We start from the raw sequence: 72,089 nt of genomic DNA, 5'->3' as shown, positions 1-72,089 counted from the left end.
CATTCCAGAGAAAGTATAGTACAATATTAGGCTCTTCCAAATACCGATGTTTGTCCAAATTCGCCTAGACGAAAGCAGATATAGGATCTCGTTGAACTGAGTTTACCGAATGACTTACATTGCCTTCCTATTGCTTTTTAAAAAAATTTTAATTTATTTATTTTCTACATCTAAAGCCATTACGTACGCATGTCATTAACAAATAATGGGGTGCAGAAATTGGTCAGTACCATCTGTGAAACGTTTCATTTTTTTTTATATAACTTTTAAGACATGAAAGAAGAAACAAAGCAAATGACTAAGGTTTAAGTTGATGATTGATGCTTAGCTCAACCGCATAATTTACCGAGGACACAAAGGGTAACTTGGGAATATAAATACGGTCCCTTCTGTCTTCTCCAAAATAAGTCAAAATTTGAATGAAATGCATATGGGTGGGTAAATATTAAGGTGTTAATAGTAACAAGAATAACGAATCGTTTAGATTTTGTCATCACAGTAGAAAGACTTAGTGTTCGAGCAAGTTAAGCACAATATTTAAACCTTAAAAATTAAACAAACAAAAAACATAATTGAAGAAAGCAAACCAGTTGAATATCAAAAATTATCTCTTAATATTTACATCTTCACATAAAAGAAACTGTATTACTATTGGTGGCTATAAGTTACATGGTCATTGAATACACATATTCTGTAGTCTTAATGTAACTCTATTGTAATCTATGACCCACTAGTACTCACCGAACTTACAAGTTAAAAACAATTCATACGAGAAAACTAACGGCCTAATTTATGCACAATATAGTGAATAACAAATATATATAACTACTGAATTACACACTCCTGATTTTAGACAGGCACATACAGAACATGACGGGACTAAACATGTTAGCGGGCACCCAACCCACCACCCTAACATTGACTGTCACGTAAACACTTTCAAAAATTGTATCCAATTAGAAATCGGACGTTTGTACATGTCTGCTAAGCCATATTATGCATCTGTCGAGTTATTGTATTTTCAATTTTGAGTGTGTTTTTAATTTGATATATGCTTTTGTGTTCTCTTAAATTGTTTCTTTTTGAAATAGTAACACGAACACGACTGTTGTTCCCATATTTGGACTATTTTATTTATTATGTCTGTTTAGATCACGCATTATTGTCAATATAACGGAATTTGATGGGACTGTCGTACGAAGTGAGAGGTTTAGCGCTATACAACAAGGTTTAATCCACCAATTTTTACATTTGAAAATGCCTGTACCAAGTCAGGAATACGACAGTTGTTGTCCGTTCGTTTTTTTATGTGTTTTGTCATTTGATTTTCCGATGTGATTAGGGACTTTCAGATTTGTTTTTCCCCTGAGTTCAATAATTTGGTGATTTTACTCATTGCTACCAATTTACACTTTTGTATACATAAGGATTTTTTTACATGCACAAAATGTCTCTACGAGTGTTCCAACAATACAACGGTTATTATGGGTTGCTGTCTGCATGAAAAGTTGGTAAATTATTTTTTTCTAACATGCATATTGGTTATTATCATACCAAAGTGTATAATTTGATACATGCAAAATTCATTGACAAACGCAATATTTTGTCAACGAAGCGTACAGTACAAAAAGGTGTAATGACAACGAAGCGTACACAACATGAAAATAAAGACAATTTAAAACGTGTACTTTTCTTTTTCTTGACACAACATAAAGAGACGATCTTAATAAGTTTGATAATTTCAAATATGAAATTTTCACAAATGTATGTTTAAAAAGCTATGAGGTACGAGAAACATTAATTTTTGAAGATTTAAAAATACCATGCACGTTTTATCACTGATATCGTCGTGCGTTTTTTAATGTTTGTATATAAAGATGTCACATATTTGAAAAACCTTTAAATATCTAATGAGTTTTATGGCAAAGAATATATTGGAGCAAAATATCAAAAGAATAGATATTGTATTTTCTTAAAAAGTATTATTTTTTATTGTCAGAACTCAGTGTTACACGGTGTGTTCGATTCGAACGCGTCAACGTCCGGTTTCATCTGTATCGGGGTTATACGGGGTGATCATATCCATTTAAAGTTTAGCTGAAAATGTTTATGTTACATACATAAGTAGAGGAGGGACGAAATATACCATAGGGACAGTCAAACTCATAATCGAATTTAAACTGACAACGCCTGGCTAAAATGAAAAAAAAAATAAACAGACAAACAATAGAATGCATGACACAACACAGAAAACTAACAAATAAGCAACACCAAAAACTAGAGGTGATATCAGGTCCTGTTCCACATGTGACACCCGTCGTGTTGCTTATGTTATATAATAAATCCGGTAAATAATCTTATTCTGTAGGTCACATTCAAAATGAAAGGGAAGGAGATTGTAGTTATGACATAAGGAACATATCCGAGATCTTTTGTGAAACGGCTATTCCATAACAATAAACCAAGTTGTGATGGCGTCCGTAAAATTTACGACGGGATTATTTCAACTTCACCATTAGGAACTCTTGGTTTAATAGCTTCCGTGTGAGATGATTCGAGTCTATGTATACATAAAATGCAATATTTTGTTTGAGTAATATTTAAGAAAGCAGAGAGTATATTGGATATGATACCACACTAGCCCCAATAAACAACCTCTTTATCAATCAGACGTAACATCGAAGGAAAACACTAATTAAGAACATATGATCAAGATAACATGACCTGAAACAAGCACATCATTCGGTTTGGTTAAAGCAGATGTACGAGCATACAAAACGCTGTAAGAATATTGGTCTATGAAAATTGATCGTTATTACCATACATCGGACTGAAACTTCTTTTAAACTGAGATTAAGTGTGCGTAATGATGTGTGTGTGTTTAATCTACATTTGCTAGAAGTAAAGGGTGAGGAGTTAGATAGCACAAAACATGTTTAACCACGACGCATATTTGCACCTATCTTAAGTCAGGAGTCTCTAGCCTTTGTTAGTCTTGTATGTTTATTTAATTTAGTTCATTTATCTGTTTTGGAATTAAGTATGACGTCCTTTTCACTATGCTAATACACATTTTTGTCTAGAGGCCAGCGATAAAATGCGTGTTATGAACATGCGTGTAAGATATCTTTTGTGGTATTAAAAGCTGTTGCTCATATACATGTATATTATAACAAAAACTGTGCGCGAAATGGTCATTTTAGGTAAAATAAGTGACGGTTGAAATGTTATAGTGACATTACAAGTGACTTACTGTACTAAAATGTCAAATGTATATTTAACCTTGTCGTTTATCAATAAATCCGACATAACGATGACTTGCTTGAATAATTTTTTTTTCGCAATTCCAGGAGTCAACTGAGGATTGTTTTTAATTTGCTCGGTATTCAGTTAGAACAAGAGTTGAATCAAAACGAGGCAATATAAGTGTACCGGTGTTGAGATCTGGTTAATTTATACTCAATATTCTAAATAGCAAGCACTTGAGCTCCGATAACATGAACGTGTCCTGCTACGCATGATTAAGTAATCAAAGTAATAAAAGAATTGAATTGAATTGATTAAAGAGTCATTCAAATATTGACAAACGAAGGTGTTCGACACAGTCAGAACAGAACAGAACACTATTTACGGATTTCGTATTATCTGTAATTAAAGTGTTCTTTGTTGTTTCGTGTGTTCATATATTTATTGATATTAAAGTAAGTGAATTCTATATACACTAGCATACACATAATTGCATTACAATAAGAAACATGAGCTTTAAGACGCCATGACAACCGGCTATTAAACACTTCAGCAATATATGATGAGTTTATATATAAAACACAAAAAAGTATACAAACAAAAACACAATCATTTTGTTTTAGCAATGGTCAACAAATATCAGATCAATTAGTTTTTCAATCCTCGTCTTAATGATTTCATGATTGCGTATTACTTAAAACAAACCTAAAAGGCAACTGACACTAGATAAAATAATCAGGCAACTTACAAAATTTTCAATAAAATAAATGTAATAAAAGGCAACCTATATATTGTTCAATGAACTAGCTAAATATAACAATGAGGTATTGTATATATTGTTCAATGCACTGGCTAAATATAATCATAAGGCAGCTTACAAATTATTTCACACACTATACGACAGAATATTTATTACCAAATAGTAATAAAAGGTAATAATGAGATATGTAATTTAATAAAGCATCACTATGATACATATTAAAACCAAGACATAATAATGAGATTTCATATATGTCAGATTAACTGCTGTCGATGTAGATAGTAAATGTTGACACCCTGATTGTTCTGGATCATCAGCACACATTAACAAGTGAACAGCCCTGAAATAAGTCACTCCATGAAAATACTATCTAGACAGATATTAAAGCATTTTGTTCTTATAACGTAAATACTAACAGAAAACGTATTTATTGCTGATGTACATATCATACTTGTACTACTGTCTGTATTGTGGATAGCATGGTTTTCCTTACCTAGTATAGATCCACTATGGCAATTATCCCCAATGTATACATGTTGGTAAAAAAAAAGGAATACAACACGTTATAGATGTAATGCGTCTGAAGCTTTTCCTGGATTTACCTTTATCTGGAACGCTCAAAGACGATAATTTTGGAAGCCAATGGTATTAACATTTGAAACGGCTGGAAAGCTGTATAATCAACAGTTACCTTGAATAAAAGCAAGATCCTTTCAAGGTAAACTTTGCATGAGTAAAATTCGAAAGCTTTGTTTCTGTATTATCTCCTTTTTATAAACGGGCATATTACAAAGGAATATGTAGTCATTTTGGAGTTTTCTTATTCTTAAACAACGAATATTGTAAGAAAAATGATTTATCCAAGTTATATATTTTACTAATAAATGTTCATGTCATGTGAACAATTAGGCAGAGTGTATTTTGTGGTTGACGGTTATGCGTTTCCTTATAAGTTGATCACTATTTTGATGTTTTTCTTGGTCTGATTTTAATGTTACTCATACCTTGGATTATCCACACATTCAGCAACTATACCATTTGCTTGAAATCTAGATCCCAAATCAATAATTGAATCACTGAAGCAGGTTTCTCTGAAACAGATATATTAAATAAATGTCTGAGAACTGTCTAGATAGGATATTTGTTTACATAGCTACAGTGAATTGTTGGACACAGAAAACATTTGACTTTTGACTTTTATAAGACCTATTTAGACCTGCTTAGAATTATACCAGACTGTATACTTCGTTTAAATCTCTGAACTGACTCATTTGTGGCTTTTGTTTATTTTTTTTCATTTTTTTTTTTGTTATTTCGTTGACACGTGCCCCGTCCAAGTTCTCTATTCTATGGTTTACTCTCCATCTTAAATACTACATGTTTATGGACAGTAACATAATATTCATGAAATAATTTATTGATGAAAGATTAATATCACAAAACATGCGTGATTTGCGTCTACGTATTATCGCTGTGTCTTAACACATTTTGTTTTCAATTAGTTTTTGTTTGTATTAGGTACTTTTGGCTTTTACCACATACAATTCATGTAGTTAAACTTAGTTTGATTAAATAGTTGCATGTTTTTATATAAATCTAAAGATAATACTAGCATTATTATAAAGTTCGATTCATCTTTTTAGAAATACATCAAAAGAGATGGTTTATTAACTCATACAGATGGTCCTTCAAATCTGAAATTTCAAACTGCAATAAAAAGAAAACATATGGTAAACCATCTTCTTTCAGTTAAAAGATTTGAACAATGGCGTCATTAGAAATTCATTTGTGCATTCTGAAATTGTGAATCAATGATCACAACCAAATTATCTCCAAGTAAATATTCCATTTTATTTTGTTCTAAGCAGTACAACAAGTTTACAACAATGGATACAAACAAATCAGAACTTATAGGAATGGATTGCCTTTAAGTTATTATCCCATTCCTTTCCCAAAAATAGGTACTTACAGCAGAATACCCCACCCCCTCGAGTAAATAATTCATTCCCTTCCTATCAATCAGTATTTCAAGCAATTAATCCCCCTAAAGTAAATAATCAATTAATTTCCTACAAATCAGTACATACAGTAATGAATTTCCTAAAGTAAATAATCCATTCATTTCCTACAAATCAGTACATACAGTAATGAATTTCCTAAAGTAAATAATGAATTCTTTCCTTACAAAGAAGTACTAACATAAATGGACCCCCCTGAAGTAAATAATCAATTCCTTCCTTACAAAGCAGTACTTACAGTAATGGATCCCTCAAATAATGCACCATTAGTATCGTTGCTTTCTTTACTTTTGTTGCATTAATATTTGGTAGTTCTTTTGTAGTAAAGTACCTAAATTGCAAAAAATGTTACTAGTAGTTGTAGTACTCATAATACGTGTTTTTCTTTTTTTTTTTAAAGCACCCTTCTGATAACAGCAACAAAAATAGACTCACTAAATATTTAACTGTTTCGATTCTGACAAAATTTGTTTTTTTTACACTATAAAACTAGCTAATATCCTTTCCGTCGATTTTTTGGAATCTTTGTTAGCCGTTACTGTTGATCGAACATCCGGTTTAAAGTCTGTTATTTATAATTGATATCAAACATCAACGCAACATTTCTACTTCAATTGGTTGACTTTAAAATATCTATTTTGAATATACTTTCATAAAGCGGAAACAAAGGTGTTCAGTTTTCTTACAAAGGATTCAGATGATTTTCCTTTTATCTTAGCCCATATTTGTTTTCACAAAAAGGTCTTCTAAAATGATTGTTAATGTTAAAACTACAACTGTGATGTAAGTTTTCATTCATGAGTTGTAAACGAATTTAAGCAATAACTTAAGTGGTAAATTTAGATTGTTCAAACCCTTTTTTTGTGCTATTGTGTAAACTTTTGAGTCGATATGTTTGATATAAACTACAAATAATGGACTCCAATCTGGAAGTTCGATTTTCAGTGGCAGCGAACAAAAGTTACAAAATTCCTCAGAAAGTTTTTTGGGTAATTTCCGTAGCATAGTATGCTAGTAATAGTCTGTTGCACGTTTGAACTTTTAAAGTAACGTGAACACTGGTGCAAAATCTAGTTAAAGTTATCTAAAGTGGTACATACGAATCGGGCCGAAAAGCTGGCGTTCTGCTTGCATTGATCATGACATGGATATTCCCCTCTGCAAGTCTTGCAAACTACAAACAAAACAATAATGTATATTTGCGTCAGTTAAAGATATTTTAAAAAACGTTTTAATAAAACATTCTGTATCTTCCGTTTGATACATTTTGTATAGTGGTGATCTTATGTAAAGATGAATACAGTAATGGGCAACAGCTGTTTACCGATGGTCAAAGCTCATAAATCGATTGGAAAGATACAGTTAAGATGTAATAATCAGTAAATTTAAATACTAGACCAACTATTTCGACATCTAAAGATAATATATATAGACAGCGAAAACATCTCGCTATTTAGTTGAAACACAGACACATCGAATCGATAAAAAAATGTTGGTCTGTATGTTTACAAGTGGTGTGATCCTTAAACAGAAACTTAACTGCTCAAACAGAGTTATGATAAATGTATGAGGATATACGACTGCAATCGACACACCTCTGATATCGACTTGACAACTTGTTATGTAACAAGTTGTGTGGTCCCTGTCCGATACGATATTTCTGAGACTTAACGCAGTAGTCAAATTCAAGATAGCAGCACTGGTGAAATGCTTATTTTATCATGCATAAAGAGATGGAAGAACTTTAATCGTATGTACTTTAACTGTGAATTTGTCTAATCTGCATCTGGTCATATCACCCTAAACGTATTTAGTATTCTAATTATAACTATTAACTAAAATTCCAGACGATGCTTTTATAAAATTTAGTAACTTCGACAGTATTTGACAGCAATACAAAGTTTTGTATAAGGAAATATATTTGTTGTAATTTTGGTAGATATGTCTTACACGTATACTTCGTCTTTTTAAACTCTAAATTTGCGGTGCTTGTCAATTATTGAAGTAAAACTTTGATCTCTAGGTATATGTTTTTGTACTTTTGTGCATGTTACTAACTGTCTTATTTAAGCTTTAGACCTAAATATAAATCCTTGTTTGGATAATTCTTTGTAATTATAAAATTGGATAAAAAAGATGTTTTCTAAATACTTACGTTTTGCGAGGCTGCAGACCAAAATACTGTTGTGGCAGTTTGTGAACACTGAGAACTTGTATGAAATCCTGGACAGGTTTCCAAATCTTTCTCAATACCGTCCGATTCTGTAGCATTACCACACCATACCATATTATCCAGTAAATATCCTATGCATAAATTAACATACATGTACATGTATCAATGTAATGTGAATGTTTATATAAATGTAAAATGTAATATTAGATATTCAAATATAGTGTAAATCGTCTAATTATAATATAGTTAAGTTATGCCTTGTGTTTCGGACCCAAATAAACAATGATGTTGTTTTATAATATATTTCCTTGCAAGACTTTACAAATACTTATGAAGTTTTTAAGAAGAAAAACAATTGGTATAACATTGTATCATACCGTTCTAAACAGCATTTTAATTCATTTTGCATATCGGATGTAATATCTGGTATTTTTATTTAACTCAAATAAATGAAACAGTAATATACCGCTGTTCCAAATTTATGTATCGATTGAGATAAACACAAATCCGGGTAACAAACTAAATCTGAAACACATCAAATATTAAAGGAGAACTACGACACAACAGAAACACAACACTAAAGTGTAACACACAGAAACGAACTATAATATTACAATGGCCATTTTCCTGACTTGGTACATGACATTTAAGAAAAAAAGTGGTAGGTTGAACTTGGTTTTGTGGCTAGCCAAACCTCCCGCTTTTATGGCAATGTCAAATATAACATTAAAATGACAACATTGTATGTTCATCTTACAGAATTATTGTCTCTTCATTGATGCACAATACCAAATGTTTTTAAAATACAAATTATAATACAAATGGTAAAGATCTGATATAACCGTAAAGGACAAACACTATATCAAATCACAATAAGGAATCAGCGCCAATTGCTTAATAAAGAGATATTCCTTAATATGGATTAATTTTAAGAATCTTTTTAACAGTAATTTATATTCTCAAAATTATTTTTGTTTAAGTGTCGGACAGGCAAAAGCTGATTGTAGATAAACCTGTCAGATCGACCTTTTTTTTCTTTAGCTCAACTTTTATACTCCATAATGAGAAGAGACGGGTAATCCCCAACACTGATCATTCGAACACTATTGTTGAGTATGAATAGGGAAATGTTGCAGGACGGCCAATATCCGACTTTAAGTTTCGTTTCGACTTGGCATCGGTTTAAGAATACGAAGAATCGAATGACGGACTGATGTCTAGGTGAGCAAAACAAATTTACAAGAAATTCAAAATCGATGAATAAAAAATATACAAATGATAGATAAAAATACAACCTTGAGTTTATGTATTAACAAAATGCTCACCTGTTAGTGTGTCTGCAATAGTGAAATATCGTTGGCCTTTATTGCTATAGCGCATGACAAGGGAATATACTCCTGACCAAAACATAAACTAAAATAGATCTTCAAATGCTTACACTCAACGTTATTCAATCCTCTAAATGTTGAAACATAATGTGTACGGGATGTATTATGTGATTATACAAGACTTCTTAATATTTTGAATAAACTGCAGTCTAAGATACTTGATCTTTTAAAAATCTGCAATAATTTGTATCTTAGTTGAACATTTTCTTTGCTCTCCTGTTCTTCATTACAGTTTATTGAATCAAATCAAAGCATGTTACTTCTATTGTTTCAGAAATAGATAAATTTCACTGTATTTGGCAAAACTTTTAGAAATTTTGGTCTTCAATGCTTTTCAACTTCGTACTTCATGTGGCATTTTTACTTTTGTGGATTCGACCGTCACTTATGAGTCTTTTGTAGACGAAACACGCGTCTGGTGTAAACACACAATTTAATCCTGGTCTCTTTGATGAGATCCTTTACATATCTCAAACATTGCAAAATCACAAATTAATTTAAATCTGTTAATCATACATGACAAAAACAAATTAAACCGCTTTCCCGGTTATCTGTTTAACATATTTTCATATAAAGGGAAATAAATCAAGCATTTTTTGTTTTTATAAAATGAAGTATACATTACAATTAGTTTCTGAAGTAAATACAGCATATGCTCTCAATATCAAATGTATCACACTAAAGATTGTAAACAAAGGTACACAAAACCGAAAGGGATGCATTTAAAAAGAAAATTGCATACCTTATTTGCCGGAACAGCATGTTCACTTGCACGTAGAAATTCTTCGTAGCTACCTTGATTGAAATCACATTTCGATTGATATTCTACTCCTCTGATAAATTTCTGCCACAAATCGTCGCAGTCAATATTCCTGTGAACAATGAAGCGGAACACTTTCTTTTTTTTTTTTGGTTTTATGATGTTTTAAGTTAGTCACAACTATGTAATAACTATTGCCGAGAATAATAAATTTTCATGTGTGGGCCTTATCGAACCTACTCTTTTCTTTTTATGTAGTCGTGAACTTCCCGTTTATATATCATTATTACAAAACGCGCGCAGAAATAGCAAAAAATGTAACCCTACCTTTCACAAAATAAGATTGTCCTGTAATCAAATTTGTAAGCGAAACATTTGCCACTGAATAAGGCTTTCCATTCAGCACGATTTCTATGCATATTTTGCAGATGAAAATATTTCTGTAATTAAACCCACAGTATCCTTAATTTCGGACGGAAGATTGTCCGTAGATATGTTAAAATTGGAATGTATTCGGACTTAAATCATTAATAGACACTTTTGATATACTTTAATTACCTCAAATATAATGAATCAAATATTTGAACATACATGCTAAAGTTATTTAAGCCATCAATTTCATTTCATGTAGTCGAGAACTCCCCATTAATGATTAATGTTTAAAGATGCGCGCTGCAGAAGAAAAAACGTAATTTTACCTTTTACAAAATGAGATTGTCCCGTAATCAGATTTGTAAGCCAGACATTTGCCAATGAACAAGGTTTCCCATTCTGTATAATTTCTATGCATATTATTACATCCATTTGATAATACACATCCAAAAGAACAAATAAGCGTTATAGTAAAATAATTATCCATTACTTTTCAAGACGATTATATGATACTGATTAACGGTTATATTTTGATAACGTCTTAGACAAACAAAATTAACATGTTATCGAGGTAAGAACGAATACTATGTAAAGCTCAAGGTTTAGGTACAGGTCAACGTGAATGTTTGATTTATAGTATATACAGCTTGATGATGTAATCCTCTCATTTACACAGTTCTCCATCCTCATGTGATATACACAATCAAACCATGTACCATCACATTCAGTATGGAACTACGAAATGTGTCAAAAAGACAACATCACGACCAAAAGGCAGAAAACTGCATAAGGCCACCAATTGGTCTTCAATTCAGCGATAAAATCCATCACCCGGAGACGTCTTTCAGCTGGCGTCTTAACGAAAATCTGAACTGGTTCAATAGTAATGTACGTCATACTAAACAATGTCTATTGGAATCATTAAATTAATTTGCACGATCTAAGACTTCCAAAGCAATTTCAACGTTTTTATGGGATTGAAAATTAAATTATATCTGTTAGAACACAACCGTAACATTTTTTTTAATTTGCTAGGGATTTCAGTACTTTTATCATACTATTTTAGACAATTATAACAATTAGATATGAAACAAATCAATATATATAGCCGAAAAGTATTTGAAGGATTTGAATAATGTGATCCTATATCCTATATAACACAAGGTACAAATTACGAACTTGCATTTTCTTGAAATAACACTTGCGAATTAAATATATTTTTTTAATTCTGCGGTACGTCGCCTTTACCGATAGTTTGTTATGTCGTAAATCTACATTAATTTGAATACACTATGTTGTATCACGAGGCTGTCATTGCTGTTTTAATTGAATCTTTACTTGTAACTCATTAAGGTTGCACTGTGTAAATACAGCTGTTTCTCACACCACGCCTGTTTTGGGAAGGTTAAGAGTATTTATAGATAATTAATTTTTCTTACATAATGGTTCCCAGCTTTGATCTGTAGGTTGCATCTCATAGAGTCATAACTTGGGAATGTTACCAGTAAATGTACATGTTAATATTGTTTATAATGAAATATGTGGTAACCCTTCAGTCGATGTAGGGGTAGTTAAAAAAGTAGTGTTAGTTTAAACTCTTAGAAGTTCGGGGCATATAAACGTTGAAAATATGACGCACAGCCCTATATTTTGACCTTTGTAGTGCATATGTAGGATAAGATTTTTTCAAAACTTCATAGTAGAAGGGGTACAGTTTTAGCCGTAAAGGGAGTTCCTATGGGAAAATGCATTCTCAATATTTACAGAAATGCAACCTATGTATATAATGAGTTTATTTAAAGATATCATGTTGTGAAAGGTTATTAGTAGTTTTGGGTATCTTTATGGAGCATCTTAGATTTCATTAAGACATCAACCTAAAGTACATGATAGTAATTTGAAAATGTTAGAAGATTATAATCAAATAAAACAAAAATGATGTGTTAGGTTTACGGGCTTATACTATTATGAAGCATACATATAAACATGTTGATGACTACAAAATGAATTTACATCCGTAAACCTAGAAAACTTATCATTAATAAATGAGTAAAGCTTAAATAAGCTGTTTCCCTAAAACATATCTTTGACTTGAATTGCATATAAATAGTTATACAGTATTTGTATCATTGGATAAATAGTTTAAGAAAAACTTATGCTAGTTTATTGTGCGGGACATATTTGCCACTCTGTGGTGTTATTTCCAAAGATAACAAAAAATATGTTTGACCAAGTGATACATTCAGGGTTTCCCCTGGGTCAATTTTTTTTTTCGCCACCTCTTTCGCAAAAACAATATATTTTTCGCCACTTTATTATTTTTTTCGCCAAGTAACATAAATATATTTTTCGTTTAAAAATTACCTGTTTTCTACCCCCACCCCCTTCCCATAAATAAGATGTTTTTGTTCCATTGTGTCTATGATTATTCTCTCAAACTCAAAAGGTGCCACGATTCTTTTATTAATAAAGAAGATTTATATAAGTCCTGGAATAAAACAAATTAATGGACATGTTTTATAATATATAACCATATAATACCAGTTAATTCGTAGTGCAAAACTGATGTGCCCTTTTATACTGAGAAGTGTTTTTTTACAACAAAACAAAAGCTTTTATCATGTTTCTCACATGAATTCATGTGTTACTCTCATTCGAGGGGTTGTTCCCAACCTTTTTGATAGATTTCTTCATAACGACAGTTTCCCTTTCTTGACCATCGTAAGTGAAAAGGATGAGACGTAAAAACTATGCTTGAAACACGTGTATCACTCAAACGACTTTAGAGTAGTATTCAAGTTTTAAATCGGAGATTTTTCTTGCTTTTGAACATTTTTCGTCACAACAACAGGTTTCTTTTCTAAACTATCTTTAAAAGGAGAGGAGACGTCAAAAATTTGCTTCAAACACGTGCGTCGCAAAGCTGTAAATAAATTCTGTATGTGACAGTTAACGGAAGCCATTTAACCATATCATTTTGTCAAACAATTCAATCAACACCTTTATTAATTAGTCCTTTGTTGTCGATAGCAATAAAATGCAATCAGCTGATTATTGATTTTCTGTCCGTATCTTAATGAGGTCAAGGTGAATTCCGAGTATTGTCTGATCGGGTAAAGTCCGAGAAACTCGAAAAAAGTAAATAAACAAGATGGAGAAAATTAATCGTTGTATATATTTCTTTCGCCAAATTCTTTCGCAAATGACGAATTTTTATCGCCACAATTATTATTTTTTCGCAAATTGCGAAAATGGCGACCGCCAGCGGAAACCCTGGATACATTATTAAAGAAATAACGATCATATGTCATAACATATCATTATAGTCCCTTTAGGTTCTACCAGAGAATTATTAGAACCATGCGAAAATGTATCAAGTTTAATACCATGTGCGATTTCTATAACATAATAAAGATGATATATATATAAATGTATTACATTCTTTTTTTTATAACAAAAAAGGGAGAGACAAACCTCGCTCAGTATTTTTTTGAACTAAAAATGATTGAATGGGTCAAGGCTTATACTAATTTGAAGCATTCAGACGAAATGAAACGTAAGATAATTTGCCATGATTATATTAAGATAAGTCAAATTGGACCAATGGCTTTATATAAATCTAACAAAATAAGGACTAATTATACAGTCTGTTAAAAAAAGTTGTCTAAAATATTTTGATATTTCAAAAAAATCAATTGTTTCCAACATACCATAATTAACACTTGTTAATCAACCGATCAAGGACTTTACATACGTGTTAACCAGAACGAGTCAAAATGACCTGCTGGCCGGGGACAACAGTTATTGTCTTTTGATATTCGTTATCTTAAAATATAGTCCTAAAAGTAGACCGTGTATAACGTGTACATTGTCTTTATACACCTTCCGAAATTAGTTTGCTTTGTTTGATGCATAAAATAACAAGAATAACAAAAAGTCAGATTAAATAAGCTAAAAATGGTAGGCTCTTTATAGGTAAAGTATTAGTTAAAAAAAATACAGGGAAAATTTTAATAAAAAAAAACGTGTGTAGAGCCATGTCAATGATTATACTATCATTGAAACGTGTCTTTTTCACAACATAACTTTTCTTTTTTTTAAACTTCAGAAGATTTTCATTAAAAAAACTTCATATATTCATAGTTTTGGTCACTCGTCTTATATAAGTGGAGCAAACACTTAAGATACTATAAATACTAACATTGATCGCACCATGTTTAAACATAGTGATGATAAAGTGGTTACCAAACTACCTCAGAAGAAGTGGAATTTACATAAATACTGTAATGTGTATGAAGGTTATGATGTTTACCTTTTCTTTCAATATTTTTATTTATTTAAATGTATGCAAATATAGCAGACTCTAACAACAACGCTTACTATAAGGACTCGGTTAGCAGATTAAAATTTCAAAATCAATGTGTTTCAATTACATATACCATATCTATTTGTATTACATCATTAACGAATTTGACGTTGGTATTAATATTGATAACGATGTGCAATGTAGTTTCCGTATCCACATATGACAATGCTAAAGGGTCTTCTAAAAGTAAATCAACGTAACGTGTCAACATTAGAGATAATTCAGTTATTATTTCTAAAATTTAATTTGCCAAAAAATAAAAGTTTCAATGCCACCAACGTAGGAAAAATCCGTCAAGATGATTAATTTAAAGTGAATAAAATTGAGATTGGACTTTTGGAATGTGCCAACGCAACAACAAATCTACTAACAAGCATAAAACAGTACAAGGTCATCGACGAGTCTTCAACGAGAGTGGGCCACAGCAGATCCCTGATCAATGATGTATAGTAGTTCAACAGAATGACAAAAAAAAAATCCGAAATAGACAATAACAAAAATTAAAATCACACAGACCAAAAGGTTCACGAATAGGTACATGCTCAAGAATGCGACCGGGCAAGACATTGTTTGTAAGATTCAACTCTCCTTCAAAATCTCTAGCCAATATGGAATACAAAAAAGAAAAACATCAATATGCATAGTTAAACTCAATTGAAACTAAGCAAAAAGACAATAATCAACATTAATTAACAAAGGATATCTAGCAGTCACTGACATGCAAAGCGCCAGACTTCAATTAAACTGATCAAAAGAGTATATCTGCATCCTGTGGAATCATGCACATCATGCAGTCTTAAAGTATACGATAACAACATACCACGTGTCATGCCAAAAACTTGCTTTAGAATACTATACAATTACTGTCTTTTGGTGAGGTAAAACTGAAAAGTGTTCATAATCTTTCGTCAGATGAACTTGAAATTTGAGGCCAAAGCCGGCCCTTACCGGACCTACTCCTTTAGAAGTAAATATATCAAGCATATCGGGAACATGTTGAAGTAGAGATCGACAAGCTCTCATAGCCAGATATTAAGGTTTACAATATATAATATTCTTAGTTGAATGCAAACCCCAAACCTCTCGCATTCGAAGAGAGCAGCTGTCACGAATATGTGCATTAAAAACATACTTTACAGGTAATGCGACGTATAGTATTTCGACATACTATCATTCCTTTCCAATCGAAGCCTACCCAATGTAAATTTATATCTCGTCCCTGTTTCGAAACCAGCCAATGCATTAGCTAAATCTATATATACAATGTCTAGTAAATGAGTTGTCATATCGAGGGGTATCCACAGGAGAAAGTTAATGTGTTTCTCAATTTGCAGCATAAAGACAATAGTCGATAGAAATATCTGTCAGTTGTCCATATCGACTGTTGATCGGAGAATTGCCAAACATTGTTACTAAGTGCCTGTTCAAAATAAGAGAAACGATTGAGACAAATTCAATTTGGCCTTGTCTGACATGAGATATACACAGTAGCTGTAAACAAACTGTCTTCACACCAAGAAAAGAGGTATGTTTAAAGGTAAACCACAACAACACAATATCATACCAATGAAGCACACATACAAAATAAGGAATAACTCCGAATTTATGATTATCGATCTACCAGAAATATGTTCATCTCTTTTACATGTCACCATTAAAAATGCGAAAATATGGATGAATAAATGTATGCACAAATTAAACAGAACGTGAGGATAATACTTCAAATGTTACAAAAATAGTCGGTTTTTCATCATCTAAAGAATAGAAAAAACTGCCTTCTACATGTCCATTTAGAAGCCTGCTTGTATACAATAAAATAAATCTGCATAACAATTCACCGTTCTTATTGCACAAGTAAATTGTTAACTGCCTGGATACCACATAAGATTTTCCAGGAAAGACAATATAATCATTTGAGGAAAAATCAATATAGATTATCGGGGTTTCTACACATTGTTATAATCTCCTCATACATTGTGAGTCCAATGATAACTTCTCCTCAGACATTCTGAGGTCGCTGAAAATGCCTGATCCCGTCACAGAGCCGTGCTACTTGAATTACGGAGCGACTGAGCCAGGCTCAGATAAATGTGAGTTATACGTCCACAAAACACTAATACATTGTACAACGACACAACCAAATATATGTTAGTATACGATTCTAAAAATATCAAGCTCTAATTCACTCTTATCTCAAATCAGTGAACACAATTGGTCTAAGATTATAAAATATGTTTTGAAAGATTTGCAATGATCATCAAATTCCCTCAATGAAAAAAGAGAAACAAATAGAGAGTGCAATCAACAAGGTTTGCTCGCTAAAAGTATATTCGGGTGACGGTTATGTATGAATGGCAGAGGACGAATACCCTATTGACTCACCTGGTCTCGCTACCTTTGGACATCATGCGATTTCCTCAGTTTTAGTGTGTTACTTTGGTTTGTCATCTCAAGCGATTTATAAGATTAAAACATCGGTAAACTAGTGTTGCCTATACATAAACAATACCTTTGCATATTATAATGTTTAAAGTGTAATTCCATGAATATTTATTGCTGAGCATTATTGAAAACCGAATATCTGATGTATCAGTTGTGAAACTACGCAAAAAATCATTACTTGTATGCTAATTGTATAAACATGGTCCTTTTGATTCTGTTAATAGTTTTGATTTTTCTACTCTTTCATACTATCTTATTAAACAAAAGTTTTCCTATTTAATTAAATGGTCGTTTAGTATAGCTGAATGTAGATATATTTTCTGCAACTCATTCAAAGCCTTTTTCTCTAATGAGAAAGGTAAATATGCTTGCTATACTTACTGGAGGTGTGATGAGATGATTGAAGATGTTAATTTTCTCCTTGATAATATTAACGTATGTTTCGGCAACAAAGTTTATCGACAGATTGTAGCTATCCCCATGGACACTTATTGTGCCCCTTTAATAGCAGACTTGTTTTTGTACTGTTACGAATCACAGTTTATGACTAAACGCAGTAAAGACCCATCGAAATTGCATTTAATTGATAAATACAACAACACTTGCCGTTATCTTGGTGATATTTTTTCGCTAAATAATCAAAAAGTTTCTCAATATACTGCTGAAATTTACCCCAAGGAACTAACTTTAAATAAATATAATGTATTCGCTAATAACTGTCCTTTCCTGGATTTAGATATTTCGGTTTTAAACGGAAAACTACACACTAAAATTTACGACAAAAGAGACGATTTTTCGTTCCCTGTTGTTAATTTTCCATTTTTAGATGGTGATGTTCCTTGGCACCATCTTACGGTGTTTATATTTCACAACTTGTTCAGTATGCCTGTGTCTGTTGTGACGTTTTTGATTTTAACGAACGCAACCTTTGTATTACTGGTAAATTATTAAACCAGGGATATCGTTACCATAAATTACTTAAAAACTTTACTAATTTGTCCATAGATATAAAGATTTGGTTTTGAAGTTTGTTTGTTTCTGTAGAAAACTTATTTCAAACGGGATAGCACATCCTCATTTTTACGGAAATGTTGTTAACCGTGCCCGGAAATTTAGAAATGATCCATGTAAACTTGTTGCTCCTTTAAATAAACTTATTCTTAAAGTTTACCTATTCAACACTGTAATAAGATCACTGAATATTGTTTTATTGGTATACATATTTATTTTGTTATCAGTAGAGTAAAAGCTAACTAAATATTACTAGAATGTTATTAGATATACATTTTCATGGATCTACCATCTGTCGATACCTGTATCTTGGCATTGCACAAGGTCATGTTTTTCTCTGGCTGTTTATGACGTCTTTACACTTAATTCATTGTATGTTGGATGTGTACGGATTGATTGTTTAGTCTTAGAGGCATGATTTTTTTTATTAGTTGTTAGTGGCTTTGAACTAGCTGTCAGATAACTGCGAGTAATCTCAGTTATGTTCATTGTGTCTTTTTGTGTCGGGATGTATAAGTACCCGGCCACGTCCACTTGTATTTTTGTCTATCTGATGAGTTAAGCCTTTTTCAACTGATTTTTATAGTTCGTTCTTATGTTGTACTGTTATACCACTGCCTCAGATTAGGGGAGGGTTTGGATCCCGCTAACATGTTTAACCCCGCCACATTATTTATGTATGTGCCTGTCCCAAGTCAGGAGCCTGTATGTAATTTAGTGGTTGTCGTTTGTTTATGTGTTGCATATTTGTTTTTCGTTCATTTTGTTACATAAATTAGGCCGTTATTTCTTTCGTTTGATTTTTTTTGTGGGTAGTTGCGTCATTGACAATCATACCACATCTTCTTTTTTTTTATATTTAAGCAGACAATTCTTCAACCATTTTCTTTTTACACCAAAGGCTTAACGTATGATAGGACAATATAAATTGTTAAACAACGTTTAGTGTAATAAAGATGATTAATTATTTAAAAGATATTTATTATATATAGATGAAAAATGAAGTAACCCTCTATAACATTTACTTTATTATCTAAATCTCAATATATCTTCCATCCAGCAAATGTTGATCTTCCGTAAGTATCACTCCATACGTCGCCAGAATGTGTATCCGTTTTTATACGTACGTACACATCATCACATTTGTTTGCATGAACTACAGCTATTCCTGTTGTGGTGTTCGTCGCCTTCGTGTGAATATGAATACATTGACGAATAAACATCACTGTTAACTACAAGTTCAATGGTATGCCGTTCAGTTACTCTTGTCCTCACACTCCAATGCCATGACGTAAATACCCGAAGTTGGCGGATTAAAAACTCCCGTGTGTAGATGGTAGGCGTTTCCAACATTTAGCTTTGACACGTCAAATTTAAGTATATGTTGTCCACTTGGGTTTGTCAATGGATGAGACATGTAGGCAAAAAATGCTACTTCGGAAACTGTAGTTGTTGGTGTCAGTGTAGGCAGTGTCATTAAGAGGCGTTATAAAGGAAAGCGTTTATTAAGACAAACTTTAAGGAATTTTGGACCTCACCACTCTTCAACTTCGTACTTTATTTTGCTTTTTTAACCTTTTTATTCGGGCGTTACTAATGAGTCTTTTGAAGTCGAAACGCGCGTCTTGCGCAATACAAAATTTCAATCCTGGTATCTGTTGTTTTAATAAAAACCTATTGTATGTCACCAGTTACAAATGTATTGGAGTTGATTTATGAACTCATAAAATTGCATCTTGTGAACAGTTCTTTTGGACACATGTTTATTCGAATGCAAATTCGTAACGTTTGAACAGTATGCTGAACGATATCTCTAAAAATCGGTATACAATCGGATGGAAAATGAAACGGTGTAAACGAAACCTCATGTTAGACAACAAAAATAGCGATCTTCATGTTCAGTACAAGCAAACAGAATGAAAAGCCAATACATTATCTGATTTTGTAAGTAAGAATCATAATTAAGCGTCATTTAACAAGTAATTTGCACGAACTGCACGTACAATTTTATCCTTTTATATTTTTCAAGTTTATGTGATATGTTTGTAAGATAAGAAAGATATGGAGGACAACTCTAATGATAAAGTTACGATGAACAATATTATCAAATGAAATATTGTTTGTCGATAATCCGTTATAAACTTGTAAAAAGTTTTTTTTTAATGTACATAGAGGAGTTTATTAATATGGCTTACTCAAATGAACATTATTACTACGAGCAAGTTGTTTAAGGTCAAGGAACAGTAAATGGACTATGTCGCAGATTTTGCTAAAAATTTGCATACAACCTTGGCTCGTTGAACTACAACTGAAAATTGAAAAAATTATACATTTATCTCTTTCATGATCTGAAAAATTGCAGATTGATTTCTTTTGATATGGGTTAATATTTGTAAAGAAAGCACATAAAAGCGGCGAAAAACCTTCTAAAATCGTCAAATCTCTAATTCTACTCCATAGATTTTTCTTAAAAAACTATATATTGTTGACACATGAATTGCTGTTTTAATGATATAAAATATTCATAAGGTCACCGACTTCGTTTTTTGTCTAATAATCAATTTGTTACCTTGTTGGTGGTGAAAAACGTAAAAAATCAACGTTTTGCGGCCTGCATCGCGATAACGTTTCGATTATTTCGACGTTTTGTTGGATTTTTTCACAAAGAACGAAACTTTAAATGATGTATACCGTAAAAACGAAGTCGGTGACCCTATCTTTAATTTGCATCATTATAACAAAAATTTATGTATCAACAATATATAGTTTTTTAAGAAAAATCTATGGAGTAGAATTAGAGATTTGGCGATTTAAAGACACATTTTAGAAGGGTTTTCGACGATTTTTTGTGCTTTCTATACAAATGTTCACCCATTTTGTAAGAATTCAATCAGTAATTTTTCAAATGATAAATAAGATAAATACATAATTTTTTCGATTTCAGTTCAACGAGCCAGAGTTGTATGCCAAATTTTACTGAAATCTGTGACATAGCCCATTTACTGTATCTTGACTTTAATATGACTTTAACCAAAAACAAAGGTAAGTTAGGAAAACATGGAACTATTGTCTTTTGAATACAAATAAAAAGTTTTGTTAGTATAAAAAAGAAGATTTGGTATGATTGCCAATGAGACAACTATCCACAAAAGACCAAAATGAACTATGTACTTTAATTTAATGAAAAACATATAAAATGAGTATTGTGTATGACAATATATCTCTACAGAAACATAAGTACATAATGGCTTGAATTGTTTATATCCTGTAAAATTGTGAAACACTTTTTAGTAAAAAAAAAAAACTATATGATATATATATTTAATAATCAATATTCAGTAGGATTTTAAAAAGTGTAGATTTTGACCCTGTGAATGAAACAAATACAGGGGAAATTAGATATATCTTTGAAGATCTAGAATATAACTGTTGCCCTATTGTCATTATAGACAACGTAATAATTCAGCTTGATATGCTTTGAAATTTACCAAAATGACTGTACATCAATATTCTATTACATATTTGTAGTCTTTTATCCGTGAAGAATGTTGAAAATACCTTTTCTGTTTGCCGATGGTGATCTTCGGTCATTGTTAGCATGATCTTTTTGAGGTTTTCCTAATTGATCGCCTACGTCTACAGAGCGATGACTGTGGTCTATCCCTTGACAGCCTTTAAGATCATATTGTATTTTTGAAAGTCGAAGTTCCAGTTCTTTTCGGTGCTGCTGTTCCAGGTGCAAACGGTTTTCGGTTGATAAAAGGGCCGTCTCAAGATTTTTTATTCGCAAATTTTGATTTTTCATATCTAAAACTATATCTTTTAAAGACAAACCGTCATTATAATCATTAGTTTTACTACTTGAAACATCCAACGCTAATACAATAATTACAAAACCTAGACACTGAAACAAATATATTGTCTTGTTAAATACTACTCGGTATTATGTTCTTCGATCAGTTTAAGTCATCTTAATGGTATTATTGGTATCTATATACAATGCATACGTATACATTCCTTATCATTTACAAAGTTTGAACTCTTTCATGGCACTTTGACATACGTAGATTATTCGAATGTTCTATACTTGTGTATACATAAACATTCCGATCAAAGATAAATGGCAAATAATTTATAATAAATATAACATTTTGTTCCTTAAAATACATAAAACTTTTTGTAAGATTCCCTGAATCATATGGTTATATATCCCACCAGTCACCAAATCTGACATCTTCTGAAAAAGACAAACAGAGGAAAGTAAAACGTAAATGAACATCACATGGTCCAGATAACATGATATCACAAAGACATAATAGTTATCAAAGGTACCAGGATTGTAATTTAGTACTAGTTATCAAAAGTACCAGGATTATAATTTTATACGCCAGACGCGCGTTTCGTCTACATAAGACTCATCAGTGACGCTCAGATCAAAATAGTTAAAAAGCCAAACAAATACAAAGTTGAAGAGCATTGAGGACCCAAAATTCCAAAAAGTTGTGCCAAATACGGCTAAGGTAATCTACTCCTGGGGTAAGAAAATCCTTAGTTTTTCGAATAATTCAAAGTTTTGTAAACAGAAAATTTATAAAAATGACCATATAATTGATATTCATGTCAACACCGAAGTGTTGACTACTGGGCTGGTGATACCCTCGGGGACGAAACGTCCACCAGCAGTGGCATCGACCCAGTGGAGTTAATAGTTATCAAAAGTACCAGGATTATAATTTTATACGCCAGACGCGCGTTTCGTCTACATAAGACTCATCAGTGACGCTCAGATCAAAATAGTTAAATAGCCAAACAAATACAAAGTTGAAGAGCATTGAGGACCCAAAATTCCAAAAAGTTGTGCCAAATACGGCTAAGGTAATCTACTCCTGGGGTAAGAAAATCCTTAGTTTTTCGAATAATTCAAAGTTTTGTAAACAGAAAATTTATAAAAATGACCATATAATTGATATTCATGTCAACACCGAAGTGTTGACTACTGGGCTGGTGATACCCTCGGGACGAAACGTCCACCAGCAGTGGCATCGACCCAGTGGTGTTAATAGTTATCAAAAGTAACAGGATTATAATTTTATACGCCAGACGCGCGTTTCGTCTACATAAGACTCATCAGTGACGCTTAGATCAAAATAGTTAAAAAGCCAAACAAATACAAAGTTGAAGAGCATTGAGGACCCAAAATTCCAAAAAGTTGTGCCAAATACGGCTAAGGTAATCTACTCCTGGTGTAAGAAAATCCTTAGTTTTTCGAATAATTCAAAGTTTTGTAAACAGAAAATTTATAAAAATGACCATATAATTGATATTCATGTCAACACCGAAGTGTTGACTACTGGGCTGGTGATACCCTCGGGGACGAAACGTCCACCAGCAGTAGTACGTCAGACGCGCGTTTCGTCTATATAAGACTCATCAGTGACGCTCATATCGAAATATTTATAAAGCCAAACAAGAACAAAGTTGAAGAACTTTAAAAAAATATATAAGATACGGTTTGATTGGGGAACGAAAATTCGTTTTTTTGTTGTGAAATATTGTGGAAAGTTTACCATTGGAAACTGAAATATCCAAACCTAGAAAAGAACAATCATTGCTTTCTGTTTATATTCAGATCTGTCGTTCAATATTACGTAAGTGTTTGGAATTCAATTAAATATAATTAAGACGGATCTTTAATGATTTTGGTCATAAACTGTGATTCACAACAGTAGATGTCATTCATCGAGTTCGAAGATCAAGGTATTTTTGTTGCTGTTTTTATTAGGCTGTTACATTTCCATCAATTGTGTTACTTGACACAACTATCCACAAAAGACCAAACTGACGCAAACATTAACAACTATAGGTCACCGTACGGCCGTCAACAATGAACAAAGCCCATACCGCATAGTCAGCTTAAAATGCCCCTATAAGACAATGTTAAACAATTCAAACGAGAAATCTAACGGCCTTATTTAAGTAAAAAATTGAACGCTACTTTTCGCTATGAAGATGAGGTTCACTAAACAATTCAAAAAATTTGTTGACTATGTCGAACGCATCCATCCCACCAAACTTGAGATAAAGAATACAACAGATACAGTTAAGTTACATCTATAAATTGACAATGAGGGTCGTTTGCAAAGAGAACTTTACCACAAAAGAGATGATTTCAGCTTTCCAATTGTGAACTCTCAATTTCTAAGTAGCAACATTCCAGTAGCACCTGCATACGGGGTATATATAACCGAATTGATAAGTGATTCCCGTGCTTGCTTTTCCTATCATGATTTCCTTGGTAGAGGGTTGCTGCTCACAACAAAGCTATTAAACCAAGAGATCCAAATGGTGGATTTGAAATCATCTCTTTGTAATATTTATAGAGGACATCACGGGTTGGATGACCGTTGTAGAATAACCGTTTCATATATGATATCGAATATGTTCCTTACGTCGTAACTATAATCCCATTCACTTTCATGAATGTGACTTACCGAATTATATTTTTTACCGGATTTATTTATTTATTTAACATGAGCAACACGACGGATGCCACATGTGGAGCAGGATCTGCTTACCCTTTCTGAGAACCTGAGATAAGCCCTAGTTTTTGGTGGGGTTCGTGTTAATCATTATTTAGTTTTCTATGTTGTGTCATGTGTACTATTGTGTGTCTGTTTGTCTTTTTTTAATTTTTAGCCATGTTGTTGCCAGTTTATTTTCGATTAACGAATTTGACTGTCCCTCTTGTATCTTTCGTTCCTCTTTTCTGTCTTTCTGTCTATAGTTTTTCTTTGTCCATAATATAAAAAACTGTACATTTCGTCTCATATATAACATTATTATGATGTGTCACAACATTTATTTAAAATAGCCTTTCAAGAATGTTAAATTAATGTTATTATTTGGAACAGTATAACGAAAATAAGTTATGGAAATCATTACACATAGTATTGTTGATTTCAAGATAATATATACGTCGCACAATAACGTCGCTGTTCGCTGTATACTGTGCGGTAGTTAAGAAATGTGTCCGTTGTTCTGCACTTTAGATGTTGAAATTTAGTATTTATCAATGCATTTCTCTGTCATGAGAGTTCTTGTTTTGTACTGTATTCCTGTCACGTACGGAGTGTCGTTATTTTAGCAATATATTTTATCATTGTCATATAAGATTTGCCTAGTCATTAAATCTCTTTCAATCCTGTACTGAATCCGGAATAATGCAGTTGTCGTCAGATAGTCCGTTTCTATGAATGTTGGCGTTTATTTTTGTTGCACGGCAGTGTTTCTGTTATTCCGTTATTTTTCTCTTTTATATTTGATGTGTTCCCCTCAGTTTAGTTTGTAACCCGGATTTGTTTGCGTTTAATCGATGTACAACTTTTGAACAGTGGTAACCTACTGTTATTGAACGCCAACACTGTCTTGTTATGACTATTTTCATAATATGATGTGCATTTACCTTTATAAGATGTGCATTAACCTTTATATGCTGTGCTTTTACCTTTATATGCTGTGCTTTTTCCTTTATATGATGTGCACTTGTCATTATATGATGTGCAAACACCTTAATATGATGTGCAAATATCTTTATATGATGTGCAAATATCCTTATATGATGTGCAAATATCCTTATATGATATGCAAACATCATTATATTATGTGCAAACATACTTATATGATGTGCATATATACTTATATGATGTGCAAGTATACTTATATGATGTGCAAATATACTTATATGATGTGCAAACATTCTTATATGATGTGCAAACATTATTATATGATGTGCAAACATTATTATATGATGTGCAAACATTATTATATGATGTGCAAACATTATTATATGATGTGCAAATGTACTTATATTATGTGCAAAGATCCTTATATGATGTGCAAAGATCCTTATATGGTGTGTACATATCCTTATATGATGTGAATTTTCTTTATATTACGTGCAAACATCTTTATATGATGTGGTTGTGTCATTATAGTATGTGCTTGTAATCTTATATTATGTGGTTAGGTTTACTTCATTATATGATGTCGAAACGTCATTATATGATGTGCTTTCATCGTCGTTATGGTCAATGAACATGATTACGATTAGAATGATTACTGTCTACGTCATAACTGATTCCGATCTGCTTCTGTAAACTATTAACCCGGCTCAAATATGTATCTATCGCTAGCGAAAGTGCCATTTATAGGGAAAATGAGACAAAGCAATTTAACAAAATCAACGTTTCAAACATTTCGATTGAAGATTAAGATCAGTTAATATAGGAGCTAGTTGAAGAAATTCCCGGCTGTGGAGAAAATGATAACTTATGTAAGAGCCTTTTATAGCTAGCTTTTCGGTTTAAGCATAGGCTCCGTGTTGAAGGTCGTACTATGACCTATAAAAAGTAAAAACACAAAAATACTGAACTCCGAGGAAAATTCAAAAAGGAAAGTCCAAAATCAAAAGGCAAAATCAAAAGTCCAAACACATCAAACGAATGGATAACAACTGTCATATTCCTGACTTGGTACAGATATATAATTGTTTCCTCTTACAAATTATGACTTGGATGGAGAGTTGTCTCAGTGGCTCTCATACCACATCTGCTTATTTCTATTCATTGCAAAAGACACCATTGACATCACAGTCTGTTTCAAAAATATTTCATAACAATAGCTATAAAATTATCTACTGATGCATAATATGGCGAGATGGTTTGTTTTATAAAACGTTATTGAATAATATTAATCTTTAAATGGTAAGATGTATAATGTAGTATTGTATATGTACAATGATATTAAATCTAGTATATCATATAATCTATGCCACTAAAGGAATTTCATTGAGCCGCAACTCCTCTAGAACCATACCAAGTCGGAATATTTGTGATATGACGTTTGCATGTAGTGTTTTTTTTACTTTTAACTTGTCTTTGAACCAATCTTTGTTCCACAGAAAACGCAAATTATGTGAGAAAATACCCAATTTCGAAGATTGCAAGCTTAGTCGGCGTAGTGCCCGCGAAATGCGAAATCGCTAATATGTGGGTATTTATAAAAAAAGAAAAAGTTGTATCTTTGCTAATGAGACAACTCTCCACGACAGACCAAATGACACAGAAATTAATAACTATAGGTCACCATACGGTCTTCATCAATGAGCACATATTGGCATATACAGATTGTTTATTTTCAACTTATTTTAATTGAGATTTTTTTAATTGCTAATAAAATTCTGAAACATGAGTACCAGTATGTCAACAGATTTGGAGTAGCGTCAACGATTTCTGAGATACAAGGGGTTGATTCCTGATGAAGTGTTTTAGATTTAATTTTTCGTCCGATTACATCGGATTTCCCCCATTGTGGTAATGGCAACGGATTTTACGTAGACGATACAGTTATTGAATTAAAAGGGGGAAAAAACCCACTGAAAATCACACTTTGCCACACTTTTTCCAATTAAGGGTATTTAATATTTTTATTTTCCAACCGAGATGAATGGGGTGACGCCCGTCTTTTGCATTTTGTTCCTCTTTTTCGTCTCCTAAAAAAAATAGAATAAAAAGATTAACTTTGTCATTACTGTGTCTACCTTATTACTGTGTCATCACTCTTTGTTTCAACACTTGCCCACTCGCTGGAATCTCCGTGCATCATCGGTACAGCGGATATAGGTACTAATAGTAGGGTGCCCAATCAACAAATTTTATCGATTTGCCTTAACGGAATAACATACGGCTATATTTTATATCCTTGTAAAGAAGAGAACAAGCCTCATCGAAATAGCGTTGTCGTCGTTGTCTGCCGTGGTCACGTTTTTTTTTAATCAGGGTCAAAGGTCAAAGCAAAAAATCAAGAAAACTGCAGTCACAGTTTAGATAGCTAGTTTCGCCTACATATATGCGTTTGGAGGAAAATAAAAACAACTAATTTAGAGAAAAATATCTTATGTATCTTAATTTAGAACTAATTTTATATTTTTATCGCCAAAAATGACTTTAAATTGACTTTTTTGCATATAGGGTGCAAATTTGAAATTTTCGAATAGCTGTTCAATAACAGTGACCTTGACCTATTTCAATTTCTAAATTTGATTTTTTTGTATTAAATTCGCTACAAGTACGATCTTAAGATATTTTTTAGATCTTAACTTTAGTCATTTGTCGAAAAAAAAATGTGATTTTCACGTCTTTTGATAGTAAGGTGTTCGTCAATTTCAAGGTAAAATCAAATTTCTGTTATTGTGTGTTAAAGAGTATAAATAAATGATTTGTTTCAAAATTAACATCACATTTGGTTGAATATAAAGCTCTGTGTATAGCTTTGCTTTACAGAAGTAAAAATTACTGCAAACAGAGAAAAAGGGGGAGGGCAAAAAGTTTTGAAAACAAAACAGGTATTAGAAACCCTATCCTACATATACAAATGACTAAATAAGCAACAATTGGCTATAATGTTTACAGGTATTCCAAAAATATAATGAGGAAGAGGGTTATGTTCAGCATTTATGTGTTTTACAAACAATTGCAAACAAAATAGGTGTGAAAAACCAAAGGAACATTAAAAACTTATAAACTGAAGATAGGCAGACTTCAGCACGAAAAAGAAAAAGAAATGCAAATAGAAAATTATGATCGAGGCTAGTATTACCTACACTACATTCGATGGTCTCCTGTAGTTCCCCGGCCAACGTCAAAGAACATATAGCAGGGGTTTTTTTCATTATTTTTTACATATCTTTCCCCACTAGATAGACTTTTTTACCATATTTCCCACAATTTCAAAATTGAGAAGATGTTCCATGTATTGTTTAGAAAATATAATGGACTGCGTTATCTTCATTCAATTGCTAACAATGATTTATAAGACACATACAGAAAAATGAAATCTAATACTTCGTCGTCATCAATTTGTCTAATTACAACTACACGAGTATTTACATTTTGACATATGTCATTTGCCTGACACGGGCATACATCTATACATGATAGATTTTGATCAATGCAAATGCAACCCTTTGAAAACACAGAATTCCCCTTACAAGTAGAAACTAAATCTTGCAGAAATTCGGATGACATATGACCTCCGAGATAGAAAGGAACAAGTCATTGCCCATTTTGAAGAGGGGATGCTAAGGTGTAGTTCTGCTACACGGGAATACATACAATTTACGTCTGGAGTGAAACTCTTATTACATATTGTTTAAAAGTAGATTCACAAGGTGGAAGTTTGACAAGGGAGAAATTTTAAATTGTAGCCAATTTTACGCTCAAATTGTTTAGGTCGCAGTGATCTATTTTTAGTTTTACTTGAGATCATTCAACCTGACAACAATTCAGCGATGTCACAATAAGAAAGGTTTGACAAATCGGTAAAATCATCTGGGCTGTCCTTCAAGACTAAAATACAGTGCGCTTACTGATCCTAAACAGGGTCCAATACGTTGTATTGCATCATGTAACAGCACATGTGGTGGAAAGTTACAGATGGCAAACCCGAGACTTTTACATATTTCGTGGACAGGTTTACAGTAGTTGTCAATTGTTTATGTAATTTATACGTGTTTCTTCGTTTTTTATATCGATTAGACAGTTGTTTTTTTCCCGTTTGAATGGTTTTACACTAGTATTTGTGGGGCTCTTTATAGCTTGTTGTTAGGTGTGAGCCAAGGCTCCGTGTTGAAGGCCGAACATTGACCTATAATGGTTTACTTTTTTAAATTGTTATTTGCACGGAGAGTTGTCTCATTGGCACTCACATCACATATCTCTCTATATTTATATAGATGCGAAAATCTTGTATTCAAGTAATAGTGTCTGTTTGAAACCATAGCTTATGTGTATGCTGCGTGGAGTGGATGTAAAGAACGCATAAGATTAGAACATCTGTATCTAGTGATTTGTTATTATCCTACCCTTGATTCCTTTCACACCTATCTCTTTTTCTACATGAATAGCATGCATATGTAAAATCATGCGAGTATCTACTTCATCGGGCGTACAAAATAATTCTTAAAACCTAAATACTATTTCTGAGCTGATTTAGGGTCCTTTGAAGTGCTAGCTAGAATATGACTTTCTCGTGTTTTATAGCAACTGTTGATATACTATGATGCGATTACCCAAGAAATCGGATTAAGGCTTGCTGGATCTCACTGACTCAAAAAGACTTTTTCCAGGCAGGAATTTGACGACCTTCTATATGTTATGTTCTGAAACACTTTAACAGACGATCAAGAACTTCATTCAGCTTTAAAAAAAACTTCAGTTGTGTCTGCTAGTGTAAGATTTGTAGCAAGAATGATGCTACAACATTTTGTAATCATCAGTACGAAAATGGTCTAGGTCTGAAGCATCTGGCAATAAACTCAAATATGTCCGTGCTCCCATAGCCTCGATAAAGCTTTTGTTTGTGCTTATTACTCGATTATTAATAAGCAATTCAGTAAAAGAACCTTCCCATATAACACACTTGTCCCATTATAATTTCATTCTTACTTCGCTTATGGTTTGATTAGCTTAGTTTAAAAGGACTGTTAATGTGTGTCATATTCCGGTTCCGAAACGTGATCGAAGGATTTGATTTGTATATTACAATAATAACAAGACTATCAATAAAAAAAACCAATTTAAGTTATGAAAACCAAACAAAAAATATTTCCAATTACAAAACAACGATCTTCAAACTAACTGGACTATTCCAAATATACAATTCGACCATACGACAAGCAAAATATGGAAATTAAATTAGTGAAAATTGTCCTAGTTAATGAACTGGTAGTGTTAGCTACAAAACGATTAAAGACACGAGAAAAGGCGTGTTTTAAACAAGGCAGAATTATCACTAAATTTGTGTTTTAAATTGCTATTTTCTTCTCATCGATTAACATTACACAAAAGATATTTGTCACACATATGAACCATGTGTTATTGATGTAATCAGAGTAAAAATCCCGTGAAAGTAACACGTAATAAATTTTCTTTTGTTCAAAATGTGGTAAATTTCAGCTAAAAAAATAGCCATACTAAAATCATGAAATACTTATTTTCAAATTATATAAATCTTTTCATCTTTAATTATATGATAAATTTAATTTTTAAGCTAAATGATGAGTATCATTTGAACAAATAAAATAGAAAGCAATAATTTTATTTTTCGTGTTGAAGATGGTCTGTATGATGAGGTATCTGTGGGTACCCTAAGAAACCACAAAATTTTGAAAAACGTGACCACGGAAGCATACGACGACATTCATGATTAAAAAATATAATGATTTTCCAATCGTTTGCATATAAATATAGCCGTATGTTATCCGTTAACTTAAACTCGTTAACAAGACGTCTTTTTCGATACTGGGCACCCGACTATAACCAAGTGGTCGTGATCGATTTTTCGTCTGACACGGTACGAAAATCTTTGTTTTGTTACATTATATCAATGTGCACTTCAATCTAAACATATTTGTTGTTTAAAGAAATGATTTGGTCGTAGGGTGGTGATTAGAGAAGTCTCACTATTTGTCCAAAACAAGAACCCTTACTAAAAACATGTGCAAATACTTGTCAAAGAAGTTGGCGCTCGTCTCATCCGATATGATTCGATATTCATTGCAACTCTTTTTCTGATAGAAGGCCACTGTTTGTGCGTAATAAGTATAGCTGTTTCAATAATTGGCATTGAAATATTTTGTACATAAGTTATTTTTCGTTATTTTATTCCGACAAGAAGCGTTGTGTATAGCTGACCAAATGAATCCTTCTGTACGGTGAATAGTTAAATGAATGTACGGTATATAGTTTTTCACTCTTCGAAGTACCTCTAAAGCTATATCAGCTGTACCGATGATACACGGTAGTAATTATAATTCGGAATACTTTGCTTGCTTGTGACAATGGTGTTCGACAAGGAGAAAACGTATCACCTTTCCTATTTTATTTACTTTTGATTGACTAAATTGAATTTCATTTCTTAATGACTAAAACTATTACAGGACTAACAGAACTATACCAGAAGATCTGGAAAGAGGATTAGACATATATCTTAAGTGTTTTTTGTTATATTGTTTGCAGATGACACGGTGTTGTTGGCTGAAACAGTACAGGACCTGCAGACTCAACTCAATGCTTTCCATGATTATTGTAAGGCTTGGAGCTTGAAAGGAAAGTTGACAAAATTAAAGTCTTTGTGGTTTTTTTTTGGACGGAAGCCAAAAAATCTCCGATTTTCTTACAATGATACTTACATTAAGATGATAAAACAGTTTATCGCTATTTTGTGCATTTTTCCTTTGATCTTTTTTGTGATAATTTTCATATCATGCTTCTCGCTTGAGATGGAAAATTTATCGCTAGAAACTAAGGAGACCACGTGGCGTTGCTAACGAAATTGACATTGAAATTGACAACGTCTTCATAGGTAAAATAGCGATAAACAGATTATCATTGGTCATCTCAACTCGATTGCTTTTCTCACTTTCGCTGTTCCAGCTCAAGCGAGAAAATCAATCTCGTTGAGATGATCAACGATAATCTATAAATACATGTAACTATTTGGCAATTGTTGTTACTAAAACGGGAAATTTTAATATGACAAAAAACATTTATCCGATAAGGCTTTAAGCCATGTACGAAAACTTGAAAACAGGAAGGGTGTATAAGATTTCTGTAAAATGTCAACTTCAGCTTGTTCGTTTATAAAAAAATATATATAAACACGTGCGTTTGTCCTCCAGCTGGCTTAGTAATTTTGAAACCTCTCTCTCTTTGTATATACTGTAAATAGTTATTATTTTTATCTCTGTATACTGATGTAATACATTGACTCTGTGAGACCAAATATATAGATTTAGAGGCCATAAGTATACCGGTATGGATTATTGATTGACTGTTATTTAGCACCACTTTCAACACTTTCATGCTATTTCGTGGCGGCGAGTTCATATTGGTGGATAAAGCCGAAGTGCCCGGAGAGACCCCCTGACCTTTTTTTGGAAAACAGACAATTCTGGTCAATTAAGATTGGAATCGAGCTTACCTGACACGTGCGGAATTTGAAATCGCACACCTAAGTGTTGACATGCTAGTGATACAGCAGTTCGACTACTCATAAAAAAGAAGATTTGGTATGACTGATAAAGAGACAACTCTCCACAAGAGGTCAAAATGACACAGAAAATAATAATTATAGGTCACCGTACGGCCTTCAACAATGATCAAAGCCCATACCGCATATTCAGCTATAAAAGACCCCGAAATGACAATGTAACCACTCGACCACCGAGCGCCCATCACTTTCACCCAAAACGGATTAAAGGAGATATGGAATGAAGCTGAACTCGGTGCATTACATTTACGTGCAGCCTTTTATCATGTTTTTGTGAACTATAGATGATAATGGGTGGATTCCTGAGGTCCAGTGGCAAATTGATATATGCATATTCGTACAAGAACATGTTAATGTGATATGAATAAACCCTGTTTTGTACTAGACCGACACCCTGAGCCGGATTTTTTAACATGCTAGTTCGAAAGGTAGCATTCCGAAGGAAGACATTATATCACCTTACCCGGACACATTTTTCTGATTTCGAGCCGACCAGCTTTTGCTCTTAATCCTTAATCCTGCGTGCTTATATAATTAGCTGGGAATCAGCATGTAAATATGAATTTTAAAGTCTTTGGTTTTGACCCGGCCGGGGTTCTAACCCACGACCTCTCTCACTCAAGGCGAACATGCTACGACGAAAGGGGGGGGGGCAAGATGTTTTGTAAATGTTTGATTCCAAATTTCTTGAAAGATATTTTATCTATTTCAGAAGGGAAACGAAATAGTTTGTTTCCATTTAAAATGTGGAAAAAATAAAACAATGATGAAACTTAAAAAAACCCAAAAAAAACATGTTTTTTTTGTGTTTTGCGTTTTTTTTTTTTTTTTATTATTTTCGAACAAGGAATACACGTGCTCCTTCCCTCAAACTAGACTCGGTGTCTACCACATTTATTTATTAATATATAATGTACAGATCATCGGTTTAAGCTTTGGATACAGAGATATGACAACACGTTATTTTATTTTCTGTCCTTGTATATATTACATCAGCCAATGAAATTTCAGCCTTCAAATTTTTGAAGGTGTGTATCAATCCAAAAAAACCAGAGAATTGAGCGTTTTTAATATGGTGTCTAAATGAACTTAAAACACTGCATTTATTTATTTTTTACTGAGACCTGTTGTTCTCTTACAGATAAAGAGTGGTGTTTTGAATTTTTCAAAGTGAAGATTTACGGCAGCGGCTTTTAATATTTTGCGTTTATCCTGTGAAAAAAAAAATATTTAAAAAAAAAACAAATAGTGCAATGTGTCTGAATTATACTCTATCGTAAAGGTTCTTTTTGGGCAATTTTGGCTTTTCAGAGTATTGTTGTCTTATTGGCTATTATCTTGATAACTAATAATAGAGAAACATTTTCTTGCAAGGTATAGACAAGAACATATATAATGAAAGTACTGAAGTATGAAAGTTGTTTGTGACTTCAGGAAACTTAGTTTGGATTTGCCGTTTGTGGTTTCATTAATTTTTAGTACGCCTTCATTCAATAATAGCTACAGATGAATAATTCTCTGCTAGAAGAAATTGTTCAAACAAAATGTTCAGGTTTTAACAATTTAGGTGAGCGAAACGAGGCGTAAAGATTGATGCCTACGGTTGACGAAGAATTCGCCATAACATTATACCGCGGCAAATTTATAACTATATAAAATTGAATGTCACTTTTCCATTCCAAAAATGATAAAAAGGCCCCCTTTATTTTTTCCTATCCCCTCTTTTTATTGGTTTCAAATGACCGGTTCCTTATATGAACCATTACTCTACCAGAGTCCGTTTTTTTCCATATTGTTTGTGTCTATCTTGAGAATATACAAAGAGAAACTCCAACAGCTAAAATGATCAGAAAGGCAATATTTACATAAATGACAATACTAAACTTCGTGTATTATCTTCTAAAAATATAGAAAAAATGCTAACGTTAGGTATACTGAAATTGACAAATATAATGCCTTCCCTCGTTCACACGTTCATAGAGCATGACATAAAAGAATTATTTATTAAATTTAATAACCTTAACCGTATCGTAGACTTCGTATGAATATGTTTATTATTAAAGACCCGTCGATTTAAACAAAACTTTGCATTTCATATATATTTAACAATTTTCCAACAATCTCAGATGTGATTTTTTGCATCTTAAAACGAGGTACTAACATGGCAAGGTTTATCTCAAGTCTCAACCATTTTCTAAACGGTAGCTACAGATTTGATCCTAATTAGTAGTAACGGTTACTCCGCAGAAGCAGATCGGAATCAGTTATGACGTAGACAGTAATCATTCTAATCGTAATCATGTTCATTGACCATAACGACGATGAAAGCACATATTTTTTACTGAGACCTGTTGTTCTCTTACAGATAAAGAGTGGTGTTTTGAACTTTTTCAAAGTGAAGATTTACGGCAGCGGCTTTTAGTATTTTGCGTTTATCCTTTGAAAAAACAAATATATTTAAAAAAAAAAAAAAATAGTGCAATGTGTCTGAATTATACTCTATCGTAAAGGTTCTTTTTGGGCAATTTTGGCTTTTCAGAGTATTGTTGTCTTATTGGCTATTATCTTGATAACGAATAATAGAGAAAAAAATTCTTGCAAGTTATAGACAAGAACATATATAATCAAAGTACTGAAGTATGAAAGTTGTTTGCGACTTCAGGAAACTTAGTTTGGATTTGACGTTTGTGGTTTCATTAATTTTTAGTACGCCTTCATTCAATAATAGCAACAGATGAATAATTCTCTGCTAGAAGAAATTGTTCAAACTAAATTTTCAGGTTTTAATAATTCAGGTGAGCGAAACGAGGCGTAAAGATTGATGCCTACGGTTGACGAAGAATTCGCAATAACATTATACCGCGGCAAATTTATAACTATATAAAATTGAATGTCACTTTTCCATTCCAAAAATGATAAAATGAAAGGCCCCCTTTATTTTTTCCTTTCCCCTCTTTTTATTGGTTTCAAATGACCGGTTCCTTATATGAACCATTACTCTACCAGAGTCCGTTTTATTGCATATTGTTTGTGTCTATCTTGAGAATATACAAAGAGAAACTCCAACAGCTAAAATGATCAGAAAGGCAGTATTTACATAAATGACAATAATAAACTTCGTGTATTATCTTCTAAAAATATAGAAAAAATGCTAACGTTAGGTATACTGAAATTGACAAATATAATGCCTTCCCTCGTTCACACGTTCATAGAGCATGACATAAAAGAATTATTTATTAAATTTAATAACCTTAACCGTATCGTAGACTTCGTATGAATATGTTTATTATTAAAGACCCGTCGATTTAAACAAAACTTTGCATTTCATATATATTTAACAATTTTCCAACAATCTCAGATGTGATTTTTTGCATCTTAAAACGAGGTACTAACATGGCAAGGTTTATCTCAAGTCTCAACCATTTTCTAAACGGTAGCTACAGATTTGATCCTAATTAGTAGTAACGGTTACTCCGCAGAAGCAGATCGGAATCAGTTATGACGTAGACAGTAATCATTCTAATCGTAATCATGTTCATTGACCATAACGACTATGAAAGCACATATTTTTTACTGAGACCTGTTGTTCTCTTACAGATAAAGAGTGGTGTTTTGAATTTTTTCAAAGTGAAGATTTACGGCAGCGGCTTTTAGTATTTTGCGTTTATCCTTTGAAAAAACAAATATATTTAAAAAAAAAAACAAATAGTGCAATGTGTCTGAATTATACTCTATCGTAAAGGTTCTTTTTGGGCAATTTTGGCTTTTCAGAGTATTGTTGTCTTATTGGCTATTATCTTGATAACGAATAATAGAGAAAAAAATTCTTGCAAGTTATAGACAAGAACATATATAATCAAAGTACTGAAGTATGAAAGTTGTTTGCGACTTCAGGAAACTTAGTTTGGATTTGACGTTTGTGGTTTCATTAATTTTTAGTACGCCTTCATTCAATAATAGCAACAGATGAATAATTCTCTGCTAGAAGAAATTGTTCAAACTAAATTTTCAGGTTTTAATAATTCAGGTGAGCGAAACGAGGCGTAAAGATTGATGCCTACGGTTGACGAAGAATTCGCCATAACATTATACCGCGGCAAATTTATAACTATATAAAATTGAATGTCACTTTTCCATTCCAAAAATGATAAAATGAAAGGCCCCCTTTATTTTTTCCTTTCCCCTCTTTTTATTGGTTTCAAATGACCGGTTCCTTATATGAACCATTACTCTACCAGAGTCCGTTTTATTGCATATTGTTTGTGTCTATCTTGAGAATAAACAAAGAGAAACTCCAACAGCTAAAATGATCAGAAAGGCAATATTTACATAAATGACAATACTAAACTTCGTGTATTATCTTCTAAAAATATAGAAAAAATGCTAACGTTAGGTATACTGAAATTGACAAATATAATGCCTTCCCTCGTTCACACGTTCATAGAGCATGACATAAAAGAATTATTTATTAAATTTAATAACCTTAACCGTATCGTAGACTTCGTATGAATATGTTTATTATTAAAGACCCGTCGATTTAAACAAAACTTTGCATTTCATATATATTTAACAATTTTCCAACAATCTCAGATGTGATTTTTTGCATCTTAAAACGAGGTACTAACATGGCAAGGTTTATCTCAAGTCTCAACCATTTTCTAAACGGTAGCTACAGATTTGATCCTAATTAGTAGTAACGGTTACTCCGCAGAAGCAGATCGGAATCAGTTATGACGTAGACAGTAATCATTCTAATCGTAATCATGTTCATTGACCATAACGACGATGAAAGCACATATTTTTTACTGAGACCTGTTGTTCTCTTACAGATAAAGAGTGGTGTTTTGAATTTTTTCAAAGTGAAGATTTACGGCAGCGGCTTTTAGTATTTTGCGTTTATCCTTTGAAAAAACAAATATATTTTAAAAAAAAACAAATAGTGCAATGTGTCTGAATTATACTCTATCGTAAAGGTTCTTTTTGGGCAATTTTGGCTTTTCAGAGTATTGTTGTCTTATTGGCTATTATCTTGATAACTAATAATAGAGAAAAAAATTCTTGCAAGTTATAGACAAGAACATATATAATCAAAGTACTGAAGTATGAAAGTTGTTTGCGACTTCAGGAAACTTAGTTTGGATTTGACGTTTGTGGTTTCATTAATTTTTAGTACGCCTTCATTCAATAATAGCAACAGATGAAAAATTCTCTGCTAGAAGAAATTGTTCAAACTAAATTTTCAGGTTTTAATAATTCAGGTGAGCGAAACGAGGCGTAAAGATTGATGCCTACGGTTGACGAAGAATTCGCCATAACATTATACCGCGGCAAATTTATAACTATATAAAATTGAATGTCACTTTTCCATTCCAAAAATGATAAAATGAAAGGCCCCCTTTATTTTTTCCTTTCCCCTCTTTTTATTGGTTTCAAATGACCGGTTCCTTATATGAACCATTACTCTACCAGAGTCCGTTTTATTGCATATTGTTTGTGTCTATCTTGAGAATATACAAAGAGAAACTCCAACAGCTAAAATGATCAGAAAGGCAGTATTTACATAAATGACAATAATAAACTTCGTGTATTATCTTCTAAAAATATAGAAAAAATGCTAACGTTAGGTATACTGAAATTGACAAATATAATGCCTTCCCTCGTTCACACGTTCATAGAGCATGACATAAAAGAATTATTTATTAAATTTAATAACCTTAACCGTATCGTAGACTTCGTATGAATATGTTTATTATTAAAGACCCGTCGATTTAAACAAAACTTTGCATTTCATATATATTTAACAATTTTCCAACAATATCAGATGTGATTTTTTGCATCTTAAAACGAGGTACTAACATGGCAAGGTTTATCGCAAGTCTCAACCATTTTCTAAACGGTAGCTACAGATTTGATCCTAATTAGTAGTAACGGTTACTCCGCAGAAGCAGATCGGAATCAGTTATGACGTAGACAGTAATCATTCTAATCGTAATCATGTTCATTGACCATAAAGACGATGAAAGCACATCATATAATGACGTTTCGACATCATATAATGAAGTAAATAAAACCACATAATATAAGATTACAAGCACATAATATAATGACACAAGCACATCATATAAAGATGTTTGCACATAATATAAGGGAAACTGCACATCATATAATGATATGTACATATCATATAAGTATATTTGCACAGTATATAAGTATATTTGCACAACATATAAGTATATTTGCACAGCATATAAGTATATTTGCACAGCATATACGTATATTTGCACATCATATAAGGATCTTTAAACATAATATAAGTATACTTGCACATCATATAAGAATGTTTGCACATCAAATAAGTACATTTGCACATCATATAAGTATATTTGCACATCATATAAGTTTATATGCGCATCATATAATGATGTTTGCACATCATATAATGATGTTTGCACATCATATAATGATGTTTGCACATCATATAATGATGTTTGCACATCATATAAGGATGTCTGCACATCATATAAGGATATTTGCACATCAGATAAAGGTGTTTGCACATCATATGATGACAAGTGAACATCATATAAAGGTAAATGCACATCATATAAAGGTAAATGCACAACATATAAAGGTAAATGCACAACATATAATGAAAAATGGGCATAATAAGACAGTGTTGGCTTTCCATATACTGTTGCCTTTTATTGGCAACATAATATTTCTGTATATCTTTGATTTGTCATCATATGATTGTCAACAATGAGCAAGAAATAAACTGTATAGCAAGCTATATAACACCAACATTTCGATTATAATTAATTGATGACTTTTGAACAGCGGTATACTACGTATACGGTTGCCTATACAAATAAAACTATTCAAACGAGAACAATCAGATTGCCTTATTTAAAAAAAAATAAACCAAAACAAATTTGCTATACAATAACAAACGTAAACCACTGCATTATATACAGCCCGTAACAGAGAAGTGATCGAATTCGCGTTTTTTTACCGTCAGAATAAGTTACGTTATCGACAAACTTATTTCAGAAGAGAAGTGACATAGTTTAATTTCCTTCATCGACTTAATATTTCATGTCCAAGTTTTCATTGTTTAAGTCGAAGTTTGTTTTCTTTATATCGTCTATAAACTCTATACTTTCGTTTTCATGAAAAGGCAAATATAGCTTACGTTTACATAGAACAAGAACGAATTGCACTGTACATGCTGTAGTTTATACATTGTTTCTTTGAAAGTTGTTACTAGTATAAAGAATTATTTGCATCACTTTATCCAGGTTCATTTAATTTTACCGAAATCACCGATTATTTATTATACACTGCTTGCACTGTGAATATTTATGGGCTTCAACACTGTATTAGTTTTTCTTTCGTCTGATACAGAATACCCCATAACTTTTCTTTTTCATACCTATCTTTTTATTATGTCCCTGGGATTATGTCAATCATACATTGTTGCAATACCGACATATAAAAAAGAAGATGTGGTATTATTGCCAATGAGACAACTATCCACAAAAAGACCCAAATGACACAAACATTAACAACTATAAGGGACCGTACAGTTATGCTTGTACTTTGTCACAGAAAAAAACTGAAATAAATTTCTTTCAAATCGAAACAAAAAATACAAATGTACCATTTAACATTTGAAAATTGCTCTTTATCTTAAGTTATTGACGAATATTTGAAATTTAAACTTCTATAAGATGTGCTGTATATACGGCATTTCATTTCATCATTGGTAATGATCCATATCTGACAGAGAAGAAATATTCATAATTCTCAGAAAGTTTTCGTAAATATTGTACCACTAATCATTCCAACAATCAGGACAACAAAGAAAAACAGGGAAGCAAATATGAAAATGAAACGATATGACTTAAGTGTTAGCATGTTCAGGGAGACGGCACCCAATTAACAAAAAAATAATTGATGTTTTAAGGAACTGTAGAGAACTCCACAGGTTTTCAACAAGGGTAGAATTCAAAACCTTGAATATGAAACTGCGGCCTCGAAATTCATGATACTTTTTCTGTGCGGTAGTTATATCTACAAAATCCAATCATGTACACGACATATAATACATGTATATTTATATATTGGGAATTTATTTTTGTTTCCAAACAGAAGCATAAGTTTATGAATAAGTGCCTCCGTTCACTATAAATTGTAAATTGTCTTCCTAAAGACCAGCAAAATAAATTACACACGTTCGCGTAGTCATAAAAAAGTCGTATAATTTACGTTATCGAAAAAAAATCTGAAATACGGAATATTATAAGTGAATGGTAAGGACATCCGTTTCCTCTACACGTTTTAAAAGTCAAAGAAAAAGGTTTTCGCTGATACAAACGTTTTGAGAACTAGCTTTGTGAAACCTAGAGACAAATTCGACTGTATATAAGGAAGTTAATATGCTTACTCTGATTAGACACTATCTTATAGAACTGTTTTTAGTAATTGAGAACCTTGTTGTTTATGGGTAATATGTGAAATGTTGCATGATCCATCAAAATGACAGCAAGCGCAGTTTTGCGGACGATTTTTATTTGTACACTGCTAAAAACTGCCAGGTCCTGGCCATGGTATATCTTGGAGAAATTATTTTTACTGATTTTTACTAAAAAAAATATTGTCTGTGTGTGCCACTGCAAGAAATAGTTTTGCTAGTTATTTTGTCATATCAAAAAAAATTCTCAACAAAATTTTCCCGTTTAAACTGTACTAGAAAAAAAGTTTGGAATGTGAAACGGACGAAGACATATTCTAACAGAAGTACAAATACCAGTCCTCCCATTTGTGTATACATATGAGAAAACATTTCAAAGTTATTGATTGAATTCACATCCATCACACATAATAAAGGACTTCATTCATATCAAGTACCTTTTTAATTGTTACCAGTATATTTCTTTTAGTTTTGGGTAAAATTGTAAATGAAATAATACTATCAAGACGTCCTTCCATAAACCTGTTTATTCTGTTCTGACTTTGAAGAAATTACTACTTTTCGCCCAATCGAAATGATGTATGGACATATTTTGTTTCATATTATTAGAATTATTTTCAATATTATCGGTATTAACTTGATTATCAACACATGAAAGTTTGTCAGCATTGTCAATCTTTTTAACGTTAAAGTACCAATAGTTCGGTCACCACTCAATTAAGTTTGTCGATAACGTAGCTAATTTTGACGGTAAAGAAACACCAATTCGATCACTTCTCTGTTACGGGCTGTAAACAAATCAGTTGAAAAAGGTGTTTAACCCCGCCACACTATTTATGTATGTGCCTGTCCCAGGTCAGTAGCCTGTAGTTTAGTGGTTGTCGTTTGTTTATGTGTTACATATTTGTTTTTCGTTCACTTTTTTTTCATATAAATAAGGCCGTTAGTTTTCTCGTTTGAATTGTTTTACATGGTCATAACGGGGCCTTCTATAGCTGACTATGCGGTAAGGGCTTTGATCGTTGTTGAAGGCCGTACGGTTACCTATAGTTGTTAATGTCTTTTTTCATGTTGGTCTCTTGTAGACAAATGTCTCATTGGCAATCATACCACATCTTCTTTTGTTATATTCATCAAAAGACTTTTGACAATTACAATTGTAGTACCGAACATGGAGAACGTACGGTTACTGAAATATAGTCAAACTTCTTTTTAGAATTGAACACTTCTTTGTGTGAATTCACTGTGGTGTACAGGCGTTTACCGTTGTACATTTCGTATGAAGTGCGAAAGCGTTTTTTCCTAAAACATTTTTTTTCTTTCAATGTAAGCATTACATATAGTGGCATCTGAGGGTGAAACAAACAATTTGTTTTTCACAGGGTCAAAATGAAAAAAGTTTAGGTTACTCTGGCCCAGTAGTTTCAGAGGAGAAGATTTTTGTGAAGGATTACTAAGATCTACGAAAAATGGTTAAAAATTGACTATAAAGGGCAATAACTCCTAAAGGGGTCAACTGACCATTTCGGTTATGTTGACTTATTTATGAATCTTACTTTGTTGAACATTAATGCTCTTTACAGTTTATCACTACCTATAATAGTATTCAAGATAATAACCAAAAACGACAAAATTTCCCTAAAATTACCAATTCAGGGGCAGCAACCTATCAACAGGTAGTCAGATCTGAAAATTTCAGGACAGATAGATAAACCCCATGTCAGATTTGCTCTGAATGCTTTGGTTTTTGAGTTATAAGCCAAAAACTTCATTTTACCCTTATGTTCTACTTTTAGCCATTGCAGCCATCTTTGTTGGTTGGTCGGGTCACGCCACACATTTTTCAAGCTATATACCCAATGATGATTGTGGCCAAATTTGGCCAATTAGTTTCAGAGGAGAAAAATTTTCGCCGGACGACGACGGACGACGGACGTAAAGTAATGGGAAAAGCTCACTTGGCCCTTTGTGCCAGGTGAGCTAAAGAAGAGAAACAAATAAAGAGTGCAACAGACAAGGTTTGGTCACTGAAAGTATATGCGCATGACGGTGTTGTATGAATGGCAGAGGAAAAAAACCCTATTTACCTCTTTTTCACAAAAACTAAATGTTTGTATTGTAAGATTCATTTTGCACTTAAGATTATTTGTGTAAATGGTATCTGGTCTCCCTACTTTTAGAAGTCATGCAATTCCACCATTTTAGTTTGCTAATATGGTTTGTCATCTTAAGCGATTTATAGGATTTGAACATCGGTAAACTAGTGTTGAGGATTTTTCTATCCCAGACATAGATTACCTTACCCGTATTTGGCCCAACTTTTTGGAATTTGGATCTTCAATCTTCAACTATGTACTTGTTTGTCTTTATAATTTTTTTGATTTGAGCGTCACTGATTAGTCTTATATAGAAGAAACGCTCGTCTGGCGTCCTAAATTATAATCCTGGTACTTTTGATAACTAGTTGCCCATACGTAATCGATGCATTTGCATATTAGAATTCTAACGTATAATTCAATGAACATTGCTAACCATTGATCAAAACAGAATATCTGATGCATCAATTGAAAAACTACGAAAACAAATCATTACTTGTACGCTAATTGTATGACCATGTTTTAAGCCGACAATTCTACAACTGTTTTTGTATAAACCAAACGCTTAACTTACGATGGAACACAGATGATTTAATTGTTTTAAAAATAAATATATATTTTATGTTGTTTATATTAAAAATGAAGGGACCTCAATTACATTTACTTTATTATCTACAGCTCAATATATTTTCCATCCAGCTAATGTTGATCTTCCATAAGCATCGCTCCATATGTCGCCAACATGCTTGTCCATTTTGATACGCACATAGATATCATCCCCCTTGTTCGCATGAACTACAACAATTCCTGTGTTGTGTTGGTCGTCGTCATTATGTGAATATGAATACATTGATGAATACACATCACTGTTAACAACAAGTTCAGTTGAATGTCTTTCTGTAATTCTTGACCGCAGACTCCAAGCCATGACGTAAATACCCGAAGTTGGTGGATTAAAAACCCCAGTGTGCGGATGGTAGGCGTTTCCAACATTAATCTTTAAAACATCAAATTTGATTACATATTCTCCACTTGGGTTTGTTAATGGTTGTGACATGTAGGCAAAAAATGCAACTTCGGAAATTGTAGTCGCTGGTGTCGGTGTGGGCATTGGTATTAAGAGTCGTTCTAAAAAGAAAGCGTTTAATAACTTTTAGATGTTAATTCTCTAAATAAAACAAATACTGCGGAAAATATCTTTCTCCTTTAATTTGGGAAAACAACTGTTGCACTTTTACCATTCCAGTAACTCCTTTTAAAAATTATTATATAGACATGCTTGATTAATTTTCAAATCTATCGATATTTTGTGAAGAAAAAAAGTTACCTTTTCTGATTGCTGATAGTGAACCTCGCTCTTTGCTTGCATTATTAAATTTTCTTAATGGATCACCATTTTCGAAGAACCCATCTACAGGTTGTTTGCTCTGGTCTATTCTTTGGCAGTTTTTAAGATCGTGTTGTATTTTTGAAAGTCGAAGTTCCAGTGCTTCTATATGCTGTTTGGAATTTTTCTGTTCCAGGAGCAAACGGTTCTCTGATGTCTCAAGATTTTTTATTCGCAAATTTAGATGTTTAATTGCATTTTGCATTTCCAAAACTATGTCTTTTACAGTCAAACCGTCATTATAATCAGTAATTTCACTACTTGAAACCTCCAACGCTAATACAATAACTACAAAACCTAGACACTGAAACAAATGCATTGTCTTGTAAAGTACTACTCGGTATTATGTTCTTCGATCAGTTTGTGTCATCTCATCGGTATTATTGGTATATATATACAATGCATACGTATACAATGCATACGTATACATTACTTATCATCTACAAAGTTTGAACTCTTTCATGACTCTTTGACATACATAGATTATTCAAATGTCCTATAGTATTATATACATAAACATTCCGATCGAAAATACCAGGTTTATGATAATAGTTATCAAAGGTACCAGGATTATAATTTAGTACGCCAGACGCGACTTTCGTCTACATAAGACTCATCAGTGACGCTCATTTGAAAATATTTATAAAGCCAAACAAGAACAAAGTTGAAGAGCATTGTGGATCCAACATTCCAAAAAGTTGTGCCAAATACGGCTAAGGTAATCTATGCCTGGGATGAGAAAATCCTTCGGTTTTGGAAAAAATTAATGGTTTGTAAACTGGAAACTTATAAAAATGACCAAATTATTGATATTCATGTCAACACCGAAGTGTTGACTACTGGGCTGGTGATACCCTCGGGGACGAAATGTCCACCAGCAGTGGCATTGACCCAGTGGTGTAATTGGTTATCAAAGGTACCAGGATTATAATTTAGTACGCCAGATGCGCGTATAACATTCTGTTCCTTAAAATACATAAAACTTTACGTATGATTCCCTACATCATATGGTAATATATCCCACCAGTCACCAAATCTGACATCTTCTCAAAAAGACAAACAGAGGAAAATAAAACGTAGATGAACATCACATGGTCCGGAAAACCTGACATCACAAAGACACAAACTTTAAAAAAATTATAAGATACGGTTTGATTAGGGAACGAAAATTCGTTTCTTTTGTTGTGATCTATTGTGGAAAGTTTACCATTGGAAACTAAAAATATCCAAACCTAGAAAAGAACAATCATTGCTTCCTGTTTATATTCAGATCTGTCTTTCAATATTACGTAAGTGTTTGGAATTCAATTAAATATAATGCAGACGGTTATTTATTGATTATGGCCATAACTGTGATTCATAACAGTCAGTCATCGAGTTCGAAGATTACGGTATTTATGTTGCTGTTTTTATTTGACTTTTACATTTCAATCAAACGTGTAGCTTGACAAAAAGTTAAATAATTAGTTATTCTGATGTCATTTGCAAATATGAAAGTCGGAAGGTAAGCATTTGTAAGTACTGCTACTTGTAAAATTCATTGAATGCCGACTTGTTTCTTTATCATTATGAGGCTTCCTTCATACAAAAACTTCTTAGGAAGAAAGATTAGAAGTTAGCAATATCCTTGAACGCTACTTTTTGCTATGAAGATGATATTATAAATTTGGTAACTATGTCGAACGCATCAATCCAATCGAACTGGAGATAAAGGATACAGCAGATACAGTTAAGTTACATCTATAAATTCACAATGAGAGTCGTTTGAAAACAAATCTTTACCACAAAAGAGATGATTTCAGCTTTCCACGTGTGAACTTTCCATTTCTAAGTAGCAACATTCCAGCAGTACCTGCATACGGGGTATATATAACCGAATTGATACGTGATTCCCGTGCTTGCTTTTACAATCATGAATTCCTTGATAGAGGGTTGCTGTTCACAACAAAGCTATTAAACCAAGAGTTCCAAATGGTGGAATTGAAATCATCTCTTCGTAATTTTTATAGAGACCATCACGAGTTGGATGACTGTTGTGGAATAACCGTTTCACATATGATATCGGATATGTTCCTTACGTCGTAACTATAATCCAATTCATTTTCATGAATGTGACCTACCGAATTAATTACCGGATTATTTATAACATGAGCAACACGACGGATGCCACACGTGGAGCAGGATCTGCTAACCCTTTCAGAGAACCTTAAAAACGAATTTGACTGTCCCTCTTGTATCTTTCGTTCCTATTTTCTGTCTTTCTGTCTATAGTTTTTCAATGTACATAATATAAGGAACTGTACATTTCGTCTCATATACAACATAATTATGACGTCGTCACAGCATGTATTTAAAATAGCCTTTCAAGAACTTTATATTAATGCTATTATTTGGAATAGTATAACGAAAATAAGTTATGGAAATCATTACACATAGTATTGTTGATTTCAAGATAATATATACGTCGCAGAATAACGTCGCTGTTCGCTGTATACTGTGCGGTAGTTAAGTAAGGTGTCCGTTGTTCTGCATTTTAGATGTTGAAATTTCGTATTTATCAATGCATTTCTCTGTCAAGAAAGTTCTTGTGTTGTACTGTATTCCTGTCACGTAGTGTCGTTATTTTAGCAATATATTTTATCATTGTCATATAAGATTTGCCTACTCATTAAATCTATCAACCCTGGACCGAATAAGAAAGTCCGTTTCCATGAATGTTGGCGTTTATTTTTGTTGCACGGCAGTGTTTCTGTTATTCCGTTGTTTTTTTCTCTTTTATATTTGATGTGTTCCCCTCAGTTAAGTTTGTACTTTTAAACAGTGGTCTACTACTGTTGCCTTTTATTGGCAACATAATATTTCTGTATATCTTTGATTTGTCACCATCCATATGATTGTCAACAATGACCAAAGAATAAACCGTACAGCACGCTATATAACACTCACATTTCGATATAAAGTTTATATTAATTGATGACTTTTATTTTGAACAGTGGTATACAATGTATACGTTTGCTTTTATATATAAAACTATTCAAACGAGAACAATTAGATTGCCTTATTTTAAAAAAAAATCAACCAAAACAAATTTGATATACAATAACAAACGTAAACCACTGCATTATATTCTCCAATATATACAAATCAGTTGAAAAAGACTGTTTACAAAACGTGTTTAACCCCGCCACACTATCTAGTATGTGCCTGTCCCAAGTCAGGAGACTGTTATTTAGTGGTTGTCGTTTGTTTATGTGTTACATATTTGTTTTTCATTCATTTTTTTCATATAAATAAGGCCGTTAGTTTTCTCGTTTGATTTGTTTTACATTGTCATATCGGGGCCTTCTATAGCTGACTATGCGGTATGGGCTTTGCTCATTGTTGAAGGCCGTACGATGACCTATAGTTGTTAATGTCTGTTTCATGTTGGTCTCTTGTGGACAATTGTCTCATTGGCAATCATACCACACCACATCTTCTTTTTTATATTCATCGAAAGACTTTAGACAATTACAATTGTAGTACCGAATATGGAGAACGTACGGTTAATGAAAGATAGGCAAACTTCCTTTTAGAATTGACCACTTCATTGTGTGAATTCACTGTGGTGTACAGGCGTTTACCGATGTACATTTCGTATGAAGTGCGAAAGCGTTTTATTCTTAAAACGTGATCACGGTCGACGTTTTTTTAAATTACATCTCTATGAAATTACTAATAGAAGCATTCAATGATTATAATTACATGTTTTCGCTATGATCATGAAAACGCGATTACTATAAAGGTTTTCTTATATTTATCTGTGCATTTAATTGTGAAAACGTGTGTCATCATAAATCCTACACTTCATTTTGAAGGTTAGTTTCATAATTAAGCGAGATTGCTGTAAGTCAATAAAAAACGTATCAAGGTGGTATGGGTGTCTTCCTCCATCTTGGATTGCAATAAAACAGAGAACCAAAGGTCCACATTTTCTATTAAGTAAGTATAAAATTTGATGCAGGAATGCAGATATTCAATGTGAATTTTCATTTAAAAGAACCAATTTATAGGAATATAACTTAAAGTCATATGAAACGAGTTAGTGGTTAAAAATAATGTTTATCAAATTCTTGAACCAATGCATGTATATATCTCAAACTTAGTCATCTGTGCACGATTTTATCATTATTTTCGCAAATATATCATATAATCTTCCTTTTTTTCTCTCTCTGTTTGTTATGATTTAACAAATATGTCTGCTCATTAAATGCCGTGTTTTGAAGCCGAGTTTAACCGATTGTCACCTTATAGTAAACAAATCATAAAAAGCATAGGTATTGAGCACGAGTTAAACATGTATAATCAGAGATTTGTTTATTTCAATGACAGATCCATGCGTATTGCGATCACCGGATTTTTACGAGGAGGGTTACGCTCGGGTCACTATGCATACGGAAAATATGTCGGCGAATTGCTTTCTGGAAGCAAGCAATTAAAAATAAGTAAACTTCTTCTTTCTAAATGTGGACAAATTAAAGAATTTTCCTCAGAAAAAATTATATGTACATAAGTTGTATAATGAAAACTATCCATTCAGTTATAAAAAAAACATATGCATATTTTTTTTTAATTTGATGTTTCTTATGACTCTAATATTGTTGCAAATGTTGATTAATTTTGTTTGTCTTAAAAAAAAATTAAATTGGCATTTTAAGGGGAGGTAACTCTAAAACAGTGCATTTTCTGAAGGAATCTACATGGAATTTTCCTATTTTGTATTTTAGCCGGAGAAAACGTACGGTGACCCTATCTTTTCTTTTGATATTCTCAAAGCATTGTCTAAAATCTATCTTTTCCTCATGTATTTAACAATTCTATCATTTTGTTTTGTTTCTAATCCCAAAATGGTGTTTTCCCCTGTATAATCCATACAAAATTTGTCATTTTGTCACGTCCTGTAGTTTGAGAAAATGCGGGGTGACCTATCACTTTTATTATATTTTTCAACATATATTAAAAGATACTACGTTTTGGCAATGTGAACAAATTCTATCATTTTTATTTGAGACTTTCATACCACCTTAAATAAAACAAAAAAATAATGTAATTATAAAATTTAATAACACACAACCAATTTTTTAGTGTAAACACGTCATAAACAGGCAGAGAAAAACATGATCTTATACAATGCTAAAATATTAACTTGACGGAATGTAGAACCATAAATATTCATAGGTGTACATACAATATTTTATTTAGCTTAAAGTGCATTGTTTGTACATATAAAAGACCCGCTCTTCCTCAACATTCTTACAGTGGAAAGTTTGTTTCATTAATGTGCATGAACGAGTCAGATTAACTCATGAAGTGACAATGTAACGATCTGAATGTCTAGGTTTCTACGTCACCATATATGGCTAAGACATCAGCAAAACCAACATCTGCAAAAGAACCATGATTCATGACATTTAAATATTTTCTATCAGTACTCTGTTGTTTTGGTATGTTCGGACTGATGTTTATCATTCAATCTCGTAGTTACCGAGTTTTTTTTCTAATTTGTTTACGCTTAACGCATTGGTATTGTCAAACCCATATGTTCCAAACATTTGTAACAATCTTTGAGTATTATTAGTTACATAGTGCGCTAGTGACCTAATACAATATATATGGGTCAGAAATGGAATTTAGTGACACCATATATCGTATTAGGTCATAGGTCACTAGCACACTATGTAACGAATTTATCTTACCGACTATCTTCACATTTGTTATTTAGACTAGTGACTTATAAAAGTGATTCAAGTTTCCAATACTGCTAGTATTATGAACCAACTTCCATATTCAAAAGCAAATGCCAACATTAACAACTTATTAGCTTCAAATGTGTTGCATGAAATTAATTCAAATCGTTCATTATCCATTTAATCGTCTATTGAAACCTTTAAGTTTTTTCTCATCGCCATGTTTTTTGTTTAAAGGGACACAACTCCACTACTAACTTTATATTGAACCTTACTAACTGTACACTATCGGGTATTGGTTTGCTGATTATTGAAGGACGTACAATGACCTATAGTTGATACTCTCTGTGTCATTTGGGTCTGGTGGAAGGTTGTTTCATTGGCAATCATAACACATCTTCTTATTTTCATATTGGTATTAAGTTACCTTATAGACGAAAACATTATTTTTTTTAATTTAGAATCTGCATTATAAGTAAAATTTGAAAATTTCAAAGCAGCTTCTGAGATTATTTATTTGAAAATGTAAAATATAAAACTACCGCAGAAAAGAAAAAAGAAAAAAAAACACACAAAAAAAGAAATGAAATAACGGAATTATATTTCCCTCTATGTCTATTTCCGAGCAATAAACTAATTATGTATTAGAAGTAAATTAATAGTAGTCATGTTTAATGTATAGTATAATTACCTCCAGGAGTGTTCGCGTGTGTGCCTGTAGTCGAATACACGAACAATGGCGGCATTAAATTTGAATTTGGAATATTGAAGCAATTCTGGTTCTTGTCATCAGCAATCATAAACCACATTTGTGTACAGTTGTTAAACGTGGTAACGTCAAACTTATAATTTTTACCAACATCGACATACCTGAAATATACAGAGATAATGAATGTCTCAAGTCATCAAAGTAAATGTAAATGGACTACACATAAATAAAAACATAACATTTTGGCAATCGACAAAACAAACTCTTTGCATGTTTTATATCAATGATGTGTTTGTTGAGGTCATTTGGTTGACAGTTACTGTATATGACTTTCAACTCTATACACGTTTATACAATATTATAAAATTAAAGTTGGGATTAAAGTAACCATCGAAAAAAGGTCTGCTGCATAAAACGATGGTTTGCTAAATGCAGCTGGATGACTCCAATCTATAACCTATTGCAAGCCTCTTTACGACTCCAAAAGACACGACCTTGACTTTGAAAACATACCATGTGTCGTACATGTGTTCTACTAATGATCGAATCAAAAATAAATCGATAGATAACTTAGCGGATTTCTTTTGCAATTTGACCTTATATATATATAATTATGAATTTATAATGCGTGTACGTGTTGACTTACGTGTTTAAAGTTGAACTCTTGATATGCTTATTCAAATCATTATATGAACTGTCTTGTAGAAATTCTGGTTTAAACCAAGTAGACTTGCTAACATTGTCATAATTTGGGAAACCGCCAAATTTCAAATAAGCCACTCTTTTCCCATTTTTATACATTTCAACTTTGACCTATAAATATATACATCACAATTTGTCATTAAATTACATTGAAAAAAATAAACACAGCAAACAAGTTACAATTCCATTGAATCAAAGCAGAAAAATGAGGCCGATGTACTTTTGCGCCAATTGTTATTTCATTATGTACCATTTGCGCTAAATAACATTTTTCAACGATATCGAGTGCGCCAATATATAGAACTCATTTGCTTTAATTCGCCTATACAAATATTTACCATATACTTTATATTCCTTCATACTTTTATTCCGTAAAAACTAATTTATAGAATAATTCTGATTAGAGTATACAATGACACACAAATTTAAAAATACCTTTACATGTACTTCATGTTTGGAGTAAATTGCGTTAATGATACTTCATGTTTTCAAAACTAGTGGCTAAACGCACAATTGTACAAATGAGTTGTGGCACAACTAATGCCTTATGCAAATACAAACGGATTTCTCTAACAGTTATTTAGATGATCTTGTGCATAGTTGACTTGCGACTAATTAATATTAATTATATACTTATCGAAAATAATAATATAATTGTACCCCACGATAAATTATTTGTACATATATTTATTCATTAAATTTAAAGAATTGCCTTAGACGTGTGATATGACTTTTGTTATCAACTGCTTCCGTTTAATTCAAACTGCTTCCGGTTATTATCGCATACTTTGTTGCAAACTCCATACAGCGTTATCGTTCGGGTCTTCCCTTTCTCTACAAAAAGGAGCTCCCTCACTCATGTCATCACTGTTTCGGAGGTTGGCTTTGTTGTAACGTTATCGCATGACATTTCGACGTCATTCGGAAATTTTTGGAAAATATACCTTAATAGTACGATTTGTTTGGTGTAAAACATAACAAAGTTGAATAAAAAGAAAATATCAAGAATCAGGAAAATATATTATTGAAAAAATGCAAAACAAAAATTACAACAAAAACATTTTTTCAAAGTTTTTAAAAATTGTTTTTGTCTGTATGTCTTTTGGTTGAAGTATGTGATTAAAAGAACATATTATTAACAGGTCATTTTTCATATTAGACCCCTTATTAGCCCACGGTCAAAATCATCCCTCGAGTCTGTCGGCTTTCGACATGCTTTCGAGCTGATATCATGACCTAAGGCTAGTAAGGTGTCTAATATGAAAAATGCCATAGTATAAGTTATATATAAGTAGGACTCAAATCTATGGTGGGCTCCAAATCTATGATAGATTCCTAATATATGGTAAATGTGACGTCATGCTATTCCAGATCTATGGCATATTTTTTATAATCCTAATCTTTGGCAAGTTTTATAATGTCATGATCTATGGCGGAATTTTGTTCTTTCCAAATCTAACAGGAGCATGTCTATAAACATTTGTGAAATAAACGTTTCATAATGGTCAACCAAATCACGATGGCTACCAAAAAAGTCGTAAATGATGAATTCATATACCTGAATACAGACTTCAAGATTGAAATTATTTGTCCCATAAACATTTTCCTATCTGTGCATGGTACCTCTTTAACCCATTCATGGAACCAACTAGTTATTCCTTTAACAATTGTGACGCAATTTAAAGATCTGCCATAGATTTGGAGAAAACAAAAATCTGCCATAGATTTGATCTGTTTGCCATTTGTAACGTCACATTTGCCATAGATTAGGAATCTGCCATGGATTTGAAACCCGCCATAGATTTGAGTCCTACATATAAATACGAAGAGATTTATTTAACAAAATTGTAAACAGATGAATATTCGTTTCTAAGATTTCAATATATTATTTAGAATGCTTATCAAAAAAGTATACAAAAATTTGAACTTACTTGAAAGATCACAAGTTCTGTCCATTTATCAATAAAGGAACTTCGATAATGTGAATCGCAAGCTGTTGTATTAATACTCTGACATAATTTAGGATCTGGATTTTTCAATGAATCCTTCATATTAAACAACAAATGAACAGGAAGACCAATATTCTTTGTGCCTCTAAATAGCATTTTCCACTTTGGATTTCTGAAATCGTGTTTCCCTGAAACACAACAAGGTATAAATAAAAATCATAAATTATAAAACCGAGTACATTGATTAAAATGTTTACAGAAAGCAGACACATACGGAAGCCGATAAGGGCAATTCAGCCTGGGTATCATCTTGAGACCCCCATATCAGCCCGAGGCGGAGTCGAACGCCGAGGACATATAGCAGGGCCATTATAAAAACACCCATTTCTTAATACATTTATTAACCAACTGAACAAAAGTATATGTGTTGCTACGAACTTGTTGTATTGTCCTATTCTTGAGACATTTTAGTTTGAAAAACATAAGTTGTAATTCACCATGATAAAGCTTTAAATATACCAAATATCCAAGATATTAAGTTGAAAGAAATTATGTGTTGAAAAACAGGATGAACTTTATTTGGTTCTTTATAACTCTTTAATGTGTGTTGCTGGTTACTAAATTAAACCAATATAAAAAGCTATTATACTCTTTACAACTTTATTTTATTGACTTTATTAAAAACCCTAACTGGGCTTAATACAGACAAACTGGACATTAATACAGGGTCATTACAGAAAAAACAGGGCCATGACAGAAAAACAGGGCCATTACAGAAGGGCCATTACAGAAAAAAAACAGGGCCATTACGGAAAATATGTATTTTTTAATAAAAAGTCATTTTTGGCAATAATGTACTTAATTGGTTAATAGACATATGCAAAAGCTATCATATCAATGCTAAGTATATGATAAAAATATGTATTAAAGGTGAAAAAAACATGTTCGTCCCAGACTGTTTCTATAAAAAATAAAATTAAATATTACTATCATCAGATTATGTGTTATACGACATTAAGCAGATAAGAAAGACTAATTTCTATTCTAAATATTCACGTAGAAATATGAACATAACATGCTAATTATAGCTGTGAACGCCAGACTCGCGTTTTGTCTACATAATACTCACTAGCGATGAACCAATCAAAACAGTCGAAAATATACTCTTAATTGTTCAAATGAATGTTTGCCGCTTGTGTGTTTTTTTTTTCTTTCTATTTTACATTATTTATAGTGACCTGGTCCATATTACGCAAGAAAAAAAGACCTACATATTGTCCAGGTTGTATCTCTGATGGTGTAATTAATTGAACAAGCCCTTGAATGTATGTAAGACCTCTACAAACTAACAGATGGTAACAAGTAATCTTAACTATTTGACAACGCATTTTTTATTCCGCTTTCTTATATAAAAAAAATGCAATATAAGAACGTCTTTACGTATTTTACTGGCAAAATAGAGACGTGAAAGGTCCAACAAAATGTTGGGTAAAGTTTGAAATGTAAGTATACATTATAACCGCCGAGCAGTTTCATCTATACGGCAAAAATAGTATACAGAAATTCGTGCCACATCACTTTTTATTTAATCTTTGAAAAGATTGAAAAAAAAACTGTTTTCTCTTTAATTATCACTTTAAATTGTTGACTGATTCGATCCAAAAACAAAATCATTATTATACGTGTAAAAAGGATGATTTTTGTTTAAACCTATAATATGAAATCGGACAGACTTAGAAAATCCCATTTCACGTGATCGTTATTTACTTATATTCATGTTTGTTGAAAAATTCGATTCCTCAAAAAATCATTCTTATACAGGTTCAAAGGATGATTAAATTTTTCATTTATAATATGGAATCGAGCAGACCTTAAAATGTGCATTAACGATTCTTCAAACGTACTTTTTCGTGCAACTGAATATTATAAACATTAATTAAACATTATTATGATGATAAGGCCCAAGTTTACATGCATGTGAAAGACGAGAAAGGAACCATTAAAACAATTTTACTTGATTCATTGTAAAGACATGTATATTTCCCCATCTATAACAATTTATTTTTGTGATGATTGTGGCCTTCATGTAATTAATAAACGACGAAATAAGTTTAATTGAAAGGTTAACAAATAAATTTCTCTGTTTTTCTATATAATTGATAGATTTTTACCAACGTCTATATGTATGGCGTTTGTCATCAGCACAAACTGAAAGCTTATTTAAATATTGCATATTATGAAGATCAACTAATTTGAAATATATACATACCTACTACAATGTATACTTTACAACATTATCATTTATCTGAAATTGTCATAATAATCCTATCTACAAACCTTTTGATTTCCACATTAATGTACACATTTCACACGCCATGATTTTTGACCTCATATTCTTTTGGCCACTGAAAGTCATAGAACACGTGTTTGTACCAGCATTATAACACACAGCAGTACATTTAGGATCTTGTAAACAAAACATGGTACATTGTTGTTTAACGCCATGGTCTAATACAATAGATATGTTCTGTATTGAAGAATGGAAGCACTGTTTTGAAGCTGTCTCAAACATCTGCGAACGTGCTATAGGATCAATGGTATCTGCTTTTGTAGTATAAAACGCCGATAAATAAACAAAAAGTTGAAATAATGTAAAAGTCGGCATGGTACTACCTTTACTCTCCATAGTTTCTCTTTGGTGGGTTCAATTACAAAATGTAGCTTTGTTTTATACGATACTTGATTAGTAGTAAATTCGACATCGTCAAAGTGGACAAACAGCTTAAATGTTCAAAGTATTAATAAAGTAAAGCTAATCAAATATTCAATTGTTTATTGATATACAAATTATCGTATTTGGAGTGTAAAGAAAACAATAATTATTGTTAATGTTTATATGATGAGGTGACTATCGGAAACGAAGGAATGAAGGAAACGTATCTATTGATATCATAGCCAATCAAATGTATTCCTAATAAAAACTAAGAAATGAATTAAACAACGTCATCTATTTGCACATCTTTAATAATATTATATCCAATCAAAATTGTTATTTAAATAAATCAAACAACGTCATTTGTTTTCATATCATGACTGCAACTTTTTAACTATGATATGCGACTTCCTTCGATTGTCCAGATTGCTACTAGTATTCTTTTAATTTTAATAAAAAAAAAACAGGTTACTAAGCATGTAAGTGTAAGTTGGTGACCTTCTGCTGTTGTTTTTTTCTGTGGTCGGGTTGTTGTCTCTTTGACACATTCCCCATTTCCATTCTCAATTTTATATCATGTAATCATGTTTTTTAGTTTGTTTTATCTTTAATGAGATTTTATAAATGAATTTGCTATGTGCTAAGTAAAAACGCAATTGTCAACAATTGTAAATTGCTATACATCACAATACATAAATTAGTAAATAATTACCAGTCAGCATTTCATCTTTCATTTAAGAATTGGATCCTTTTGTACTGTTATCATCAGTAAAATTAAGATGACATAGCGCCGACTGAATCAAAACCAGAAAAAAAACCCACAATGGCATAACACACTAGTCGGGGCCGTACCGTAAGAATAACGCAAAACGACAAACCAAAATTTAGGTTGTATTTTTTCTGGTCATAATCAAAGAAACGAGGCCAGAGAAGGAAACGATAGTCCATATATATATTGGATCAACGTAGTGAAATATGTGCAGGTGCTGCTTCGCTTTTATATTGTTCAACAGAAATTGACAGCTTACATTTTAGTTTTAAATGCAATTGTCACGACTTTTGAAGCAAATTATACTATTTTTACTTTTCTATACATGCCGAAAACGAATAAATGAAAAAAATGCAAAGAAGAAGTTAACCTATAGACCGTTTCGTGGACCATTTGGTAGATCTAGCATTACAGCGTTATTAATAAAGAAATATGTAATATATAGGTATCCAGTTATATGTGAGGAGGGGTCTAACCATGGCAGTATAAACAGTTCGTTGATTATGGCCCTTATCAGGCAGAAACAGAAGAAGATCCGATAGGACATATTTTATTGAAATACCAAATAGATGTAAAACAGACTTATAAGCAAGTTTTGTGTATTGCAAAATATATTAATACTTTATTCATTAAAACGATATTGTTTTGGGCTGCGTCAGTGCCATTTTTAACAAAAAACATAGTTTTTCATAACTTAATTCAGTTAAATCCCGTTCTTAAAATACATGTAGATGCAAGATGAATGTTTATGATGCATTACAAGTTTTTTTTCAAATATGAGTTGTATCAACGATCTTACATCATCAATCCATTTACACATAGTAACGAAAACGAATATAGTTCCTATTGTAAACAGTGTATAACTTGCATGTTTTATTTAATACACTTTCCCAATTTATTTCTTGATATTAAATGAATGAATTATTAAGTAGGTGGATGTAATTACATGTTAAAAAAAATTGGGTCCTGAATCTTTATGTTAAGTAGTGATTTGGTCCAGTTCAAAAAGGTCAAATTTTATCACGTCTGAAGCTGTCAAACTGAATTTTTTTAATTTGAATTTATTGTCTAAAAGAAATGCACTGCGAAATAACTGTGTTCTCGGGCCTAAGAGTCGTGTTTTGCTCATCCTTGACTAGTACAATCCTAGACTGAATACTTTAGAATTGAAGATGCGTTTTTAGTTAATAAGGAGTCAAAATATAAAAGCCCTTTCCTTAATAGACCATTTTTTTTGTCGATATGTCTATCAAATGAAGTTTCTAAACGGTATAAAGTTTATCAATTTCGTAAACAATCCAGCAAGAATGTAAACAATGTTACAATATTGAGCCCTGTGTTTTCGGTTAGAGAACTCTCCAAAAACTGAATATAAATGATTGTAAAGTATATTAAAGATTTGTGTGAAGAAAAACATGCAACTATAGATTAAAAAAAATGTTGTCTATTGTTAAGATAATCTGCAAGAAACAGTCTTTGACAGGTACACGTAGATACGAAGTCCATTGTCGGATTAGCAGAAACATATCTATATAAGACCAAAAGATAAATATGTGGAGAAAACTACAGCTATTATGATAAATGACAATCATGACAATTAAAAGATATTACAAATTAAAATCTGAAAAGAACATACTAATAGTTCAAACAATTATTGACAAGTTTTGTCCGGTTATACTATCGATCTAATTATAATTGTAGATGTATAATAACAGTTTGTACAATTGGGTTTAATTAAAGAAAACTAAATATTCGACGATATACTATATAAGTATCAATATATTTAGTTAAATTCCCTTCAGATTTTTAAAAGTCTGTTTATAATTACAAATGTAAGTTACTGTCAACCATGTCAATGTAAACCAAACTTTTAAATAACCTTTTTATTTTGTTGTCAAAGCATTATCTATTATCCAGATATACTTTTACATAAGATCGTAGTGGAGATCATAGACAGATTAGAGTTTAAAGTTAGTTATGAATTGACATTGGATTTTGGAACATCTTGCATTTTGGAACGAAATAGACAAAACAGTAGTTATAATGGTAAGTTTTATCGTAAAATTTCTTTATGTATACATGTGTGTGGCCTTCATATATTTCTATTTTCAAGACGACATTTGTTCAACTGTTCAAATCAATTTTGTTTTAAGAGATATTAATTTGAAAAAAACGAATGTAAAGGCATCTATGAATAGGGGTTATTTGGCCCAAAAATTACTGCAAATTTAAAAGTTATCACACATAATATTTAATTACTGAAAACTTGACTAAGGTATAAGGTACTAAGAAAAACAAAACAAATTTGACATCGAACAAGTTACCATGGCAACAAATCATGACCTAATTTGCATATTTTGTTAAATTTCATGATTTTCCTTGTTTTTCATCAAATTTTAAGTATATTTCGGATTCAAAAAGTATGTGCGCACCCAAGAAACAACTTTATATTTGGTGAGATTATGCCAATAGATATAACAAAGTTTCCGTTAAATTATTTTGTTGTTTCTCGGCTGCGCAGGATGTTTCCACAACAGAAATAAAGACAGAAAACTGCATAAATTCTGTATTTTTCATCGTTTTTGTGAAAACAGTCCATATCATGACGTAACTGTGACGTCATCAGATAAAAATCTTTATGTTTTTCATTTATATTTCTTGACCTTATGCATTTCTAAACATTATGTGCCAATTTGAAATGGTTATCAAACATTTTATTTTCTTGGGCCAAAACTAGGCCTTAAGGGCATACGATACAGTTTTGAATCTGTATTTACAAGTTGATGAAAATTTGCCATTAGGCTATTTTTTACCTGATTAAATCAAATAGGTAATAAAAATTATACCTTCATGTGCTACTTTTTGAGTAAAATGAGGTCGAAATTTTGTATATTTGCTCAAAATTCAGATTTGTGGCCGAAATTTCTTTTTCGAAAGAAGACATAACTTTTTTGTTATAAAAGTTAAAAACAAATTGTTTTTTGTTAAATAATCGGTAATGTCTGTATTTTATAAGTATCTTTAAAATTATGCATTTTTTCATTCAGAAATATCTCATATTTATCAAATGTTCATGAATTGAGGAAAAAACGTAATTTTTTACAGTATGTTTATCGAAATTAAAAAAAATCCTCTATTTACAGTTTTTTGAAATTTGGGTCACATAATCTCCCTGCCAGATAAAACAAAATGCCGTTTTGAAAAATAGGGGTCCATGAACTCGTTTTCAAATGAAATCAGTTTGAATGATAAAAATCAGTCGAAAAATGCATCTTTTCCCGATATGTCACAGTTTGACGTCGCGAAAATAACATATTACGTTAGTAACGTCATTACCTTCTCTGTAACTGTATCGTATGCCCTTAATGCCCCTACTCCTTTAAATGTCAAACTTTAAATATGTGGATAGAGGGTTATATGTTATGAATTTTTAGCGTTTTGCAGGACATTTCAAGATTTGTATGCATTTACTTATCCTGAAATAAATATATTCGACTGTTTCCGTTTTCATTGTTAATTAATAGCATATAATTTTAAGAAATAAGAGCTGCATTGAAAAAGTCTTTATATACGCAAGTTAATTTTAAGACATTTCAATATCCGTGGGCTCGATCTGAGGGCTCGCTCTGAATACCATTGGACTGTAAACAAATGCCAACACAAAGAGCAATGTGTGTAATATACTGCATCCGGCTGCTGATGGCTTTTATTTTAAAGAGTGTAACAGTTTCATATTTCCCGTAGGTAATTCGACACTGGTTTTATTCATGATGATACAAGTTTTGGTCTTTCTCGGTGTATTATGTTTGAGAATCTTACCCAAAGAGGGACGAAAGATACCAAAAGGACAGTCAAACTCATAAATCTAAAACAAACTGACAACGCCATGGCTAAAAATGAAAAAGACAAACAGAAAAACAGAAAAACAATAGTACACATGACACAACATAGAAAACTAAAGAATAAACAACACGAACCCCACCAAAAACTAGGGGTGATCTCAGGTGCTCCGGAAGGGTAAGCAGATCCTGCCAGTCCACATGCGGCACCCGTCGTGTTGCTTATGTGATTACAAATCCGGTAAATAGTCTAATTCGGTGGGTCAAATTCATGAAAGGGAAGGGGATTGTAGTTACGACGTAAGGAACATATCCGATATCATTTGTGAAACGGTTATTCCATAACGGCCAACCAACTCGTGATGGCGTTACCCAACATGCTGGAACTAAGATGAAGAGAATTTAGAGCAAAAGGGACATAGAAACACATTCAAGTTGGAATATTAAGAGCATTTTTAGAAAATAGATATAGGAAGATGTGGTGTGAGTGCCAATGAGACAACTCTCCATCCAAATAACAATTTAAAAATTAAACCATTATAGGTTAAAGTACGGCCTTCAACACGGAGCCTTGGCTCACACCGAACAACAAGCTATAAAGGGCCCCAAAATTACTAGTGTAAAACCATTCAAACGGGAAAACCAACGATCTAATCTATATAAACAAAACGAGAAACGAGAAACACGTAATATATTACATAAACAAACGACAACTACTGTACATCAGATTCCTGACTTAGGACAGGTGCATTTACATATTAAAGTCCAGATTGAACATGTTACATTTCCAGCATAACGACAACCTGTCGTCATTCACTCAATTAAATTTTTTATTTTATACAAAAAAGGACAATTAAAATGATATAGTTTTTTAATAATTTTATAATGAGGTCCTTATATTTAATTCTATGCTTTTAGTATGGTTAACATGAGTAGTTTAGATGCAGTTTCATTGATGTTTTCCCATTATCTACTGTATCGTTATAACTTGAAGAATTCCAAATGAAGAAACGTTTTCAGACACAAAAATCAGTCAAACCAAAGATCAAGTTATTTTCTTAAATGGATTTCAGTATAATAGGAGATTCATAAAAAAAATCATGCTTTATAAACCGTGCGCTATTCCGTACATTATAATCTACACAAAACAAGGCATTCATCCAGCACGAACACTTAAGTGTAACTTATTAATAATACTGCGATCACTTTTAATAATTTAAATGCAAAAAAATCAACAGCTTCATTATTTTGTAGTAAAAACTCAAAGTAAAGAAAAGAAGAATTATTTAGTATTCTAATTCACTATTCAGCCTTATAAAAAAAGTTCAGAACGCGTTAATTCCAAAGGGAAACATGTATTGACTTTAAATCAACTTTCGCATCAGTAAATTTTAACAAAACATGTCTTCAGCTTATTGTTGGAATAATTCGTTTTAAATGTAACAACAAGGTCATTGCATTCAACAAGGGAAATGTAAATATTGTAAATTCTATGACAAAACAAGGTCAAGCTTTGTTGTTTTCATGTCACAAAAGAATGTTAGCACTTCAAATGAGGGTACCAGTTGATACATGTAAGATAGATAGTTAATTTGAATACGGATTAGCCAAAATCATAACAAAAAACACATCATGTATACTATGTCATTCTAAAGACTTATTAAACTTATTCATTCTCAAGGCCAAAAAATCCTTTACACAAACAAATTATATGCTTAATGTTGCTTGACCAAATACTACAACAAACTGTAAAATACTTGACCTTACAAAACATCAATCTTTAACCTTCTTGACCTGATACTACAACAATCTGTAACCTGCTTCACCTAACACTACAACAATCTGTAACCTGCTTCACCTAACATTACAACAATCTATGAAGTGATTCACTTAACATTACAACCATCTATGAAGTGATTCACCTGACATTACAACAATCTATGAAGTGATTCACTTAACATTACAACCATCTATGAAGTGATTCACCTGACATTACAACAATCTATGAAGTGATTCACTTAACATTACAACAATCCATAGAGTGATTCACTTAACATTACAACAATCTATGAAGTGAGTCACCTGACATTACAATAATCTAAGAAGTGATTCCCTTAACATTACAACAATCTATGAAGTGAGTCACCTGACATTACGATAATCTATGAAGTGATTCACCTGACATTACAACAATCTAAGAAGTGATTCCCTTAACATTACAACCATCTATGAAGTGATTCACCTGACATTACAACAATCTATGAAGTGATTCACTTAACATTACAACAATCCATAGAGTGATTCACTTAACATTACAACAATCTATGAAGTGATTCACTTAACATTACAACAATCCATAGAGTGATTCACTTAACATTACAACAATCTATGAAGTGATTCACTTAACATTACAACAATATATGAAGTGATTCACCTGACATTACAACAATCTATGAAGTGATTCACCTGACATTACAACAATCCATAGAGTGATTCACTTAACATTACAACAATCTATGACGTGATTCACCTGACATTACGATAATCTATGAAGTGATTCAATTAACATTACAACAATCTATGACGTGATTCACCTGACATTACGATAATCTATGAAGTGATTCACTTAACATTACAACAATCTATGAAGTGATTCACCTGACATTACAACAATCCATAGAGTGATTCACTTAACATTACAACAATCTATGAAGTGATTCACTTAACATTACAACAATCTATGAAGTGATTCACCTGACATTACAACAATCTATGAAGTGATTCACTTGACATTACGATAACCTATGAAGTGATTCACTTAACATTACAACAATCTATGAAATGATTCACCTGACATTACAACAATCTATGAAGTGATTCACTTAACATTACAACCATCTATGAAGTGATTCACCTGACATTACAACAATCTATGAAGTGATTCACTTAACATTACAACAATCTATGACGTGATTCACCTGACATTACGATTATCTATGAAGTGATTCACTTAACATTACAACAATCTATGACGTGATTCACCTGACATTACGATAATCTATGAAGTAATTCACCTGACATTACAACAATCTATGACGTGATTCACCTGACATTACGATAATCTATGAAGTGATTCACTTAACATTACAACAATCTATGAAGTGATTCACCTGACATAACAACAATCCATAGAGTGATTCACTTAACATTACAACAATCTATGAAATGATTCACCTGACATTACAACAATCTATGACGTGATTCACCTGACATTACGATTATCTATGAAGTGATTCACTTAACATTACAACAATCTATGACGTGATTCACCTGACATTACGATAATCTATGAAGTAATTCACCTGACATTACAACAATCTATGACGTGATTCACCTGACATTACGATAATCTATGAAGTGATTCACTTAACATTACAACAATCTATGACGTGATTCACCTGACATTACGATAATCTATGAAGTGATTCACTTAACATTACAACAATCTATGAAGTGATTCACCTGACATAACAACAATCCATAGAGTGATTCACTTAACATTACAACAATCTATGAAGTGATTCAATTAAAATTACAACAGTTTATGACGTGATTCACTTTACACTACAACAATAGCTGATGTGCTTCATCTAACATTACAACAATTTGTAACCTGCTTAACTTAACATGACAACAATCTGTGAAGTGATTCACCTGACATTACGATAATCTATGAAGTGATTCACTTAACATTACGATAATCTATGAAGGGATTCACCTGACATTACAACAGTCTATGAAGTGATTCACTTAACATTACAACAATCTATGAAGTGATTCACCTGACATTACAACAATCCATAGAGTGATTCACTTAACATTACAACCATCTATGAAGTGATTCACTTAACATTACAACAGATTATGACGTGATTCACTTTACACTACAACAATATCTGATGTGCTTCGTCTGACATTACAACAATGTGTAACCTGCTTCACTTAACATGACAACAATATGTGAAGTGCTTCACCTAACATTACAACAATCTGTAACCTGCTTGACCTAACGAAATATAAGCGGTCAGTATACAGCTTTGAACAAGAAACATAGGGCTCTAGCATATAATACACATGTATTTTTAAAAATCTTCAAATGTTCGAAAATGTAAATTATGCTTGATAAGATAGGTCTATCAGGTTATTTGCATACATTTCAATTACATTGTGCAGTATATGATATAAGAATTTAGGAAACTTTGTCTTTTAGCTTTTACCCAAGTTTTAATTAAATACATATTTGCGGTAGGAATTTAGCTCATATATAACGTGCTTAAAATGTTTTGAAATAAAAAGCCTCTCCAATCAAATGTCTACTAGGTTATTACATTTGGCATGTCATGCAAATGTATTTGTGCTTGAAATGTATAAAGAAAAACAGAATCGCAATATCCATTTCTAATTTCATATATCGTTGTAGATCTAATTATTGTATAAAATTTTGGCCAAAAAGATCTCACAACCGTTTGCATAAAATCACCACCTTTTTATGGAAGTTTTTCTGGAGGTGCAATTAGACAACTAACCAACAGGGTCCAAATACAATTTAAATGAGTGATTCTACGTCACAACGTTACAGACTTCAACAATGAGAACTAGAATAAGCATGCTCACATGACGACGAACTGTATTAATGATCTTAATCGTAAAACATTCATTGACAGCACTACTTACATAATTGTTGTTAAAATATCATATCGAAACAAAACCAGCTATAGCATTTAGCAAGAAAGCTTATCGTTACATGATCTTTCATGTATAATACCAAATTTTGTTGAGTTCTTGCAAGACTTATTCTCAATTAATTTTTCTTTTAGCTCTCGCAATAATTATTCTAAAACTAATTTTATGTTTTATGCAGGCTGATGTAAAGTCAAAATTAACGAAAGCCCAAGTGCAAGGTAAGAACTTAATTTAATTATTTAGAAAAGTATGGATTTTACACATTTATTGATGTTTCCAACATATTGAAATGTATATGTATATGTGCAATTAATTATGTAATACTAACACGATCTTCGGGCCAATGCTTCGATAATAAAAACATGTCGTTCTTTCAGTAATATAATCCCATTTAGTCGAGAGAAAAATATACACAGAAGTTTCTCGAACTATGATGTGCATACATGTATTAGGACATTTGATCCGTAACCATTTTAACGAAACGAAAAGTAATTGATGTCCTTTTCATCCAAAAATATTGTGTGTGCATAAAACTAAAATCATTTGTTTTGGAAGAGTGATGGCTGAACTAAGTGAATGTCTACCATTTTTTTGGTTGGAATTTAACTTACTTTCCAACAAATTCGTAAGCGTCTACTTGTATGTAAATTCAGTTTGAACCCTATTTTTATATCTATTTTGCGTTAATTAGAAGAAAGACCGATCGTTATGAATGATTCTGTCGGGCAATTAAGGATTGCAATTGTTATCTCTCTTATAACATGTATATTTATGCCACATAGGTTCTTCAATATCAATATATAAATGGTATATCGTATACACTTGATGGACTCTTCTACAAATACTGATTCTAGTAGCTTACATTATCTAAAAAAGAAGATGTGGTATGTTTGCCAATGAGCTAGTACATGTAGCTTACATTATATAAAAAAGAAGATGATGTATGTTTGCCAATGAGACAACTGTCCATTACTTTGGTGTGATCATTACTTACAGTTGAAGGCATTCCTTACTTTACAATAACGAACATTACTAAACGGGTATGTCTTGCTTTTCGTTTGTTAAGTGAGAGTAATGATTTTTAATAAATCATTTGGACTTAATCAAAGAGATAAGAATAATATTAGTCCCTACATTTTCCTTGGAACGAGACAAAAAGACGACATATATCGATTCACACTCTATTAATACGAAAATTTTAAATAAGGGATCTACTGCATTGAATTTTCTTCGAAGTTCGGTATTTTTGTTATTTTACTTATATGAAGTAACATATAGTATAACGAAATCGTAGATCTACATCTCAATTAGATTGACCGAAGTTCATCATTAAGAAATATGATATGTAAAAAATTAAAATTTATTTTTGATATGGGCTTTGTTGACCAGTATACGTTAAATTGTTTTGATTTAAATTATAATGATGTATTTACAGAATTTAAAGAAGCATTTAAGAACTTCGATAAAAATGGGGATGGAAAAATATCTTGTAAAGAACTGAGGACATTCCTGAAATCTGTAGGACAAGATGCCTCTGATGCTGAAGTACAAAGGATAATGCTAAGAGTAGATCACGATAGTATGTATAAATAGTCAGGACAAACGAACGCAACACATTTTTTAGCATACAAAAGATCTTTTCGGAGCTTATCAACGTAACTACACTATGCTCATTTAGTTCGATTAACCGCTACATGTGTTTATAACAGAAAGTGCTAGTAGTATATATGAACATAACAATTAGATTGTATATGAATAAATCTTACTGGGAAGTAGATGAAAGTACAGATATGAAGAAAAAAAACAGGATTTCAAATCAAATGTATTGTGCAGGTAATCTTACCGAAACATGAGTTAATTACCTTTTTTAATGGCACCTGTAACAGTGGCGGATCCAGCCATTTTAAAAAGGGGGTACCCAACCCAGGACAAAAGGGGGGGGGGGGTCCAACTCTATGTCCCTATTCAAATGCATTGAACGGCTGAAAAAAAGGGGGTTCCAACCCTGGAACACACCCCCTTCCCTGGATCCGCTAATATGTAATGTTGTTCATAACAAGTTTAAGTCGCAATTGGCGATAAGTTATAACAAAAAAAGGCAATGCAAATGAGAAGTATAGCCAGGACACATCTATAATACTAAAATTACGAGGTCCAATTTGTCAGCCGTCATCACGTAAAAACGACGAATCACAGAATTCAACTTTATATATAACTAATATAGTACAAAGGTGTAGATTAAAAATTACACCACTCAAGGTCCTTTTGTTTTCCACGTAATTTAATATTGCCAATAATTAAGAAGTTCCGGGTCGAGTCCGATACCGATACCAATAGTACTATATTAACCTGTTATCTATTAAATTATCTGTACGTTCTGCAGCTGCCAGGCGCACCACCAAACGGTGTATTCAGGATTAATATGCTATATACACTTCAATTTGTTAGAGGGCATGACGTAAAACAGCGAATCAAAGAATTCAACTTTTTTATAACTAATATAGGACAAAGCTGTTGATTAAAAAATACTCCATTCCAGGACCTTTTGTTTTCCAAATAATTAATATTACCAATAATTGATAAGTTCCAGTTCGACGGGTTCAAACAGAAAGATTTGAAAGCAGAGAAAAAACTGTGTATCTTATAATCGGCATGACTTTATCCGATGACAATACTAATACTAAAATAAAGCTTGCGCATAGTTATATACTTTAATTCAGTCACGGACCCGTAATATCACGGGTTTGTTCTAGTGAATGGTATTTCTATAACAAAATCGTATTCGGCATAGACATTCCGTTCATGTCATATGTTGACGTAAACTAAAACGCTTGGTTTAGTAGTAAAAGTTAAAGCCGCCCACTGCACATATTGCATAATGGGTGTACCTGTAAAATTTGTAACTGGAATAGATAATGATTTGGTTGTCACTGTATTTTAGTTTTAAGCTATTATATATGACCTTATATGACCTTGTCCATTCTGAATATATAGATTAAAATTATCAATGTATTTGTACAATTTTTTTGAAGATAAATCTGAGTTGATGTAATAGTTTTAGAAAGTTGTTTTCAGCTTTGAAAGGTAGTAATGCATTTCTAACATAACTCTGTTGTAATCAGATGTCTTGGACTTTCAACTTGTGCTGTTTTACAAATGAAAATAAATATACCTTAATACAAATACGTTCTTTTTATTTTAAAGATAGTGGTTCTATAGAATTTCAAGAATTCCTGATAATGATGTCGACGGAAACAGCACCGGAACCCCCAGCAACAAACGATCAATTCCGTGATGCATTTCGGGAATTTGACAAAGATGGCAATGGAGTCATAACTATGAAAGAATTCAAGAAAGCTATGGCTAAACTAGGAAATAAATTATCAGATAAACAAGTCAAACAAATGATCAAAGAAGTTGATATTGATGGGGATGGTGAAATCAATTATAAAGGTATATCATAATGATAATTTGATCATAAAATATATATTTTGTTTTACATTTATCTACCATTCCCTCTATAATGACAATATTTACAGGTTAATGAATATGATTGATTTTGTAGTTTTACAAAAATTTACTAAGCTAAACACTTTTCAAATACAATATTGATTTCAAAACACGGAGAAAATTTCTGTTTCTTTAGTTTTATGTCCTTGAATTGTTTACTGGAGTGTACATGCGCATGGAATATTCCTATACCTTATTAAACGTATTCTACATAAAACAAACACAAACATTATAAATAATACAAATTCGAACTAAAGAGACCAGACCGTGATGAGAAAAATTGATGTAATAAAAGACAAAACACTGCAACAGCAAAACATATAGATCGAGTAGTAAAAAAGAAAAAGAAAATTCAAAATTCTTCCATGATACAACATCAGTACATGCAGAGCAAAACAAAACTGTTAGATAGTTAATGAAATGTTTAATCATCATATTATCTTAATTTCAGAATTCGTTCAAATGATGTCATGACAAACTGAAATGGAATCAAGTTGTGCTGAGATATTTACCTTATATTTAAGGTCATACACAAGTAATGACATACTAGGATTGTTGCATTCAAGATTTGTGAACTATAATTAGACTGTGATAATGTGCTTTGCATAAGAGTACGTATGAGGCATTTAAAGCCAAAATATTGGTTCTATTCCATGCAACTATGGTACAAATTGAAAATGCAATTATCTTATGAAATAAAATTTTTCATATTGGCAGATATAGATTAGTAAAAGTGTTTGTAGCTAGTTAATATAACTTATATATTAAGCATATTTTTTTATATAAAAATGCATATGGAATAAGAATAAGACAATTGTAAACAATTTGTAGTCTTAGAGCTTGTATACGTGTATCTGTTTTATCATGTTGTTTTAAATATTTTGTACTTTGTGGTATCAACATAAGTGTCACAAAGTATATAGCATATGTTGTATGCCGAGCTTAATTTAGTTTAATACACATGTAAAGATCAATATATATTTCTAAATAAATATTTATTATAATTGCAGTTGTGAATTTATTTACGCACGGAACGGAAAGGAGTAGGTCCAGTAAGATCCCTTTTTGGCCCCAAAATATAGCAGTTTTACAAAATTGTGAAAGTGTAAACTTTTATTTATTTATTAGAAAGTATAATGCTTCTGCTACATACATATGGGCTGTTTTCGACAATATAATGCACATTTATCGGGTACCAGCATCATTTAGTCTGCTTAATATTGAAATGTAAATTGTATTTGATGATAATACATGTATAAAGGTTAAGGATATACACGGATGTGGCCACTTTTATTTTTGATTAAAACCATCTGAAAAGTGACATTTTTTGGCATATTTGATAGGTTTTTCATATTTTGGCTGTAATCGGAGCGTTTTTAATGACTAAATCAGTTTAATTCTTTCATTTAAACTAATTGAATCAACTGCAATAGACACTTAAGGTGGTATGGGAGTCTAAAATAAAAATGATAGAATTTGTTCATACTTTGCCAAAATGTAGTATCTATTGATACATGTTGAAAAATATTATAAAAATGATAGGTCACCGTGCATTTTTTCAAGCTACGGGTCGTGACAAAATGACACATTTTGTATGGATTATACAGGAAAAAACACCATTTTGTGAATAGAAACTAAACGAAATGATAGAATTGTAAAATAAATCAGGAAAATATAGCTTTCAAACAATGCTTTGATAATATCAAAAGAAAAGATAGAGTCACCGTGCGTTTTTCCCGGCTAAAATACAAAGTAGGAAAATTCCATGAACAATCCAACAGAAAATGCACTATTTTAGAGTTATCTCCCCTTAAAATGACAATTTCAAA

At 32.0% G+C, this 72,089-nt stretch overlaps 5 protein-coding genes across 6 annotated transcripts; 1 reads left to right on the top strand and 4 right to left on the bottom strand.

Moving 5' to 3' along the window:
• Positions 1 to 4,147: 4,147 nt before the first annotated feature.
• Positions 4,148 to 11,290, bottom strand: LOC134711887 (ADP-ribosyl cyclase/cyclic ADP-ribose hydrolase-like). 2 transcript variants are annotated; one of them, XM_063572844.1, is made up of 8 exons: positions 11,044 to 11,290; positions 10,328 to 10,457; positions 9,523 to 9,610; positions 8,180 to 8,328; positions 7,125 to 7,198; positions 6,263 to 6,355; positions 5,011 to 5,097; positions 4,148 to 4,346 (listed from the first exon to the last, which is right to left on the bottom strand). In XM_063572844.1, exons 1-8 carry the CDS (start codon positions 11,202 to 11,204, stop codon positions 4,199 to 4,201), a joined length of 930 nt encoding a protein of 309 aa, XP_063428914.1. In that variant the 5' UTR covers positions 11,205 to 11,290; the 3' UTR covers positions 4,148 to 4,198. The 2 variants fall into 2 exon arrangements, with proteins under 2 accessions (XP_063428914.1, XP_063428915.1); XM_063572845.1 differs by having other exon boundaries at positions 9,523 to 9,594.
• An 8,286-nt stretch (positions 11,291 to 19,576) lies between these two features.
• Positions 19,577 to 20,013, bottom strand: LOC134709522 (heavy metal-binding protein HIP-like). The gene is made up of 2 exons (XM_063569680.1): positions 19,800 to 20,013; positions 19,577 to 19,704 (listed from the first exon to the last, which is right to left on the bottom strand). The coding sequence occupies exons 1-2, from the start codon at positions 20,011 to 20,013 to the stop codon at positions 19,577 to 19,579; spliced, it is 342 nt and encodes a 113-aa protein (XP_063425750.1).
• A 24,855-nt stretch (positions 20,014 to 44,868) lies between these two features.
• On the bottom strand, positions 44,869 to 45,981 carry LOC134709562 (uncharacterized). Its single transcript, XM_063569721.1, has 2 exons — positions 45,541 to 45,981; positions 44,869 to 45,341 (listed from the first exon to the last, which is right to left on the bottom strand). The coding sequence occupies exons 1-2, from the start codon at positions 45,917 to 45,919 to the stop codon at positions 44,893 to 44,895; spliced, it is 828 nt and encodes a 275-aa protein (XP_063425791.1). The 5' UTR covers positions 45,920 to 45,981; the 3' UTR covers positions 44,869 to 44,892.
• A 4,788-nt stretch (positions 45,982 to 50,769) lies between these two features.
• On the bottom strand, positions 50,770 to 57,430 carry LOC134709561 (uncharacterized). Its single transcript, XM_063569720.1, has 5 exons — positions 57,024 to 57,430; positions 54,669 to 54,874; positions 52,682 to 52,848; positions 52,018 to 52,196; positions 50,770 to 51,023 (listed from the first exon to the last, which is right to left on the bottom strand). Exons 1-5 carry the CDS (start codon positions 57,370 to 57,372, stop codon positions 50,974 to 50,976), a joined length of 951 nt encoding a protein of 316 aa, XP_063425790.1. The 5' UTR covers positions 57,373 to 57,430; the 3' UTR covers positions 50,770 to 50,973.
• A 2,526-nt stretch (positions 57,431 to 59,956) lies between these two features.
• Positions 59,957 to 71,264, top strand: LOC134711885 (calmodulin-A-like). Its single transcript, XM_063572841.1, has 5 exons — positions 59,957 to 60,214; positions 66,929 to 66,968; positions 68,186 to 68,329; positions 69,955 to 70,203; positions 70,712 to 71,264. Exons 1-5 carry the CDS (start codon positions 60,212 to 60,214, stop codon positions 70,732 to 70,734), a joined length of 459 nt encoding a protein of 152 aa, XP_063428911.1. The 5' UTR covers positions 59,957 to 60,211; the 3' UTR covers positions 70,735 to 71,264.
• Positions 71,265 to 72,089: the final 825 nt, after the last annotated feature.

Source organism: Mytilus trossulus, chromosome 3 (genome assembly GCF_036588685.1).
Source record: "Mytilus trossulus isolate FHL-02 chromosome 3, PNRI_Mtr1.1.1.hap1, whole genome shotgun sequence".
Classification (NCBI taxonomy): domain Eukaryota; kingdom Metazoa; phylum Mollusca; class Bivalvia; order Mytilida; family Mytilidae; genus Mytilus; species Mytilus trossulus.
This window is presented reverse-complemented; position numbering and strand designations above follow the sequence as displayed.

What these genes read in the sequence shown, in the direction of transcription:
- LOC134711887 (XM_063572844.1), bottom strand. Translation starts at nt 11,204, where the DNA reads ATGGATAATTATTTTACTATAACGCTTATTTGTTCTTTTGGATGTGTA. An exon ending in TATTGCAGACACACTAACAG is followed by an intron (nt 8,329 to 9,522) that starts GTGAGCATTTTG and finishes ATTTATGCATAG; the next exon opens with GATATTTACTGGATAATATG. An exon ending in TATTTGAGGGATCCATTACT is followed by an intron (nt 5,098 to 6,262) that starts GTAAGTACTGCT and finishes TATCTGTTTCAG; the next exon opens with AGAAACCTGCTTCAGTGATT.
- LOC134709522 (XM_063569680.1), bottom strand. Translation starts at nt 20,013, where the DNA reads ATGACACTGCCTACACTGACACCAACAACTACAGTTTCCGAAGTAGCA. An exon ending in ATTGGAGTGTGAGGACAAGA is followed by an intron (nt 19,705 to 19,799) that starts GTAACTGAACGG and finishes ACACCACAACAG; the next exon opens with GAATAGCTGTAGTTCATGCA.
- LOC134709562 (XM_063569721.1), bottom strand. Translation starts at nt 45,919, where the DNA reads ATGCATTTGTTTCAGTGTCTAGGTTTTGTAGTTATTGTATTAGCGTTG. An exon ending in ACTATCAGCAATCAGAAAAG is followed by an intron (nt 45,342 to 45,540) that starts GTAACTTTTTTT and finishes CTTTCTTTTTAG; the next exon opens with AACGACTCTTAATACCAATG.
- LOC134709561 (XM_063569720.1), bottom strand. Translation starts at nt 57,372, where the DNA reads ATGGAGAGTAAAGGTAGTACCATGCCGACTTTTACATTATTTCAACTT. An exon ending in CAGAACTTGTGATCTTTCAA is followed by an intron (nt 52,849 to 54,668) that starts GTAAGTTCAAAT and finishes ATATATTTATAG; the next exon opens with GTCAAAGTTGAAATGTATAA. An exon ending in AAGAGTTCAACTTTAAACAC is followed by an intron (nt 52,197 to 52,681) that starts GTAAGTCAACAC and finishes TGTATATTTCAG; the next exon opens with GTATGTCGATGTTGGTAAAA.
- LOC134711885 (XM_063572841.1), top strand. An exon ending in AACGAAAGCCCAAGTGCAAG is followed by an intron (nt 66,969 to 68,185) that starts GTAAGAACTTAA and finishes ATGTATTTACAG; the next exon opens with AATTTAAAGAAGCATTTAAG. An exon ending in GCTAAGAGTAGATCACGATA is followed by an intron (nt 68,330 to 69,954) that starts GTATGTATAAAT and finishes TTTATTTTAAAG; the next exon opens with ATAGTGGTTCTATAGAATTT.